Genomic DNA, 53217 nt, shown 5'->3' on the forward strand with positions numbered 1-53217 from the left:
GATGGGTCATGACCTTGACCCAAGATCATTTTGGGAACTTCAAGGTCAATAGAAGAAAAATTTCATAATTCATGTGTGATACATATCTTCATTACGTAAAAACTTACTTCTGAAAAATTCAGCGGGGGTATTTTGTCCCTTTTGGACTGTTCTAGTTTGTATAAGCTTGATTTGCATTAGTTTACTTCTCATGAATTTACTGCAAATAAAACTATTCGTGTGAACTGTGAATTAATTTTTAAGAATTTATCAAATTTATATTGCACTAAAATTTGACTTCAAGTAATTGGCATAACTGAAATATATTTACACCTGGTCATGTTCTGCATATTACTTCCCCATGCCAATTTCAATGCATGCATGCTAACCGCTTCCCAGTACTTTCAGTACTTTGATTTAGAGTTTTAATTTCAAGTAGACAGACTTTCGGTTATTTTGTCATGTCTACGAGAATAACAAAGCAAGTGAACATTTGTCAAAACAAAAGAACAATAAACGGTAACTGAAAACATCGCAGCTTCGGGGGATAAACAATAGTCATACATTTACAATGAACCACAGATCACCGTTATGTGACCGCTCAATATTTTTACTTAATCAAATATGCAGTGTATTTTACAGCAAATTAAATTATATCTTTAATACAAAATCTAATCTTACATAACTAAAACGATAGGTAAGGACGTTAACCTTTATATATATTTAATTAAAACATAACAGAATCATTTTGTAGCAATATATCTGAATAAAATGAAAAAATATAGGGTGATTCATAAGAAGTATTTTGAACATAAGTTTGACTTAGCTAAGACCTTCCTAAGTTCGCTTTATGTTACGGTTTAAGACATACTTAAGTAGTACTTAGGCAGGTCCTAAGATTGTGCCTAAAACGTACTTATGACCCTACTTAAGTCAAAAACTTAGCAAGCTTTATGTTACTAGCCCCTGGTTATTATGTTCTTTGACATGAATTGAGGAATGAGTCATAATTTTCCTTAATATACAAGTCTAATTCCCTAATTTGCCTAAACACCAGATAAATAAAATTATCAATTCCTTTATTCCTACTGGTTATAGCCTTAGAAGTGAGGAATGCATGAGCAAGAATAAAATGAGGTGAATGAATCACAGGGGGAAAATATATGTCCCTAAAATGCTAAGGCGAGTACCCTTGAGTCAGATTGTACTGTAAAATTAATTGTATGACTAATTACACACACACACACACACACACAAATAAAATAACTAACATAGCTCTCAATGAGCAACTGAGCTACCTTTGATAGCCAATGAATTTGAAAAAAAAAGAACTTTGCAATTGCCAAAAAGAACCATGGGGCAATGACACACTTGAGAAGCTCTGAATTTAATTTCAAGACTACAAGAGTACATTTGAAGTTTGAAATAAAGCATTGGCTTGTCCTGTTGTTTAATATGGAGTGCATTATTTCAGCCAAATATGAACTAAGCTCCTATCGCATGATAACAACTTACAATATTTGAATTTTCCCTGTTATTGATAAATCATCAAAGCTGGAACTGGTATAACTTTGCCCCCCCCCCCCCGTTTTTTAAACAAATAAAGATTAATTCAGTCTATTGCAAAATTCAGTTTTAAAATGTCCTTGTTGTATGAATTGAGAATGTTCAATTGAATAAAGGCTGCGAAAATTGATAGACACCCGATTATAATGTTTTGATCAGTTTTACTGCTATAAAGCCCCCCCCCCCTTTTTCTCTCAATTAATGCAAGATTTATAAATTAAAAAAAAAACCAATTACCTATGTATTCCTCAATCTAATATACTTTTTGCTTGTAAAACTAAAACGTAAACAAGTTTTTAATACAAATCACGCCACATGTATGCCGACATGTAAAATTTCAATCCAAGCCAATCTCACCTTTTTCCGAAAAAGAACAATCCACCCATGCATCTAATCATCAAATCAGATATTTGTCGATAACATTTTATGAAACTATTTTAAAAACAATAGTGATTAAAAGCATATTTTTTAAAAATTCTGTCTGCTACAAAATTCGTGTACCTTTTGTTTTAGGATCCAGGCCAAAGAGGGGGAATTTGAGATATCCCGATCCCGATCTAATTTATATTCTGGCTAACTCAACTCAAATAGCAGCAACAAAGTTTTCCTAATAATAAATAAATAAATAAGTGCATCTATTCTTTAAATTAATAGATGCTAATATTGCCATTGTGCACATCCAATTTTACTTTTTAATCCGACACATATTTTGGGTTTCCCGGCCACAGCAAAACATTAGCTTTTCCATTATAATCATATGGGAGGCGGGGGGTATCATTTAGTGAGCTCATTGCTCAAAGTACCTCTAGTTTGAAACTAAATTTGACAACATAATGTTTTGTCTCCTTGAAAATTACAAAGGACTTCCAACGGATGTTACTGGTTGACTGGGAATGTTTACCCTCTTAGGAACCTGTTCTATCTCTGGAATTTCCAAGGGTCATCAATAAAAGAAGTCTTCAGTCTGTTTAACCGTGAACTGATATATAATGTTATTCAGAAGCGTTAAGCAGAAACTCAAGAAACTTACTTAGCTTAGAATGATCTGAAGATATTGAAGTATATTCTTATTAACAAGAAAAATTAATTTTTATCCATACAAATCCTGGTATTTTTAGGATTGCTAGCTTTAACAAGAATAATCTTTAATTTAGTTTGAAGTTAAATTGTTTTTTCTAATTATTTACTGTTATCTCGAGAATTTTTTACTCATATTTTCTACTCATATGGAGACGCCAACAGATGAGTTGTTTACTTCGCACTTAGGGCGATTGAGTAGTGTTGGATCTTTTCATGTCAACACCTACTTATACAGTCTTATCCAAAGGACCAATGTCCACATCCCTTAAAAGTTTAAGGCTAGAAATTGATAGGTAAGATAAAATTTGAATGTTTCCAGGGAATGACAGCCCACTTTAAACGCAATAAGTTGTATCTTCATATATCTGACTTTTTTTAGCTATTGTCTATACAAATTTTATTTCGTAACTGAACAAATATATTTATACCTATTGAGTGCCATGCTTCAAATAAGTTTCTTTTTACTTTTTTTTTACGAACGAACATTTTCGGCATTAAGAGGTTTCCGTGGGTACTTAATAACAGTTTATGAATTGCTCCTTTATTATATTTTGTTGGCTTTTTTTTTTTTTTTTTTTTTTTTTTTTTTTTTTTTTGGCAGGGTGCAAAATGAGTCACAATATTCATGTACTTTTGAATTTAAAAATTCTAAAGACTTAGTATTTCGGACAGGCACTTAGTAAATTTAATTTCAATATGCGTTACATCCAAATGGATAACATCTGATTGCAATAGTGAGACACACTTAAAAATTCATTTTCCCTTTATAACTTCTTTTTCCTTTCATATTCTATCAAAGTATTCAATCACCAAATGCACGATCGGAGGAATTTAATCGGCCTACAGAAGATATGAATTAAATATTTGATTTAGAGACCATTGAAACTGGGGTGATTTTTAAACACAAATACTAAATAACATCCACACACTCATTGTACGACAGACGCGCAACTGTCTCGCGGATTTATATTTTGTTGTTAACTAATGGACAAGACTTTCCGCGTCAGAAACTCTTAATGTCGAGTTTATTGACATATGAATTCAAACTGACGCGAGAGCGACTACAGGATTACATATTTATTATTTGCAGTAAAATGAATAGATATCTATCCACCCTCAGATTTTAAATGAATCGGGTGAATACGTGGAGTTTAATACGAGATCGAAGGAACACCACGACAGAAGATGAACAGTTTTTAAAATTGGTTGAATTAAATAGGTAAGTTACTTATATCTATTTCTGAGTTTGATAAAAACGTGTGAGATAGTATTTTTCTTTTTATTATGAAAGATGGAATACGCAATGTACTTGGAACAACAATTCCTCCATTGCTTACATAAAGAATGGTAGAGTAATTACGTATTTTTGAACCACTTAATTATCAGGATACTGATATGAGATAAAAAATGTGTATTTGTACTACCCACTACATGAAATTTTTAAACACACATTATGTTATTTAAATATTGCATGAAAATGTCAACTTGTATCTCTCAACATATGAATTCACAATAGATAACGAGCCAGAATGTTTAAAGTTTAATAAAACATTATATATTGTGTTCGATTTAAGTAAAATTCAATTTAATTGTTTGCTTTGGAATTAAGATATCGCGAATCCCAGTATAAAGTGGTTATGTTCAACCAAAATTGATCCTTACATCAATGATTTACTAAATATGTCAATGCATTTATTTTAAACTTTAAAGTTCATAATAAAAAGTGTCTTGAGCAAACTTTTATAACAAACAAGATTTCATCAAGTGATCTAAACGTGAAATTCTTTTATTTGTTATCTGAAAGAGAAGAATTCTCATGTTCCTTGATCTATCAAATAAAAAGTAGTAAAAAATACCGATAGACTTGTCAATTGCATTTTAATGATAACTTCCATTATTCTTTAAATTGCAAATCACTGCTTCATTTGCCAGCCTTTGTTGAATTGTTTGTGATAATTCTTCAAATCGATGTAATGTAATACCTAGTTCCCGTGCAGATAGAGGAAAAGGGGATGTAGAGGTATTGAAAATGCAAGTATTGAATTGCTCTTCTTTCACTGCATTTAAAGTGTCAAACAAAAAGTTGATATCGTTTGAATAAAATCAATTTCCGAATAGCCTGGTATAACTAGTGGTTAATGGTGTTGGACAATAAGCCGAATTTTCTTTAAAATAAAATAAAATCTAATGGGGATTTATTGTAATGTATGTTGATAATTAATGTGAAAGTTTAATGTCCTAGTCATTATTGTGGGAGAGTTTGCTGCTAAATGTGTTCAGGTTTATGCGTATGTATGTCTATGCATGTATCAGTGTGGGAGCACTATTATGACACATTCGTGTTGATAAATCATGCCAAAATATGCATTTTAAAAATGTTTAATGCCATGGCTTAATATTTTTACTGTGTTGAAAGACACCATTAATTGCAATATACATGTATATGAATTATACAGTCTAAATAAATCGAAATGCATCTTTAAAATGATGCAGAAAGTTTTGTATAATGAAATTTATTTTAAAATGTTTCAATTTCTCTACACGAAAATGAAATTCATTTTTTAAAAATAATTTGTTATAAGGAAGAATCTTAATCTGCGTGAAAATATTATTGCCAAATCTTTGAAATCTTTAGAGCTGATGTTGATAGGATTATCAACATTTTCAATGCATTTCTAATTCTGTTTCTCTCCTTGTTTTCCAATTTTCAGAAAACCCTATGTCAGCCCCAGCGTTAACAAGGTCTGCTTCAGACATGGACTTCAAAAAGTCCGGAATAGACTGGAGTGAGACTTACCTGGAAAACGATCAGCTGGACTCTCAACTGGAAAGCAGGATCCACCAGATCCACAAGGCGAAGTACAAGGCCACGATTGACAGTGATTATAGCCTAAAGGAGGCCCGGCGTCAAGCCGAAGAAATTCAACAGCTAAGTAATGCCATCAAAAAGAAAGATCGTCCGAACAGTGTCAAATTGTACGAATCTAGCAATAAATCTGGATCCTTTTCAAAATCTCGTGGAACCTCAGCTGTAATGAGAGAAACTATTTCAGAGAAAGAGGAAATGGATGCAAATAAAAATGAGATGTCTGATTCAAAAAATGAGAACTTTGACTCCAAGCAGAGTAGAGTGTCAAACGAGGAGGAAGAAAGAAGTACAGACGCAAATAATTCCAATGAAGGATCAGAGGATGAAATAAAACTAAGACCTATTAATGTGGCCATGTTTAAATTATCATTAAGGAGATTTAACTCTAATAAACAGAACAATTCCCCTTCTAATGAACTTCATCGCCAGTCAATGTCCATTTCAAACATTCGACAAACCCAGTCAGCAGCACCATCCAACATACGAGATCGCGCGAGAAATATACGAGATTTAAAGAGATCTGGCGGTAGAACGAGACGTCCTATGACATCAAAGTTAAGACAGCTAAAAGATGGCGAGGTTCTAGAGGCAATGGATATTCATCCTGTCGTAGTGTTTGGTGTTAATGCGCGGAAAATGAAAGAGACAAAATCTAGACGAGAATTAGAGGAAATGAGCAAAATTCAACACGAAGAGAAATTTGGCAAACCCGACAAAGAGAAAGAGGAGAGAAAATTGAAAATGGCCGCTTGGGCTAAAGGCGACGGGTCTTTAGAGAACAAGATTCGTAATTTCATCACAGACATAGAAGATTTTAAACGTCGATCAAAAGGTTCAGACAATATTTTGCTTTCGTATCGAAGAACAAATTCAGTATTATAGAATGAATTTTTTAATTTCAGTTATGCACTCTTTGTATTTTGAAATTACCACGATTTTGCAGTTTTCTGAGGCATTTTCCTAATTTTATATTATTCCGGTTGCTGTTTAATGTTTAAATGTTTAACAGAATAAAAAAATCTTGTTTGCATTCAGTAATACTTTAAAGATAATAATCATAATAATGAAAGCATGACTTTTTTTGTAATTTCAAATCTCACAAGTTCCTTTGTTATTATAGTCTAAGATTAGGATTGTGTACAAATACATGATTCTAAGAGTTTTACATCCCCTGACCATTCTTCTCACAATTTCTTTCTATCAGACGAAATGGAAACATGTAGATGAACGTTTTGAATATGTTTCATATCGCGGTTTTTTTTATTATATTCGATGAAAAAGTAATAAAGAATAAGATAAAAATACATTCTGTCTTTTCAGGGGTTTGTTTTAAAAGAAAGAAGAATACATATGCTTATTTGTGAGCATTTTTGGTCATTAGGCATTTGTGTAATATTTGCCTGCAAATGCATCCTAATTCACATATATGTTTCAATAAAAAAGGTACTGTGGACCTTCAAATATCCGGACCCCAGATATCCGGATGCTTCAGTATTTGGACGATTTTTCATCGGGACGGAATTTTTAAATGTTATACTGTTTTGTTTAACTGGTGATTCAGGTATCCGGACGCTTCACATATTCTGACAAATTAACTAGGAACCAAAGCGTCCGGATAAATGAGGCTCCACTGTATTAAGAAACGTTTAGAAAAGATGCCCACTTAACACTTAGAGGCATATAAAGACAAATAATACATAAGATCAGCGACCTAATTCAAAAGAGAATTTTATAGAAATGTAAGTTACTTGTCTCTCGGAATTGCAAGTTTTCAAGATGTTACCGATAACCAATACGCATCTTAGGAAATGTATATTATCATGTATATGCTTTTCATGTATTTTCTTGATACACTTATTTCTTAGAATAAGAATTGCACGTTTTCAAATGTTTTCTAGGGAATAGAATGGACTCTTTGTGAGATTATTTTTGTTTTGAATCAAAAATGTATTTGATAAATACTATGGGGCAAAGAATTCAAATTAAAAATGGGACAGCAGCTTGCTTATAAATGCGTTCATTTTCTTGATAATCTTTTTTATCATTGAAAGATAGAACTCTAGAAAAGAAGAGTCATGATACAAATAGCCCACCACTGAGTACATTTTTCTATAAAGAACGAAAAAAATTGTGAATTAAAAAATTGCTCACCGTCTTTTCATATTCATACAATAACAATGTTGAAAGTATTTGGCAGCTTTCCATTCTACAGTGTAGCAATTTGAAAGTGATTGTACTTTTTAACAATACAAAGAGAAGCAAAACATTAAAGTTACAGATACAAACGCATAATTTATTATCTATCGTTACTTTCATTCAAAGTTCGACATTTTTTAATCAGAGTGACCTTGAAAATGAAGATACCACATTTATAATTTATCTGCCACATTTCCTTCAAATTTTAATGTTTTACTAGGAAAAGTTATCGTAATCTAACAAAACTTCATTTGATAAACTTGATGACTTCACATTTTTAACCGTCAACTTCCCTTACGATGTAGCAATATACCTTTATAACCTGTTATTGATTATATGCCTCTGTAGATTTAACATGCAAGAGCGTGCTGTACTTACAAGCGTTTCTTCAACAAGACAGCCATTGACAAACAAGTTCATGGAACAATATCTACATTCATAATTACAGTCATCATTTCGCAAGTTTATGATCGACGCAAGCCCTTATCAGCAAATGCTGTCTACTAGTATCATTAATAGTCGCCGATGTCTTCACTAATTTTTAGACAATTACCAGGTATTTACACATTAAATTGTCTGTATCGTTGTCCCGATCATAACATTGAACACATGGGGGTGTTACCGGCTGGCAGGAGAATTTTTGTTCCTCCATGGCATCTGATCTCATCTTTAATGCTTTAGAGGCCCATGTTTTCTCTCCTTCTGTTTTGATTCAGTTGAATTAAAATTATGAGTTTGAATTCCGTTCGTTATCTCCATATTTCATATGCTTTGATGTGTTTTCTTTTTCCCGTGATTAATTATGATATATTGCTTACTAATAATGGTACAATTTTAGAGTTTTTAGAAATACAGGACCTTAAATGTTGAAATTGTTAATTTCTCAGTCCGCTCTACTTTTTTTTTTCTTTGAAGAGCATTTGTTAAGAAAATGTAACTGTTATACACCTTACCGCTGTCTGTGTCACATTCATGCCTCCTTTTCATTTACTCATAATATATTAATAGTTTCCTTTCGACTAATCCGGAAATTCTATTTACAGTTGTATATGTCTTTTTCTCAAATTGACCAATAAAAAACTAGATTTATTTTTAATGAGGAATACGTCATTTCATTGTACCGTATAACTGTTGTTTTAAGATGATAGGTCAACGTTTTTGTGCCGCAGATATACTGACGTAAACAGGTAAAGAAGCATGTATTTCAAACAATCACCTTGCTTCCGAGGGGATAGGTTTTTTGTTTTTAAATTTGAGACAATAAATAGAAAGCAATAGAACTGAAGTATTCATCCAAAATGAAGCAGCTACATCTACCATTACTTCTGTTGTTTGCGGTTTTATTTGGTAAGTAGATGACCGTTCTCAAAATGTTCTAAATAAAACAAATAAAGAAACACATAATTTTCATTAACATGATTTACAAGTAACTATATTGTACTTAACTACACTATGGAATTAACAAAACGTTACAAATTTCCCTGTTTAAAAATTTAATGAATAAATTGAAACGTATCAAGTATGTTTGTAAATCATATGTATTTATATTGTATTTTGGATTTAACATAAAATTTGAATTTACTAGAAACCATAGCACAAGAGTGTAACATAAATGGCGTTTTAAAATGCTGGAGTGGGTCATCTGTGCCAGAAATCATGAGCAGGTTCAGAACTCCAGAGTTCTTGAAGACATTGAATGCCCAATATGCAACTGAGGAATATTGCAGGTAACCTTGCTTTCTGTACAGTTATTTTTTAAAGCTTTTTTTTTAGCTCAATCATACAAATATTGAGATGAAAAGGGCTCTTTTGTCTTCAAGAAAATTGTAAAACATGGACAATACAAACTTTCTATGATACATATACTTTTGTTTATTATTGTTTGAGAAAATATAATACATGTATTCTGTAAATTGTTCTCTTATAATTTTTTTCTTTACGACAACATGTTTATATTTTCTTCTTTCATGCTATAGTGCTCACAAAAAACTAGATTTATGCATGCAAGACTACAGAGCTACTTGTCCTTCCGGAGACACTCTGTCACTGGACACCATCATATCTGCTGGAAACTTCCTCTGCAAAGAGGGTAAACAAGGTAGACTTTTTTTTTTTTTACAAATCTGCATGGGGTAAAAGATAAAACGTGATTTAAGCAAATTATCAAATATAACAACTACTTTGTACAACCTGTATGAAACGCTTTGTCATTTAAGTCAACAAAACACAAATAAAATCAAGGAAGGTAAAGTGAATAAAGAATGTCTTTTTCACAACGTTACAGGTTTCATTAATCATTTCCACTGCTTGATGACTGATGCGTTTCAAACCAGTACATTGACTTGTATGAATGATATGATGGAACTGTCTAAAAATGTCAGCGAGGCCAATGATAATAGATGGAAACTTTCCGATGAAAAATGCAGGTAAAAGTTCATTTTAAGTGTAAACGTACTTGCACTACATGTATGTCGTAGTTTTAATGTTTTGTTTATTAAAAATACATTTCATTCTCTGTTTTAAAGTAACACAAGTAATTTTGAGAAAGTATCCAGATAATTTAAAATAAAAAAGTGTGAAAATTATATTTTCAGATATTTTGTTTTACATTATTGTCATTTAAAACAAATCTAAAAAGGAAAAAAAATTTAAATTAAACAAAGTCACTATACTTTACTTCAAAAAGCTAATTTTACAACTAAGGATTAAAGCTATATATATATATATATATATATATATATATATATATATATATATATATATATATATATATATATATATATATATATATATTATTATTATTATCGATATTATCTTGAAGAACCTCAGAAGAGGCGCTTACTTGTATTGAGGAGAAAACTAAGGTAGCATGTGGAGAATCAGCAGGTCAATTTGTCCATCATTATCTCGAGGCAACCCTTCAACCTTTGATGAAAGGTGTTCAGTGTAACCACAGTGAGTACACTTCATACAAATCTGTACATTTTTATGTATGGTATCTTGAAAATGACATATGCAATTGTACAATGTAGCATTATTAGAATGAGAGAGATAGAGAGAGACACAACTGAGAACCAAGAATTCTATACAATATTTTCATATTTAATTCATTAATTTTTCAATTATTTTTATGATTCTCTGACGCAGGTCATTCACCAAATGAATATCCCTCCTCACAGAATTTGAACAATGTAATCAAAACCTGTGCGAAATATTGTTATAAATATCCTAACAGCTCTGATACACACGTCCTGGAGAGCACGAAAAAGGAGATGGATAGTTGGTGTGAAACTAATTGTAAGCTTGGAAACTGTCCTGAAAACCTCTGTACATGTGACTGCCAAATTCCCACACAGGTTCTTGTATGTGAGCCAGTCTTGGCAAAATTTGGCGCCAAAGATGACGCTGCTTCCTGGTGTCTGAACACATGCAATGCCGGACATTGTCCTGAGGATTACTTTAAATGTCAAATTCTGTATAGCCTTCCTAGACCAGTCACTGCAGGATTATGATGTTCTAACCTTCCGAGTTTGAAGAGAAATCCAGAAATAAATACAAGTTTTATCTTTTTATATATGTTTCAATCAATGTGTTTATAATGATGTTAATTCAAAAAATTTATTTGTAATATACATGTAGTACTCAGAATTACAATTTAAAAATAAAATTTCAGCTGTTTAATAAGCTGTCCTTTTTAAAAGCAAATTTGAAGCATAAACATAAACAAAAACACTATTTGGAGTACATAAATTATCTTTAACGTTATTTCAAAAAAACAAAAAGGACGTACAGCCTCAATGATGTTTGATACTTGAACAAGTCAATTTAGTTTTATTTTTTTAAATTATTTAAATATCTCTAGAACTGACAAACCCTGAAATATAAAGTACGTTTTTTGAGAAACTGGGTATTTGAAAACATTTCATTTGTCTAAAGTTCAGAATTTCTTTTTTATATCTCACATGTTTAAAATAACATTTTTTAAGGTATTAAGCAGAGCGTATCGAATGAAATATGTTGAGATAACAAAATGTATTCTAGCTCAAAAACTCATCGAAATTACAAAGTAGGAGCAAAACACAAAACAATAGAATAGAAAATATAGGAAGGTGGCATCAGGTGTCACGAATGAATAAATATTCCCTGTTCAACGGTCACACCGGAATCGAAAAAACTATTGCTAATTGACACTACGTCGTCTGTATATCAAAATGTCGCGCTCAAAAGAAAGTCTTTTCTTCTTTTCACGTAAATATTTTAAACAAATAGGTCTTCTAAGCAATCGGTACAAATGGGAATTCCAATTAGTCATCAGAAGACCTGGTCTCCAAAATGCACATAGAACTTGTCAATCATGATCAGAATTAAGAGCATCTTTTAAATATAAACTTCAGTCTTCTTGTGTGTACAATCAAAATATGTTTTAACAAATTCATATTGCAAATAAACAATGACTAGGAAATTAAGTTAATGAGTTCCATTTTTATTTTTAAAAAAAAGCAGATGTCAATGCTACTTGGACTTGAATTTATCGTGAGGAATCGTTGTATATACAATTGAAAAGTTGTAAGTTATGTTGTTGATATTGGTAAATTTTAAATGTTCTAAAATACCTTGGTATTTCTTATCATCCACATTTGATTTAAACCTCTTTTCGAAAATATAGTTGAGCAGTACTCTTGAGGATTCTTTTTAACTACATTTAATATCTCTGTGAGGAGCAAAGAAAGAATCTTGCAATTGGTAGAACATTTTCTGGAACCTAATATGCATATTTGGTTGTAAGGAATTCTTTTGACGCTTCGGTATATGGAAGTTAAAATTCATTTTGGATGTTTGGGATTTTAGAAATATTCAAAATTACTAATAATTTTTAAAAGAATTTTCTCTGTATAAAGAAACTATGAGTATAAATTGGATAACCACTTTCAAAATTGAATCCAAGTTTCTCTAAAAGGAATTTTATATAATATAATGAGCCTTACAAACAAAGACAATGTTGTTACTCGTACCTGCTTTGTCACTTGAAGGGACATACATGTATGCACTGATCATGTACAGTGTATTATATCTAATTCTTTTTCACATCTGATTTATAAAAAAAATGATTTGATAATTTAATATTTCTTTGTTTTAAATCATCATTAAAGAATTTAAGAAATTTAAAGGCATTGAATCATTTACTAGATCTTGACCCTAACAGAAATCCTGCTTATGAAAGAGAAAGAGGGGTGGAATCTGATTATTAAAAGGAAAGAGATACGTATTTTAGTTATTCTATTAAAATATTCAAATTTATTGAAAAGAAACATTAAAAAATTGCACAAAAATTCTTGTGAAAGGTTATGAAAAAATGCATTTATCCTTAAACCTGTGGTATGATTAGACACTAAATCTTAATATATTCCAAAAACAAAAGATACTCTCTTTTCCTTTTCTGAAAAGATTATGATGGATTAAATAATGGTCTTTTAAATGTTTTTGTATATTTTCATATTTTATTGAAGTCGGACTTTGTTTAAGAAGGATTAAAGAAAAGTAAAAAATATTAAATCTAAGTTTTATTGCGTATGTGCATGTATAAAGTAGAATTATCTGAAATAATAATTATCGAGCAGGTTGCAAAACATACAAAGACGAATACACAATTTAAAAAATATTTATCAAAAAAACGTAATTTCTAAAATTAATCACATTTTTGTCTCCAAAATAAATACGCAAATAAATGACGCATAAAAACAGTAAGCATGTCGAAAAAAATCCCTTTTGGATTTTCCATGAAGAAAAGAATATTTAATTTGCAATATTTAGGTTAAAGTTATTGTTATTGTAAAAATACAATTTGTGACAATGGCCTACCTTCTACTAATTACATTTGCTAGTGTATCTGGTGAGTATTAAATGTTCATCGATTTTAATTGATTATAGTAAAGTAAATCCGAATTTGTTAAACATCATCAAAATTGAACCAACAAATGATTTTTATCGGGAATTATCTTCTTTATCATATACATGTACATATTTACTTAATGAGGATATCAATATATTTTACCTTGTTAGCAAAACATTTGACATGTATGCTTAAATTAGGGATCCTTGTCAAAGGGTGTACGAATACGGGAATTGCTGATTGCTTCAGGCAACATATGCATTCATTGCAAAACTTTGCAAACAAGATTAACTCACCAGAAATTTTAAAGAGATTGAATGCCAAAGACACTGTAGAGGAATATTGTAGGTAAGAATTTAACAATTAGTCCTTAATTACTATTACAGAAATTTTCTGAAGGAAATATTTTCTTGTCTTCCACTTTGGCGAAGGCGAGGGAAAATTTAATTTAATTTGTTATTCAATACGTCACAAGAACTTTAACCTTGGTCATAGCATTTGAATAGAAAGAAACCCTGTGACCTAGACCTTGAAGTATGATTACTCTCACAAAATGTTATTTTTATTAAAACTTTCGATTGAGAAGAGATAGGGCATTCATATTTGACCCGTGTATTACTTGTGATAAAATAGTTCCCAGCATGATTTGGTACCTGATGACTTTATATTTACTTTATGTGAAATTTTAAAGAAATCACTTTGGTGATTTCTTTTGTATTACATGTACATTTAATATGACGCACATATTTGACACAATTCGCCATAAATAATGGCATCCCATCCATAAAAACGTTGAATGAGGAATTGTTTGAATTTGAATCTTAAAATTAAGTTAATAAACAAATAAAGTTAACTATAGCAAATTTTGAATATGGTAAGTGTGTTTAAATGAAATCGTTAGCCCATTATTTACACAATGAATTAATGATGGATTTTTCCGATTTTACCCATCATGACAAAGATCACGTGGCGGGTTTGTCCGATGGGCATGGGATGCTCACTCCTCCATGGCACATGATCTCACCTCTGATGCTTTAGAGGTCCGTCTTTGATCTGTTCCTTTTTAGCTCACCTGAAACGAAAGCTTAAGTGAAATTTGTCCGTTGTCTGTCGTGTTTTTTTTTTGTTGTTTTTTTTTATTCATACAACATAAAGCATTATATACATATTTCAAAAGAGACAGAATGATGTGTTTTTTATTTTAAGAAAGAGAGAGCAATAGAGAGAGAGAGAGAGAGAGAGAGAGAGAGAGAGAGAGAGAGAGAGAGAGAGAGAGAGAGAGGTGAGCAACAGAGAGAGAGAGAGAGAGGTGAGCAACAGAGAGAGAGAGAGAGAGAGACAGAGAGAGAGAGAGAGAGAGAGAAAGAGTGTAAAGGTTCTAGTTAAGAAACTAGCAGATTCCATCTGTTCCACTGGGTATCAAACTTTTCCTTTTTACCATTCTTAAAAGAGATAATTTTTTGTGTTTCATAATGAAATTTCATTTGTGATATTGCATTTTGTACATTAATAGGTTTCTTTGTGTACCTTGCAGTGTAAATATAGTATTTAAGCCAAAGAAGAATAGCATTTTGAATATCAGTATTTTCCTCAATCAATCCTAAAATAAAAGATTTCTTAGTAATATTTATCATTAGACCAGTTTTATCTTCAAACAAATGCTCAAATTCTTCAAGGAAAAATTGTGCATTATCACATTCCCATAGAATGTGTTCTATTGTTTCATCCTCAGTATGACAAAAACTGCATAATTTACAGTCATTTTTTTTATATTTTGAATAAAAATGAATTTGTTGCTAAGATTTTGTTTAAGATCCTATATTGAAACCATTGGAGTCTACAGTCTTTTGTTACCCTAAAGGGTATCATGTGAATTTTTTTCCATTCCTGAGTTCCAGCTTCTAAAAGCTCACCCCAATATGTTCTACCTGCTGTGACAGAAGAATTTTGAATAAAGATTTCATAATAGCATTTGGATTTTCTACATTTCATTATTCTGTAGATATTAGACATTATTATGGGATTAGTGAGCTTTTTTATTGTTTTTTCCTGACCAGAATTTTTCATCAAATCCTTTACAGCATGAATAATACTATTGAATTCTAAGAAATTAATCTTTATATTTGGATAGGTGTTGCAGAAATGCTCATAGGAAAATAGTGAACCATCCTCATTAATAATATCATTAATTTGTCTAATGTTGCTGCTGTCAAACATTTGTTTATTATAAAATGGTTTTCCACCAATATGCAAATGTGGATTGTAAAATAGTGGCGAGTCACCAGAAACATCAAACTTTTTCTCAAGATTTTGTAACATTATCCAGGACTTAAAAACATCGATCCAAAATTTATTTTTTAATGTTTTTAAAAAAGTTGCAGTATATTCAATTCCACAACTTATAAATTTGTTAAAATTGAATTTAGGAATGAGGTTTTCCAACCCCCTATTTGTAAAAATTAGATATCTTATCCAAAATAATTTCATGGAGGCTATGAAAGATGTCAAATTTAACATTTTCAAACCCCCCTCTTCATATTTTTTCAAAATTACTTCTTTCTTTACCCTATGGGTTGAATTATTCCATATAAATGAAAAAAAACATTTTTCCAGTTCCTTACAGAACGATTCAGAAGGATTTGGGATGGACATTAAAATATGATTTAGTAATGGTAGAACTAATGTGTTAATAACTGTAATTTTCCCTATGGGAGTTTTCTCCCATTGTTTAAGTATTGATTTGATATGTACCAGTTTTGGTTCATAATTTAATGGTAATATTTTATCCAAATCTACATCAAAATGTATTCCAAGAAGAGTAAATCTGGTAGTGCCCCAGTTAATTTTGTAATTTGGCAGCAAAATTTTATCACTAAATTTTTTTGAGCCTATCCACACTATGTGAGTTTTGGAATAATTGATATGTAATCCAGACATTTCTGAAAATGTCTTCAGTGTTTGCAATGTTTCTGTGAGGGACGTTTTACTACCATCAAGAATAATTGATATATCATATGCTAACTGAGAAATCTTTTTTTCAGTATTGTTTACAGAAATACCTTTAATATTTTTATTTAATCTAATTTAGATTGCTAAAATTTCTGCACATATAATAAATATATATGGTGACAAAGGGTCAACTTGCCTGCAGCCCCTCTGAATGTTAATTCTATCAGAGAGATTACCACCTTGGTTTATTGCAGATGTAATATCTGTGTTAAAAAGGGATACCCACTTCTTAATTGAGAGACCAAAGTTAAAAAATTTAAGAGCGCCTTGTATAAAGCTCCATGAAAGTGTATCAAAAGCTTTTTAAAAGTCAATTAGTAATAATCCAGGTCTATTTTCTTCCTCAGTGTAATGCATTATGATATATATTTACCTGGTGTTTTCTCCTATATATCTATTGGAGATGAAGCCTCTTTGATCTTCATTAATGATTTTATCTAAATAGCGTTTTACTCTGTTTGCAATAGATCCAGATGCAATTTTATATACCGTATTTAATAAAGTGATAGGTCGCCAATTCTTTAAGTATTGTCTTGGCTTGTCACCTTTTGGTAACAAAGTAATGATACCGTGTTTTTGTGTAATAGATAGACTGTTATACTTAATCAATAGATCTAATTACAAAAACCCCAATGTATTTCCAAAACATCTTGAAGAATTCTGCAGAGAAACCATCTGATCCAGGGGATTTATTTGATTTCATTTTGTAAAGTGTAGAAGAAGCTTCTTCCATTGTAATTTCACCTACTATAGATTCTCATTCCTTGCTTGAAAGCTTAGGAATTTCTTTATTTCTTAGCTCATTAACTATAATTATCAGTATTTGTAGTAACTGTACTTTTTGTATATAACTCTTCATAAAAATATTTTGCTTCTCTTAAAATTTCTGTTTGGTCATAAATAACATTTCCATTATTATCTTCTAATCTTGGTATGATCTTACTAGTAAAGTTTCTAGATTCTAATGAACAAAAGTAATTTGATGGTTTTTCAACTTCCTCTACCCATTTTGCTCTACTTCTGATATATGAACCCTGTAACTTATGTTTTCGAATGTTTTCTAATCTTGCTTTTTACTAAATAATTCATCAATATTATTTTCACAAACATTTTCTTCCAGTATCCTGATATTTTCTATTAATTCTTTCTCCTTATTTTCCTTTTTCTTTTTTTTATGTAAGTTGCATAGGATATAGTTTTACCCCTTATTTCAAAGAGCATGGTTTCAAGAAGTAATTGATCATTTATAGTGAAGGAAATATCTGAATCTAGGATATTATTTATGTTATCCATATTGTATACTGCAGTTGCATACTGTTTTTTAACCTCTAAGATAACATTTTTAATGCATTCCAAATAATTTTCATCATGAAGTAAAAAGTTATTAAACTTCCATAAACCTCCTTTCTTAAAATCATTAAAAGCTATAGACAGTGATATTATGGAGTGATCTGATCTATAGCTAGATTCTATAGTGCATTTTTCTAACCCTGACTCAGATATCAAAAAGAAATATAAACGACTTTGTTTCAACGGAGTATCTACGAGCATTTTCGTGTAATTGTCGAAAAGGGTCAATATAAGAAGAATTTTCTATTATTTCCAACACCTTGTCTCTTTCCTTCGGATTATCAATAGATTTATAATTGTAATAATCTAAGTCAGGGTTTAAAACTAGATTAAAATCACCACACCAGATAATCTGACTGCAATACATATCATCAATGTGATTTTGAATGTTTTCATAAAAGAGTGGTGTGTCATTATTAGGACCATAAATAGTGCATAACAATACTTCATGGCCCTCTATACATGCTTTAAGTAATACATAGTTTCCGGCAACATCGCCCTTTCCTGCAATATAATAGGTTTAAAATCAACGTTATTATTAATTCAATTAGAATTACGACTCCTCTGGAGTTTGTAGTATATGAACTAAACAAGAGGCCCATGGGCCACATCGCTCACCTCAGAAGCTTTGACTATTCTGTTCTTTACCAGATTTCCTCCTTGTAATACATAATGCATCCCCAATCTACCCCACTGATCATAATTTAGACATTTTAAAATCTACACTACCCCAGGATGCTTCCACATAAGTTTCAGCTTTTCTGGCCCAGTGGTTCTTGAGAAAAAGATTTTCAAAGATTTTTCCTATATATTCTTATGTAAAACTTTGATTCCCCATTGTGGCCCGCCCTTCCCCCCGGGGTCATGATTTGAACAATTGAGAATCTTCTATAGCCCAGGATGCTTCCACATAAGTTTCAGCTTCTCTGGCCCAGTGGTTCTTGAAAAGAAGATTTTCAAAGATTTTTCCTATATATTCCTATGTAAAACTTTGATTCCCCATTGTGGCCCCGCCCTTCCCCCGGGGGTAATGATTTGAACAATTTAGAATCTACACTATACCAGGATGCTTCCATATAAGTTTCAGCTTTTCTGGCCCAGTGGTTTTTGAGAAGAAGATTTTTTAATGACCCCATCCTATTTTTGTCTTTTCTTGATTATCTCCCCTGTGAGGAGACTTGGCCCTTTATTTTAATAATTTAAATCCCACTTCACCCAAGGATGTTTTGTACCAAATTTGGTCAAAATTGGCCCAGTGGTTCTTGAGAAGAAGTCGAAAATGTGAAAAGTTTACAGACGGACAGACGGACAGACAGACAGACGGACGGACGACGGACAAAATGTGATCAGAAAAGCTCACTTGAGCCTTCGGCTCAGGTGAGCTAAAAAGCACTGGTATCCCCCCCAAATTTCTTACTTCATTTTCTATATCACAGGAGAAGTGTGTGTCCTGCAAGCAATAAATATTATATTTTAACGATCGTAAATAATTAAAAACATCCTTGCGTTTTGCAATATCACCTTAAAGGCCGAGATTTTTAACCGTACGGTTTTCTCAGGTAAGGGGAGGGACTAAATTTTACATGCGTGGCACCCAGAGGCATGACGGTCGTGCAGACCGTGGGAAGCGCTAACCCCTATACACAAACAGTATACATAGGAAGTCCATGAGTATTACCTGTACAGCTTGTTGGCCCTATGTTCATCATTAATTAAATTAATAAATCTCAACACCGTAAATAAAAAAATATCATAAGTAATAATTGATGATAGTTATAAATTCCATAATTTCAGACTTATATCTAATATCATACAAGCAGAAATCTCATGACTTTTGTTAAAAAATCTAATGTACCTTAGTACATTGTATGTCACAGTAGCAATGACTTGATTTCGTTGTTAAAAAAAAATAATGAAACACAGGTAAAAATTCAAAAGTAAAATACTCATCCTTGCCTTTCCCTTTCAAAATCTTAAAAACTTTTCATATTTAGCAATTTTAGAGCTTCGATCGCGTCAAATAGTAACAGTTACTTCCCGTTTGTATAAAAATCGCGTGGTCCTATTTTTAGCAAATGTACATTCTGTATCTTATTGTGAAAAATTCGCGATAATGATGGTTTCGTAAAGTTAGAATTACATGCAAATATGTATGTATTTTTAGTAAATTCAGATAATAATTAAACAACTGAAAACAACATATTAATTTATTGCGTATTTCTTTCAAAAAACACCTGTGACCTTGAACGGAGGTAACAACCCACGCAGCAAGAAATTCTCGGTTATAAAAAAGGAAGAGAAAAGAAAGAAATTCTTAATATATTTAATACTGTTCCAGGCGAAGTTGTTACTAATCAGACATTTTGTTTTCAACATTACTATCCAATACATGCAAAAAATGTTACCAGCTTATTTTCTCCTTTATGCTCCTTAATGTTTTCGCCGCGTCTCAAAACAAGAACGTAAGTGTGATTTCCTGTATTGAAACACTATTAATCATTTTCATTTTATGATGAAATGTTTGTAATAAAGATAATCATATCAATTATAATCAAGTTAAAATTGTTTGTATCCAAATGGCTTCCTCATTACGATAGTGATTTAGCGGTAAACATCAGACGACCGAAAGTTAATTTGATGGTGACCACGCGTGTCAAACAAGGTGAAGAGAGATACACAGGGACTAGTAGCTAAATGTCAATCAATTTCAAGTACCCAATGATGGCCCTTAATTTATTTGATTGACAGGGGGATACAGACCAGGTAAATCTGAGGGTGGTGCTTATTATCTCGGGCTTTAACCTTGGCAGTTTACGGATAGAATTTTAACCATTTGGTATAATAATTGTGCAAAAACGGTTAGATACCCAACGGAACGATGAAGGTAAATTAATGATTTGAATATGTCGAGATACGGAAGAGAAAAGAAGAAAGAAAAGAAGAAAGAGCAAGGAAGAGAACAACAGTACAATAAATCAGATAATGATTTTCAACACTAAAAAAAATTCCACGAAAAAACAAGTTGACTACTCTGATGTAGTGAGTCACTGTTTAGCAATACGTATGACAGTCAATGTTTGACATTACGTATGACACCGGAAAAACACTTTACAGCACTTAAATCGGTTGGGATACGGACAAATATTTTAATCCCGGTGTAAAGACGAATAATGACCGCCATCGAATAATGACCGGGGTCATTTTTCGACAGCAAAAAATGACCCCGGTCATATTCGACGTCGAAAAATGACCCTTTTGCCCGTAGAAAAAATGTCACAACTCTGAAAATTTGCAGAACCCACGTGAAGAAAAATGACCCTGTAGAAAAATGACTCCCTGTGGATTAAAGCTGAAATTTTTAGGGTGCAAAAAAAAAAAAATAGATAAAGAAGCATATTGGCCAAAATGCTCACCTGAGCTCATTAGGAATAAATTGATGATATGTTGGTCTCATAACATTATACAATTATAGCTATATTTTAAGGTTAATGCGATGATTCAGATTCTAAAAGAGTTAAAGATTTATCGAGCCTAAAGTGTTAATTAGGTAAACATTGTTTTTCGATGGTGGAAATCATCATACTGACAGAAAAATCAGCAGTATTATATATTATTATATCCTCCGCTTGAAAGGCGGGATGGTATATAGTGATCAGGATGTCCGTCCGTCCGTCTGTTACGATTTGGGTTATCCATCTCTTATCCGTAACTCCTCTTATATATAAAAAGATATGTTTGTGAAACAGCTATGCCCCTGTATGCCAACATAGCGAAGATTAATGTTTTCTGAAATGCAATTTAAATATATTGGTACCCAAAATAGGGTCTTCTCACAAGAAATACAATTGCAAAACAGGGAAGCCGTAGCACCATTTGTTCAAAAGTAATGGCTAAGGATAAATTTTTGAAAGGTAGGTCAAACTCAAAGGTCAAAGGGTCAAAGTTGATGGTTTCTTAAGAAATGTTTAATGTAACAAGGATTACATAAGTGAAGTATGAAAACCCTAGCCCTAACCGTTCAAATGTTATGGCCAATTAAAAGTTTTTTTATAAGTACGGAAATCTCCAAGGTCAAGGTCCAAAGGTCAAAATTTTTAGTGTCCAATGAAAGGTCATGCCAAAAAATATGTGAAGTATGAGAGTACTAGTATCTACTGTTTAAAAGTTATGTCCAAAGTAAAAATTTGGCATTTTTGTGTAAATTGGGACAAACTCCAAGGTAAAGGTCAAAAGGTCAAATTTGGTGGTATCCAAAGTAAGGCCTTGTCACAAGGAATACACATATTAAATATGAAAGTCATAGCTACAATAAATGTAAAGTAATGGTCAAGGTTATAGTTTTGCGGACAAACAGACCGCCAGATAGACAGACAGACATACAGACGGACACGATAAAACTATATACCCCCGAATCTTCGCTTACGGGGACATAAAAAGAAATGGTCTTAAATTAACTTTTCATATTATGATACAGTATAAAGAAGACGTTACAAAAAAATGAAAAAGTCTGTTCTGAATTTTCATATTAAAGTCTCTGAAAAATAAATACATTCATAACTGAGTGAAAGAGTGGAGTAAAACAAGAATTAAGAAATGTAATGAATACTGTGTGCTAATTCAAAAGGTTATGTTGACATGTATAGTTTTTGCATTAGAATGTGTATTTTACACTAGCCCATAGCTTTACAGAGAATATTCTTAGGTGTTATACCCACCCCACCCCTAACATATTTAGGAGGAAGTCGATTATCAACAAAAGCAACAAAAAAAACTAGCCTACTTTTATTTTTCTATAAGGAGGGACTAAAAAAAGCTTAAAATAATATACTTTTCTACTAATTTTCAACTGTTACTTTGCCACAATACTTACAAGTTACCCCAACCAAGATTTAAAGGATGCTTTAATCATGGTGAAGTTAATTATGATATGATAGTACTTGTGTGAAGGCTTAACTTCATTTCAATATTTTATCTACAGCCTCTTTTAGTATTATTGAAAGGTATAGAGTTTTATTTATATTTTTGCTTTTTATTTATTTATTTATTTTTTTGATTTAACGTAATGTTCTTTAGGGGGGGGGGGGTATAAAAACAATATGTATTTGCAAAGATTTAAAGTATCTTAAATCATATAGTGATAGTCTGCATGTACAGGATGGAACATATAAAAAAATATACAGGGGTCCTTTCATCCATTTCTATTTTTACTCACTCCTCCGAATGAAACCTCATTAATTCGATAACATTACTTTTTTGTACGCACCGACATTAATTCGTCTGCTACTAATTTCTACTTTTTTCCCAACAAATATTTTTTTCTGAAACAACGTATCAATGGAGTCAGTAAAGAAAAAAAAATATATTCATAAATTTCATCCCCAGCGTGCGTTTGATCCATTTACATATACCATTTTTGATTTTCTAGGTTTGCTCATTTATCAGAGAAATGAAGAATAATTGATTGATTCTTAATTGCTTAACACTGATTTGTCAATATTTCGGCATAGAGAAATTAGGAACTTTATTGCACCTACGTGCTAAGAAGAACAAAGATCAAATCTATTCGAACAAATGTATGAATTAGTCGAAGGAAATACAATTATAATATACATCATATTTTCCCCTTTCACCTGTTATAAATTTTGCATCACTTTAAAGGGGGTCATTTTTCAGTGGGGGTCATTTTTTAATAGTACTAACAAATAAAATAATGACCCCAGGACTATTTTTCTACAAAAAATGATTTTTTTTCTACGTGTAGGGGGTCATTTTTTGTCGTTGAAAAATGACCCCCGGTCATTAATCGATGGGGGTCATTATTCGTCTTTAAACCGGATCTTATTTACCTTGTGTGCGATGTCATCAAGAATGTCATACTTCACTCGTTTTTTCTTCACCTGTGCATAAACCGCTCCATTGAAATACCATGCCGCTGAAACACCCTCACTGTCCAACAGACGCGCGATCAACTCGCTGTTCTCCTTGGTAACGTCGTCGCCCAGTCGAATGTTACCGGGGGCCTCCTTCACTATTGATCGCTTTCGCATCATGTGGGCCTTTTTGTCGTCATTTACCATCTTCATAAGAATGGGTTTTGGTGCTTTCCCCTGGTTCCATGTATTCTGTGAACTGCTACAATGTCACGTTCGTTTACCTCTACATCCCCTTTCTCTTTCAGTACAGATTTCACGACCTCTATAATATCCTCGCCTTCTGTTTCCTGGACCCCGTAAATTTTAATATTGTTTTTTCTGCTGTATTGCTCATTATAATTAGCTTTCACTGTTGCAAAAGTAGCTAGATCTTTCAGCTCACCCATTTCCTTTTTCAGTTCTTTATTGTTTTTGTAAGTTTTGCACAGTTTTTCTTTTAGAGTTTCATTTTCCATTGTTAATCTATCAACGTCTTTTGTCAGATTCTCGATTCTTTTGTTTAACTGTGTTTCTCTTTTTTCTGCATTTGCTTCATGAATCTTCAGAAGTCCTTTCACTATGGATTCTAAATCGCATGTTTTGACCGTTTGTTGCAAACATTCTTTAATTTCAAGTAAATCAGCTTTTAGTGACCCTATTGTCGTCTGTTGTTTCAAACGTTTCATTTTTTCAGCCCCAGATTTGCTTTTTTCTGACCTATTCTTAGAACCAGGCATGTTTTTATTTTTATTTGGAAATAGCGTAAACAATGTCTATCACAAAGGAAACAGCACGGACGAATTGAGATGTTTTAAAGATCGTATAGTAAGCAGTACTCACGGCTGTGTAGAATTTCCTTTCTTAAAACACACAGATAGTTAGATCCAGTTTTTTTTTCACAATGTGAAGGTTCCTCTTAAGTTATTTTAGCGTGTTTGTTGTCGTCGTAAACTTTTTCACATTTTCTACTTCTTCTCAAGAACCGCTGGGCCAGTTTCAACCAATGTTGCTACAAAGCATCCTTGGATGAAGGGGATTCATGTTTGTTCAAATAAAGGGCCACGCCCTCATTCAAGGGGAGATAATTGGGAATTAATGAAAATTTGGTGGTAGTACGTTTTAAAAATCTTCTTCTCAAGAACCACTGTGCCAGGAAATATAAAACTTATGAGGAAATATTCTCAGGTAGTGTAGATTCAAGTTTTTTCAAATCATGACCCCCGGGGGTAAGGCGGGGCCACAATGGCCGACCAAAGTTTTACATAGAAATATATAGGAAAATTCTTTAAAAATCTTCTTCTCAAGAATAACAAAGTCATAAATGTTCATATTTATATGGAAGCATCCTCAGGTAGTGTAGATTCAAATTTGTTAAAATCATTACCCCCGAGGTTAGGGCGGGGTCAAAATGGCCGACCAAAGTTTTACATAGAAATAGTAAAATTCTTTAAAAATCATCTTCTCGAGAATAGCAACATGATTGGTACTGGGACTACTTTTGGATTTCAATAATAAACCAATTTCTACTTTTTCCTTACTACAGTGCTCAGGTAAGCACTGTAGCCCATGGGCCTCCTGTTTGTAATGTTTTATGGACCTCTGAGCTTAAATAATGTTCGTTTCCTTCTTTATCTCTTTCATGCATCACCTTTGTAAAAAAATAATGGATTATGCTCCCTGAACGAATCCATTCCACTGGTAAACTACACAAAAAGAAAAACTTCATTAATCACTCTCTATTAACGAATACTTTTGGTAGGAAATACCAGCTTAAGGGGGAACCTATGTCGTTCTACGTCAAAGCAGCGATCTGTGACGTCACAATAGCGACGTTTGATTTTGCAACAGTGATATAGGCATAACATTTTTTAATTATCAATAAGTCCATGATTTACAAAAAGAAAATTTATTCATCATTTATAACAGTTTTATTCGATTTATGGATTTTGTAAATAATTATTAGAACTCTCTTCCTTTGGTTGATAATTCATAGCAGTTTCAATTGTGAAAAAATACATCCTCGATGATATGTTGATATATAAGTGCAAAATGATAAGATAAATTTCAGCAAAGACAGCGGCTTAAATCAGGAAAATATGTTTAATTTCATGTTTACCATTAATTGTATTTTCTGGATAAAACTAAGAAAAAATTAAGGAATGTACTTGTACCTATATTTGCTTATTGATTTATATATAGTACATGTAGATTTTATTGTATAAAGTCATTCATTGCTAGGTTCTAAAAGGTGTTGGTTCGTGACGGGGAAATGTGGGGGGGGGGGGAATGATTAGGATGAAGAAAAAATGAATTAATATGTGTAAATTGTTTCTTATCAAAACAAAATACTCGTTTTCTGCAAAAAAGTTTAGTATTCAGATTGTCGTCAGTGCTTACTTACCTTTGTCTTAGTGCAGATAGGTCAATATTTATACATGTAACACAAGAGTACGAAAATAAAAGAAAACGTCATATTTCTCGTTTATTTTATCATAAAGGTACATTTTTTTTCTTTGTTAAAATGAAGAGATGAATCATTACTTTGAAAAAATATGAATTACAACATTTTCACACAAAGACTTTTTAAGATATTACCTGTTTTGCATGTCGGAATTGTAAAAAAAAAAAACATACGAAAAGAAAACGGGGTGATACTAACATTGTGCTCCAGTATTAATTTTCATGCATGATGAATTATAATTAATTTGCCTTCATTTTAAAGATACAAGTCATATATATTAAATACCTGTTGATTTCGAATGTGATTTGACATTTTTGGTTCTTTTTAGTGCATATTTGAAGTAGAACAATAATGTTTGAAAATAATCTATTTTTAGCATTTCACACTATTTTTGCACGTGCTCCTGTGTAAAAATAAGCATATAAAGGTATTATTTTAATACCTAAAAAGAAAGAGCACTTGGTCAGGAAACAAATGTCAAAATTTTGAAAATTTCACACAGAGACTTTTCGGACATAGGTCTCCCCTTAAGTTATTTTAAGTGAATTGATATCACAAATTTATCATTTGCATGGAAGTGATGATTGATTTAAAAAAAAGGTTCTATTGACTAATTTATCATATGTTTTCTCTTTTTTTTGAAACAGCTCAATGAAGAGTTTAAGACCATGCTTAGAGGACGTCAAAATGAAATGTTTGATTACAAACAGAATCACTTTCACCATAGACGTGTTGACTGCTCCTTCGAAATTTCTGTGTTCAGAAGGAAAGCAAGGTACTGATGCTCATAAATAGAGAAACTATACTTCATACATAATACGATGAAAATGCTACAATGTAATTCAAGCATTTGTGTTAATACTTTCATATGGAAACTCTATTGTTTTCTTTGAAAAATGTAACCTTTTTTAAAAGTATTTAAAAAACAGTAATTTTTGAAATTCTTTTGTAGATTTCATTGACCATTTCCAATGTGCGATTCTTGATCATATCCAAAATCAAACAAGTTTTGAGATATGCCAAAATTATATGAAAGAATTATTCGAATCTGTCATAGAGTCCCAGATAGGTAGTTCTAATAATGATGGCAAAATATGCAGGTAATATTTTGTACAATTATTTCGCACATGCTAGAAAAAAGACAAAACATCTAACAGAGATTTTAAGAAAAAATAGTACAATAAATTGTAAAGGTCTAACATGCACATCTTTTATATTTCACAGGTACCGTAATATTTTTCTCTCTAACTGTTCACTGTTTTGTGAAATTATATCAAATATATATATATATATATATATATATATATATATATATATATATATATATATATATATATATATATATATATATATATATATATATATATATATATACCATATATAACCGTTTAGAGCAGCAAATAAAACCGTAATGTGTATGGAAGAAGAAGCAAACAAATTGTGCAGTGACGAAGCAACCAAAGTCATGCGTGCAAAAATGGAAGCTGCGATTCAGCCATTGAAGAAAAACATATCATGTGATAATAGTATGTATATTTTAAACTGAGCTATTTGTTGCAAGAAATAAAAGGAATTTAAGGAAGCTATACATGTGTGTGCCTTTAAAACTAATATAAGCGAAATTTATTATATATATCTTCGAATAATATATATTCAACATCATATTCGAAAAGAATACGTGTCATGAAAGCTTATTTGGTAGAAAGTTTGTTCGGTCAATATTGGACGCGACTTGCTTAAGTCGATCAACAATTAGAAAGCAAACCTTCTTTTGCCTTACTTCTAAAGGTTGTGGTTTTTCTTTTAATGAGACTTTAAAATCAGACACTCCGTGTTAGAATAATTGTTGCTGTGATTTAGATACCCCACTTCATGCTCAATAGCCTTGAGTGCCGAAAAACGTTTAAATTTATAGACGTATATTTCTATATTGTGAAGTCTCTATATGAGTTGAAAATTTTGAATGGGACATAAAACAAAATGCAACCAGTTAATCGATCAAATACAATAGGGTTAATATCTCTCAATGAATTAACATCATTTATAATGAACGGTGTAAAATTTAAGAATGATAGAAAAATTGGCATTTCGTAAATTCTATTCTTCTTGTATGGACGTTGTTAGCAAATTTCTTTACTCCATTGGTTCGTATTAAAGTCTGACCTAAACCTGTTTCATACTTTTTGTTAGGTCTTTGATATTATACTGATCAATGCATAGGTTCACAACATGTTAAGTTAGGGATGCTTACTCCTCCAAGGCACATAATTCCACATCTGCGATCTCAAAGGGGAGCCTTTTAATGCCATTTTCACATTTCACATTTTTGAACCGTTTATCGATTTTTTTTTAGATCGATCATTCTTTGATTTTTCACCCTTCACATTCAAATGAATCTGAAATATCAATACACATTTGATGTAAATTTGTTCTCAAAGAATCGCAGGGGTAAATATAAAATTTACGTCAATGATCTGTATGTCAGGAGAATGAACGTCTTTAAAAACACAAAACTAAAATAACAGTCAACAATTATCTTATTTATTGTGAAGTTTATGATACTTTTAAATTAATCAAGAAGTAATCATTTTGTGTTAAGAATGAATAAAAAGAACAAGTATTTCTTTATTTTAGATACAATTGTACGTGTACATGGATGTAACAAAGACGGGTTTTCTAAATGCCTACTGCAGTCATCTATACCAAATTTTGTGAGGAAATTAAAATCAATAAACAATTACAAGATTTTAAATACAGAAAAGATCGTTGATGAATATTGCAGGTAAAATTTTATTTTTCATCATAAATTTCCATTTCAACTGATGAAGTATTCAAAATAATTTGAATATAAAAATTAATGCAATGCAACTTGCTGGCCAATGATAAGGCAGATTGTATATAATACAATGAAGATTTAAATATGTAATACTGATATTTTTCATGCTCGATCATGATGCTTGTTTTACAGAAACAAGAGTATTTGTCTGTTCTACATTGCTACAAGTACATGTAACTATTTAAAACACTTTTAGAGTTCGTGCAAGCAATTCTGCAAAAAAACAATATTTTGAGAATTAAGAGATCAGCTGCAAATTCAATTTAAAAAGTTGTTATTCTAACAGATATTGCCTACTATCAAAGCTGATTTCAAGTAAGACATGATAGTGAATTAGGCTTAGATGTACAATATTTTCCTCGTTTTGTTGGTGTCTCTTGTACAGGGTCTGAAACATGATTAAAGCCTCCACGATCTAGATTATAATTCTAAAACTATTAAAAAAATAAATCCCAAATTGACTCCTCTAGTTTGGGTTTGCCCTATATATATATATATATATATATATATATATATATATATATATATATATATATATATATATATATATATATATATATATATAAAGCACTAAAAATGACCAACGACACGAACAAAAAAAATTGTCAAATTTTCGGGACGCCCTGGCCCTTCCTCAGGACAAAGAAAAAAGTTGAAAAGTCATAGGACCAAAGGAAAAAGAGAAACAAAAACAACCAACACTACTACTAAACTACTAAACACTAGATATTTACATACTTAATTACATGTTGAATTGGAAATTGTTTTTAAGAACACTAATAAAGAAAGAAATCCGGACCGCTATGAAATGCGTCCGGTCTATCGGGTATACTCGGGTGAAGTGCGATTTACATAATTGAACGAATTAATTATGCTAATTAATTACGACAATCAGTAAATAGTACATTGTTTCATTCTCTCAAAATGGCGTAACTTTACTTAATAAAGAATAATCAAAGAAAAATAATATAGCAGGGATATTTGAACATATGAATTATGATCAATTATAAATTTTGAAAAATTTAAGGACTTATTATTGGGAAAAAATAATTAACAAAGGCGTAAGCAATACATAGTTATGTGGGTTGTTCGAGAGTTGGTGACGCAAATTAACTGTAGAGTTTACACTAAATTGAGAGAATAATCTTGTTTAGTATCATCAGGAATTGGGTCTAGTTTACGTTCATTCTGGTGAAGTCATTCAGTTTGTAAATACCATTAGGGCGGAATGACTTCAATCTGTGCATCCAGAACTTTTCTTTGCTTTTTCTCTGAGCATTTGTCCATCTTGGGTTATGGTCAATCACCACTACTGTCATATTCTCCCATTTGTGACCCTCAAGGTTGAAATGTTCCCCAACGGGTTCATTGAGTTTTTTGGTCCTAATGGTCGAACAGTGGTTATTGACTCTCCTGCGGATATCTCCTGTTTCACCAATATACTGTTTGGAGCAAACTTTGCAACTGATGAGATAAATGCAGTTGTCAGTATGACAGGACAAATTCCCTAGTATTTTGTAGCTGCGGCCTGTAACAGGGCTGTTAAAACCGTCTGTATCAGTGCTGTGCTTACAAAGAAGACATCTGTCAGAGCAAGTTTTAAAGCCCCCGTTAGGTAATGGGTTGTCCAGTCTGGTTTTACTACCATGTCCTTTAGGTTCCTTGGGCGTCTGTGGTCTTCTTAAGTCCCACTTATGCAAAAGAGGCTACAATGCCCGCACCGTACAAACAGCTATTGATGAGATGGCGGAACATGACAGGCAAAACCTATTACGCTACAAGGAAAAAAATAATTGAATGAAAATAACATACCAATTAATATAGAAACATATTATATGGTGTAGACTCATTAAGTCTGGATAATTTTTTTTTCATTTTTTGATAATGTACATACCTTTATAAGAACCTTTAAGAGGTTTTCATTGAAATTTTAGTTTATTATATTCTATAGGAAATATATTATTTTACTAGGTAAACTGCTTTGTTAGGGAATTCTTACTACTCTAGGTCAACAACAATTGCTCAAACATATGTTCTTGTTTTTTGTTTTGTGTGTTTTTTTTTCCTTTTTGCTGATTATATTTTATTTATTAATATATAATTATTATTTTTCCTATCCATTTGTTAAATTAATTTTTTCCTTATCATTTCTCTCTCTCTCTCTCTCTCTCTCTCTCTCTCTCTCTCTCTCTCTCTCTCTGAATAAATTCTAAATATGTACCAATTGATAATCTACTCTTCATACATTTTGTCAATGTTTACATGTACTTGTAATTGTACTTTGACCAATTGAGAGAACGATCATAGGCATTTATGCCTACTGTTCAATCCATTTCTTTGTATGAATAAAATATATTTTAAACTAAACTATAACTGGCTAAAAGTGTGAATCTCTACAGAAATAGAAAACATTGATTACATTGAGTAATTAATTAATTACCTTGTAAGCATGCTATTTCTTGTATTGATCAGTATCATACGGGAGCCAAGTCATTGCTTAGAAGACATCAAAACCACATGTCATTCTACAAATAGTGTCTCCCTTAACATAGACACCGTGCTCTCTGCTGACACCTTCCTGTGTACTGTCGGGAAACAAGGTATACGAGGGCCGTTCAAAAATTACGCTCACTGTGCTATTATTTACTCTTACAGACGTCATATAGTTATAAAATTTCACTGGAATATGTATCTTAAAGATTCCAATAAATTTTGGGCAAAATCTTTGTATTTTTAAAACATTCTACAAAAAATATCGGTTTGTTGATATCGCTGATGGAGGGGTACGGAGCACGACAAAAAATTTGAAAAAAAAAAACAAGCGGAATCCAAAATTTAACTCATTAATGTTCTATAATTATCGATATTTTTTCGACAATTTTCTCAATTGTATGTTTTAATTGTTCTATTATTGTGCATTTAGATTTCTGACGTGATATTTGAAGTACTAACAGAAATATAGTGATTTTTCTCTGATGCGTTTCCAGTGAAAATGACCTCTGTTGAATTGACGGTGCACCACACTTTTGTTAAATTATGTGTAATGCTCAAATATGCATTATAAAACATGATATGTCCTGAAAACTCACTCAAAATTGATACCAATTTACAACATCTTAATATGAAATTTTGAAGACCATATAAGTAAAGATTCTTTTAAATTATGTGTGAGATTTTGCCCGATTATATCGTAAAATATTTTTTTTCTGTGCAACAAGTCGACTTAATTTTTGAGCGGTCCTCATATTAAATATATAAAATTATCTTAACTGTTTGAATTATAGTAATATAAGATAAAAATTATTAAATTTCACCAAGCATTATTATGGAACCATAATGAAATATAAATTGTTTATTACAGGCTTTATTAAGAACTTCAAATGTGTAGTGGTTGACATTCTCTTTGGTAGAGGTCTTCATTCCTGTGTAAAAAACCACATGACAGAATTAAAAGCTAACATCATTTTGGCTGAGACAGGTGGTTCTGGTATGTCCAGAGAAATCTCTGAAAATATATGCAGGTATGTTTTCATACGTTGAAATAGTTGCATTTAACATTACCGGTAAATATTTTTTTTCTTTTTCAAAACAAAATAAACATTTAAACTCATTTTTAGTAATACTTAATTTGTAAACTGCATTCTTAACATAATTTGTATGGTTTAAATAAATGAAGGAAAATACAAGTGTGAAATATTTATGTAAATTATGCTTTCAAATGCTAAGTATTTTTAATCTTATTTTTCAATAATGATTTTATAGAGCAGCAAATGAGACATTCAATTGTGTACAAGAAAAAAGCAGGACAATTTGTGGCGAGGAAGCAGAAGTATTCATGAAAGCTCACTTTGAAGCAATTGTCCAGCCATTGATGTCAAACATAACCTGTGTGAATGGTAAGCTTACAGTTACGTTTACGTTAAACTTTCATAGGTGTTTTATCAAATATTAAACAGACCAGTTAATTGTTAAACTTCATATATAAAAAAGAGTTTTGTAGATTCGATAAAATTAGAGCTGGAATATCTTATTATAAAGAGTTTTTAAAATCTAGCTTTTACGATGTAGATATCTTTAACTTTCTACGGGGATTATAAAATATTTAAATGTTGCATATTATCATAATCGTTCTTAATTTTGTTTTGAAATGAATAACATGTGAAAGTTCAGAAACAATCATTATTTTCAGGTTATTCTCCAAGAAAATACCTCAATAAAGTTTATACGGACAAAAATGCTGAAAGTTCAAGTACCATGACCACTTCATTTCTGGGAAACTCTTACTTTTTCATACTTTACCAACCTTTACTATGGGCATTTTTATCTTTTCATTAATATTCCTATTTTATTACTGTTTGTTTAAGGAGCAATGACTCTTTGGTCTTAATTTCACAATTTTTTGAGAAAACTTGTAAGCACTTATTTTCATTAAAAGAGGTCAACCATTAGATTAAAATGAAATATGCAGTGAAGTATATATATTTTTCAAAAACAAGTATATGTAAAACACACACACCCTCACACACACACACTCACACACACACACACACACACACACACACAGAGAGAGAGAGAGGGGGGGGGGGGGTATTAATATATTGTCATAAACATAATATTAAAAATGTAAGGTAAATTTGACTATAATAGTGTCATTTCTATTTAGTTACTTTAATACACGAAATAAATTCTGGCTTACTTAGTCAAGATATCACAATGCTTTTGTGCTATTTAAGGAAATATTAATGTTACAAAAAGAAAAAGTATGTTTCTAAAAACCATGTTTAAAATTTCAATGTGGTGCATTCTTTTCAATTTTCAGTTGCTAAGGGTATTCAGTGTATATGAAGCGTGCGTGATAATGTTTTATATGATACATAATAATGTAACGTAACCGAGGGTATCGTGTAATAATTAACTCGTGGATCGCTTTTGGTTTTCTGGTCACTGGTCGAGATTTCATATTTACGTTGGTCACAGTTTATTTAATGGTTAATGACCAATTTGTGGGCACTTTTAAAAACTGGTTGACAAAATGACCAATCTTTGGTCACTAAATTGGGTGAAGGAATGACTAATTTTTGGTCACCAAGTTGGTTGACGTTATGACCAACTTCTGGTCACTTATTTGGATGAGGTAATGACTAATGTTTGGTTCACTTTGGATAATATCTGTATCATAATTATTAGGGATAACACTCTGTTTAAAGTTTATAACATTTATTGTGACTATAAAATGGCCCACTTGTAAACACAGTCATAAATATGGTACTCTGTAATTTGGTTGGTACAACGTTATTTGGTGAACAAATAGGTGACCAACCAATGGTCAATACAGGGCGAATCTATTAACTTCGTCCTAAATGACTTTCCCCTTAATGATTTCGTATACATAGACTTGCAATTGGTACTGTTTGCACATACAATTGTCTTAAATCTGAAGCATACGGAGTCGCTCCCTACTGTTGACTGAAGTCTACACACAAAACAGCTGGTTTTTATAGAAAAAAAGCTGTTAAGTGAATGTAAAGAAAGCATACTTATAACGTCACAATCAATAAGTTAGCGTGTTTTGACCATCAAAATTACTAAATGAATTAATACCGTCATACCCATATAAAACATAAAAAATACACCGGATACCACTTTATCATTGAATTATACATGTTAATGTAGTTAGAAGAAGTTAATGTACCATCATATATATGTCGTGTTTGATTGAATTGACTACTCAAAAGATTTCAGTAATATAAACTATGGATAACATAAAGATTTTTCACTTAAAATAGTCTCTTTTATCAAAGAGTAGGCTCCCCTGTAACATTAAAAGTTCAAAATTATTCGTTAAAAGAAACGATTTTTTCCCTCACAGATAGTTGCAAGGACCAACATTTCATTGGCCATTGTAAAGTCGACCTTCGTCCTTGATCGAACATTAATGGACTAAGTGCAGAATAGTTCACACAGGTGTTAGCAAGCTTCTACAGCTCTCATTTGCATGGGACTGCCTTGTTTGAAAGTGTGAAACTATCCGTGACATTGTTTTAGAATTTGATAGCGAGGCTTAGCAAATGGCCGCGTAGTAAGTTGCATAGACAACGTGTACGAATGTAAAATCGGGGTTGAATTTCGCACATTTTTTCAAGAAATTGAGCCCACAATTTCAACTCCCAATAATCCTTTTCGGTTCTTTGCAACATGGTGCCTTATACAGCAAAAAAATTTACACAACGATTTTTTGCATCCAAAGTCAACAGGCCCCGGGGCCATTAATCTTAGACGACCTTACTTTTGATCTCAGACTCATTTATCCACCATTAATTCCATTGAAAAAAAGTGACACTGAGATCAAACGTGAGCCTGTCTAAGTTTTATGGCCCCGGAGTATAATAGGCAGTACAGGTGTAAGAAGAATAAGGAAATAACGAACAGTGTTCAATCTCAAAGTCCATAAAAAAGACAAAATAAGAGCAGAGCAAACACAGACCCCCGAAACATCAGAGGTGGGATCAGGTGCCATGGATGAGTGAGCATCCCCTGCCAACCGGTCAGACCCGCTATGTGCTCCTTGTCATGATCAGGAAATAACGGAAAAAATCTGTCTTCAATTCAGTGTATAAATTGGACTAACAATTGGTATGAAAAAAGTCAGTCAGCATTTGACTCATTGATAAATTGTATTTGCTGACAAGGTCATTGTATCGACCATGGAACTTACGAATGATGACTTTAAACGAGACTGCTGATATTCTTGTTTCATGAACTTGCTTGTCAATAATTTACCTCGTTTTAGAAATTGTTCATACGTAGAGCATGCTCTTGTGTATTGAATCAACTGAGGCATACATACTCCGTATGCAGGCGATGAAGGTATATTGCTGCATAAGTAAGGGAAGTTGACAATAGAAAAGTTAAAGTCATCACGTTTATCATATTGCTTCGTTGTTAGATTACCATTACTATCGTTTTCAAGTAAAATATCCAAGTATGAAACAGAAGTGTCGGACTCTGTGGTTTCTTTTATATCAAGCTCACCAGGGTATATCGTATCGACGTAGGAATGGAAATTACCATTATTTATTGACAACACGTCGTTGATATGTCTGAATGACGAGTTGAAATCCACAACAAGTGTTTTCTTCTTTTCACGCATAAGATTTTGCTTAAATTCTGCTTCATATGAATATAAAAACACGTCTGCTAATAATAGAGCGCAATTTGTACCCATGGGAATTCCAATAGATTGTCGGAGTACCTGGTCTCCAAAAACCACATAGATATTGTCAAATAGAAACTCAAGCATCTTCTTGATGTCAACTTCAGAGTATACGTGCAATCAGAATCTATTTTAAGGTACTTCGATCCTCAGGTTCTGAAAATCAAGCATTGACTAATTGAAAATGCTCATAAAAATGTCTCTGAATTTTCAAAGTAACGTGGTTTTACCCATAATAATTCTTCAATCATCATCTTTCAAATTAATCATAATATATAGAGAAAATTAGTAAATCTCAAAAATATTTACAGGAATTGCGAATAAGAGCACCTGCTATGCATTTTCCAATTCAAATTTGATCAAGTAACACATTTTAAAAATAAAACTCATAGGTATCCAGGCTTTTGAAGAAATTCCACAATTTTTAAACATATAATGTACTCTAATTTCTGTCATTTACTTCTATCATTTTACAATTCAAAGTGTATAAAATTCCCCTGTCATTGCAAAGCTCCATAAATCACCTCTAATTTCATATTATGTTAAGAAACATTGGTACTTATGGTCAGCTTAAAATAATCATTAATATTTCTTGATAAATGTAATTCTAAAATGCTTTTACGGGGTAAAAATTTCAACTTTTAATCAGACCTTTTCTGAGAACTTCAAAAAGTCTTGAAACACATTCAGAGGTATATAATGAAAATTGTTGCATGAAAAGATTTAATTTCAAGCTAAATTTTGAGACTTTTTGAATTAAATTATAAATTTAAGAGTTGTCCTTCTTGGCTGAGGATCTGAGTCCCTTAACAAAATAATTTTGCAAATGACCAATGACGAGGTAAGTAAATTTACGAGTTCCATTTTTATTGAAGAAGCAGCTGTCAATGATATCAAAAAGCCTGGATTTTAATTTATCGTGGGAAATTGCTGTGTATAAAGTTGAAAAGTCGTAAGTTTGTAAGCTATTGATTTTCGTAAAGTCTTGTGATTTGAAATTGTTCGAAAGTTCTTCAGATTTTTTAGTATCAACATCTGATTCACACTACTTCTTGAATATATAGTTGCACAGTATTCTTGAAGTTTTTCCTTCACTACTGTCAATATCTTAGTTAGGAGTAACGAAAGAGACTTTGTTGAACATTTACACGTTGCAATCATTATGTACCTTTATTTGTAAGAATTCTTATGAAGTTTCGGAATCCAATATATATAAGGTAGTTCAAATTCATTTTGAGTCTGTGGAATACTAGATTTTTATAAATGCAAAGCCTTACGCCCCCAAACAATAATTTCTATTTAGAATTGTACATTTTAGATTATGATCATGTGTGAATACTGTAGAAACCTACCCGAGATAAGTTCTCATTAACCCTTGATTGGACAGGAATGCATTTCCCCCATTTAACCAGAAAATGTAAACCCATTACAAGATATATATATACATAAGATGATTCTCTTCGTCCTTCCATTCATCGAGCTGCCATTGAAGAGTGACTGAGTTTTGTAACGTAATTGTATTTATCATGAGCAGAGTACGGAAATTTTAAGTCCGGTTTACAAATCAATCAAATCACGTGTTACATACTTGACAGAATATAACTATAAATGCCCTTTTCATAAAATGAAAACTTGCAAAAAAATGAGTTTTAGTATTTTTTAGAAGAGTCTATAGACATGCATACGAAGGAAACTTTAAATATCAAGGTTGTACGTGTAAATGAGAGATTTACGACATAAGTTGACTGTATAATTTCGACATTGAATGGAATATATGGGGATGAGAAACAGTACAGTAATCAAGATCAAAGGTTCATTAGTACAATGAAGAGCAAAGCAAAGACACACCTCCAAAACATCACGGGTGGGATCAGGTGCCATAAAGGAGTAAGCATTCCATACCTGAAGTACGTACAAAATATAATCACATTGAAGGTTTTTATACACTAGACAAAATTGCTTACGCACCACTTGTGAATTCTTATTTGTGAATTGAACATTTGCCGGATCGGTACTAGTGTATATTATATGCCATGATTTCCAAAACAATGGGCTTGACAAATCTCTTGGTATCACGAAAAGACCTTTGAATGACTTTCTTGTCCAAAAACTAATTTCCAGCTGTGCAATGCGCACTATTTTTGCCCAGATATAAAATTCCTGATCACTAAAGGTTGTCTATGAGGTTGTCACAGGAGTAGTCCCCCAGTTATGAATCAAAAAACAAACAGTCATTGACTCTCATATCGCCTAGTAATCATCCGGTGCATTAGTACCCTTACCAAATGCACTCAACTTCCGGTTGACCTAGTTTTGTGGAACAATTTTTAACTTATTGCATGATGCTAACTTCTATCTATTGTAAATATTTTTAGGTTTGTTAATCTATTTGCAACAATTTTTTATGAGTGGAATTTATAAGCTGTTTAAAATTTTTACAGATTTTTTAAAGAGACCCCCTGCAGACCCAATATCGTCTGCTTTAGTACGCTCTTCTAGCCTGAAACGCCGCACACGGTGTATTTTTTTTTTCTGATTAATTAACAAATGTAAAGAACACAAATAGATAAACATATTAATCGTGGAACTTTCGTCGCGACGTATATAACAATCAGTGGTTTTAATTATGAAAAACACAAATCGTGATTAATAATAGGATGTAAATCCGTAATTCACAAACAATCTGACGGGTCAACATCAATTATCACCTGCACGATGAAAACACAAACTATTGTAAAAAGAAATAATTTATTACTTGCCGGTCATAACTGGCCTATATGATACAAATAATTAACCGTTTTAATGCACTGCCATGTCATGAAACACACGCTGTGCATATGCATGTGAAAATAAGTCTCTAACATCGTAATGTAAATTTAAATATTAACTGAAGTTATTCTTTTATTTAAATGCCCTGTTCTCAAACTCCATTATCGTCCGTGCGTAGGCCTAAAAATAAAATACATGTTGTATTATTTTAAGATATTTGCACATCTTTTGATAAATAAAAGTCTATTTTGAATAATTTAGGAAATAATTAATAATTATAATAAATTTAAAGAGTTTTAACTCGTTTTTAAAACTGGAAAATTAACTTACTATTAAGATTGTAAATGGCGTGAAAATTCCTTGGTTGTCCGAAATGTACGAACCTGGAAAGATCTCTTGGCTTTTTCACGATTTTGATATTTCACTTGCCAAAACAAAAAAAAAACGTCAAATCTGGCCATACTTGCTACTTGTGAAAGGAGTGAAATAACAAACTCAGAATTTTTCAATTGTACAATACTTTTGGTACTCAATAACATCCTTTATAAAATATACAATCCAATGAAAGGAAAAATATGGAGATAACGTACAATATAAGAAGATCAACAGTCCAACTAACAATACAAAACAGGAGCAGAGCGGACACGGACCTCCAAAACTTCAGAGGTGGAATCAGACGTCTTGAAGAAGTGAGCATTCCTTGCCAACCAGTCATACCCGTCGTATACTCCTTGCCATGATTGGGAAATAACGGGAAAATTTGTCGTCTATTCAGTGTATAAATAATGGAATAACAATAAGTATAAATCAAAGTACTGAGAGTACTGATAGGCGGAAGCATGATTGCAAGTTCTCATGTGCAAAACTTTAATGACACATATTTAAAGCATAATCTGTTTTAAAGGTGGGGTGATAAATATTTTGATGGATTGTAGTATTGAAACCAAGGAACAAGAAAAAACAATATGTCTCCCTTTTGAAGCGGATACATGAGAATAAATGAATCAATAGCAATATGAACATTTAACATTTATTATACCCCCCGTTGAAAAGTAGGAGGGTATACTGTAATCGGTATGTCAGTCCGTCCGACTGTACGTCTAGCTGTCCGTCCGTCCGTTACGCTTTGGGGTACTCATGTCTTATCCGCAACTCCTCTTATACCACTGAGTGAAATTTAATGAAACCTTCACAGAATCTTTATTACGTATTGCCATAAGTTGTGCACCTCCTATTTTACTTTTTGATCCGACACAAATTTTGGCTTCCCCGGCCACATTGTTCATTGCTCACAGTACCTCTAGTTTTTGTCAAGTATAACAAGTTAGAATTGAAATGCAAGTTGCAATACATAAAATTTGTAAGATACGGTTTTGGGGAACAAAAAATGGACAATTATAAAATTTCACACAAAATTGAGGACTGATGACTAATAGAAAACAATAAATATCACAACTGCTTTTGGTTTTTTTATGTGTAGTAAGTTTTAGTACCAATGAAACAAAGTCTTGTTATAAAACAGCAAATTATATAAGGATGCAACATACATAGAAGACCTTACGTAGATTTACAATGTGCTTGTGATTCTATGAATTGTCTTCATTCAATACTTGTATGACCTAGGTAGAACAAATCACACTTAATCACACTTATCCTTTTGCTTGTCAATAAAATATGTTCAAAACAAAAACAAATCACACAAGTCTCTAATGCTGATGACAGGTGAACCCTGTGTCATGATGTCCACAATAAATGGAATATTTTTTCAGGAGAGCTTCTACCATGGCAGGCCTTTGAATGCCAGAAAATTTTATTTTTATTCCTGTGGTAAATTTGTCTTTGATGATTGTAAAATATTGGTACATACATCCCAATATCAGTGATGATTTCTTTTCTAGAGATTATCTACACCATTCTAATCACAACTGTTTCTTGGCAGAATTATCTACAAAGTGTATAACTGAAAAAGAAATTAAGAACATCTCATAATGTTTATTTAATAAAAATTATTTTACAATGTATCCGACTTTCAATAAATGAAATCAAGGACTTCAAATAACCTTTTATGATATATTTTAATATATTTTCTAGGGAAGTCAACTTTTACCGGGTACTCGATCCAAGGTCCAAGTATCGAAAACTAAAAATAGGTACTCGTTTACTCGGAAGTATTTTATTTCTTATTTCAAGGTACACATTTTTTTCAAAAACTTTCAATTATAACTAAAACATGCAAATGGTAATTAGCATGTCTTCTACTACACCTAGTTGTAAATTACCTTATCGCCTTGATCTACAAAGAAATTAATGCCACTATACCCACTTCAAGAGTGAAGTGAGTATATAGAAATAACAAAAGATTCAAAACTGCTGAAAGTCAACTTGTGTAGTAAGTTTAGTGTAAGTACCAGGTATACTTAAAACAATCAACAAATGAAATAATATAAGACTAACGATCCTGACCAACAACACCCGTCCCCTCTCTTTCACTAGTTATATAACCTACATGTGTACACAGCAGTTTGTCAAATAGATCCAATTAAAACAACCTTTTGTAATTTTGGGCGTATTGTGCATTTGTGTTTTATTTGATAACTAATGTTAGTACCAAAAATTATTTCCAATGGAATTGATAATTATTTGTACATGTATTACATTGATAAACATGATAAAATCAGCTTTGTGGTTAACTCGACTCAAGATCAAACTTTTATCTACATTTTACCGTGTAACTGTGTATTCAATTGGGGAAAAGCCAAATATCGAGTAAGTGATTCTTAAATATTGACCGATTTGACTTCCCTATTTTTTTTTTCTCTCTCAAAAGCCTACTATTATAAGTAATCATGTATGTGGATGTATTTAAAAAAATGAAAAGAAAATAAGTCAACAAAAATAAGAAATGTCAAAATATACTTTCAAAAATAGTATTCGGTTCATTTTTGCCATCATAACAAGAAGATTTGTTATGCTATCAAAAATATGTATCATAACTTATGCAAAAATTTTCCACTAGAAATATAATGAATTGATGTACTCATCTTCAGAAAAGTGTTTTTGGTTGTGCTGAGTTGAGTTTTCTTCTGCCATTTAGAGGTGAGGTGACACAGAGCAAATTCACAATGCAATCTTGATATATCCCACTTTCTGCTAGCTGCCTCCGTAGCAGGGACACATCTATACAGACTAAAACACAATGTAGTTCTTATGCTGGCGTCTTAATTTCTGTCCAGATTTTACAGTTTTGGCTCAACATACATGTATTTACATTATATGAGAAAGGATATATAAATGTATACACAAGCTCGGCATGATAATTCCTCAAATAATTTCTCCCAGGCATGTAATCATGGTAATTATAGAGTACGAGTTCGTTCGATAAGACCCGACCACAACAGCTATCATATTACGATATCTAAAGCATGCCTGCATAGGGAGCGACATTTCCAAGTTAAAACAATAAAAGATAAGGGTGACAATAAAAGATAGACTAATCACACAGCGTGAGTTACCTAGCTTATTTTGAAGAGAAGGCCTGTCACTTCCAGTCAACCATTGTAAAGCATTTGTGCTCCACGTGGGTTTGTTGACAATAATTTCACGCTGAATCGTCTATGTTAGATTATTACGCGAATGTAGTACATATAATTATATAAATAAACAATTGATAAAAGGAGTTACATTCCTTTCTTCTATTTTATACAAGATTATTGAAAAGATTAGTTTCTCAGTAGCTATGTACCTGTCATTAATTCTTAAACATAATTACCTACTTGAACTATTTTGTCCCTCGTAATATTTATAAAGATCGCTTCAGGACCCCGTGCTAATCAAATGTTGAACCCGATTTGTTTATGTTGTAGACATACAGAGTTGTCGTTCGTTCTTCTATCAAACGTGAAACGTATCAGGAGTACTAAAGTAACTTTTCGTTCTATTATTAGACTATTATTTTTATTGGACTTTTTTTTAATTGTTAAATTAAATTTGCCATAACACACGCTTTTTGATAGATTGGGAAGGAGGTCGAAAATGATTAAGCGGGTTGTATGCCCTTAGTTTAAGATACATCCGTTTGGAGTACCACGAAAAGGGGCAAACATCTTGAGAGGTCGAAAGGTCAACAAAGCAAATGTAATAGGCGGCTTCCGCCTAAAAAAAACTCAACTCAGTATTTGACTCAATTATCTTGAGAGGTCGAAAGGTCAACAAAGCAAATGTAATAGGCGGCTTCCGCCTAAAAAAAAACTTAACTCAGTATTTGACTCAATTATAAATTTTATTCGCTGACAAGGTCATTGTATCTATTGTTTCCATTGTATTGTATCTGCTTTTTGATGTAAACTTTAGAGAACTTGTGTGTACATCAGAATGTTTTTAGAAAAATAATTTTGCATATGACCGATGACACGTTAAGTGAATTTACAAAAAAAAAAATCTGACTGTCGAAATTTGTTTTCATTTCGTGCCTTGCATGTGTTGTATCGAATTGTTGAATTGCATTGTGCTTATGAAAACGTGTGAGTTCGGCATTTTATCAGATTTACAAGCGTCGAAAATCAACAGGTTTAGGCGTTTACCTGGCAATTAAACATGTAAAATATCAAAATAATAAAAGCTAGAAAAAAATATGATATTTCGGACTGATTCTATGAGTGCATGACATTTTTTTTTATTGTCGTACATGTATGATCTAAGCTATATCCACGAATTTACGTGTACTCGAAATAGTGATTTTTTTAAAACTAGATCCACTAAATATTGATATCCACGACTATTAATGAAACCACAGTATAAAAATTCAATCTTTTGATTCAATTTTTTTTTCAACGTAGCTGACATTAAATAAAATGCTTGAAAAATATAAATGAATACTGTAACAAACTGAAATTCTTCATTACATTGTAAATAAATCCCCTTGGTTCACCCTTCCGGTAACTTGTTTAATAATCCTGTGGGGAGCCCCTAAATTCCTTAAGGTCAGACGAGACGTTCCTCAAAATCTGTTTTGTATATCTTTGTTATGTATGAAAAATATTCAAAATTTTAATATTATTCTGATTTCTAAATCAGTTTCTAAACGTTTTTAAAACAACCAAACACTTAAACATTTGAAATTTGAAAATTATTTTTCTTCCCCAAGGGATTATATCGGAAAAAGTACCCCTGGTATCTTGCAGAAATGCCTGGTAAGGTACCTCAATTTTTTGTGAGTAAACATGTTTAAGTAGCAATACTTCATTGACAAACTCTTAGAAAAATTTATCTATTATTAAGAAACGTCTCGTCTGTCCTTAAGTTCCCATAGTAACATAGCAGCCCTGTGGGGAGCCCCTCGTTTTACTTTAAATAGTATTGTTAAAGCGTGCTCTGGGTAGTACCCGGGAAAAACATCATCCGATAGACGTGTTCGTCTAGTGCTACCAGGGGGCCTGTCCATAGAAAACCTCATGGGTCTTGTACCTTATTTTCATGCCTTAAAGTCTCTCTACAGAATGTTACAGAGTATGTAAACTGTCGGGTACTGAAATTCTTTATTTGAGAGTAGCCATTTCCATGTTATGGTGTGTGACAGAGACCGTAGCGTGTGAGTGAACTATGGCGGCCCATACGACACATCTATAAAACCAGTTCTGTGAGTTACTAGTATATCATCGGGCGGTGAGCCACGTTGAACATTTCATTATCTGAATTAAAGTCAGTATATGAACGAATCATTGTGAAAGTTTGAGAATTATAACTATTGTGAATTTGGAAATAATTCTGAATATTTAGTTTCATTGAAAGACATTTCAAAGTGTTGAGCCTGGCGTCGGACCATTGTTTCTGGAATCCGAGAGGAACCCAGTGTGTCACGCATTCCGTTATTAATTAACATTGTCCGTGTAGCCATACTAATAGGAAACTGGAAAAATCGGTTCTCAGAGGATTTCCGCACTTACGGAAGGACCAGGGCAAACGGGACCAATTCATACCAAGGGAGATGCGCACTGACTGACGTGGACTAGGACCAACTAACAAAGACATTTTCAATTTATTTTATTTTTGTACATTTTTTTGGTTAATTTTTCTTTGTTAAAATTTCTGTTTATTTTGTTCTTTAATTTTGTTACTGTGGTTTCATCAATATTCGTTGAGCTCCAATTTTCGTGGATTTCATTGTTCATCAGATCCACGAATTCAAATGTTCATTGAAATACGAAATATGACATTCATTTGTATTGGCAATGCTTTTGTCCACGAAATTACGTATCCTCGAAAACGTCTGTTTTACAAAATCCACGAAAATTGATGAAACCACAGTATTAAATTTTGTTAAAATTTTAAATTGTTCTTAATTTTGTACGTTCATCAGGGTGTATAACCCACACCCTCACAAATACATTTATGATAGGTAAAATTATAATGTATAAAGGGTTTAAGCAGTTGTAAAATTTAGCGTTTTGCTTATTTACTATCATCATGTACTCCTATAAAATAAAAAGAACAAAATTAAATAAAGTTTTTCATGTCGGTTTATTTTCTTAATGATGATGAATAAAAGAAGCATAAATCATATAAAATGCGGAAAATCTGTTTTCGTGGAGTTTATTGCAATTACAAAAAAGGTGAAGATAATTATAAAGAAAAGTGATCAATTTTAGAAAAAAAAATAGAAGTGGGATCATGTCTCTGAGAGGAGTAATCATCCCCTGTTGACAAGTCACAATCGTTGTTAGTCCTTTGAATTGATAAGGTAAATATAACATTCTGTGGGTAAATTCTTATGTTACATATTCTTTCATAACCAGTCCCCCATATCCATAGAATTACGAAATGTTGACTTTTAACAAGGCTGTTATAATGAATGTAGTATTTTACTTATTTATATACATGTGAATTAATATGCAGAATACTGGTGTGAATATTGAGGGTAAACTTTAACAAATTAATTTTGTTGAAGAAGTTATGCAGTTTCAATTATATAGAGAGGGTAAATCGAAGTAACTATGGTTGACTGGTATGCTTAAAGTTTTTAAACATTGGGGAATATCATCATTCTTTAAAAATTGAACTGCGAGCATAAGTTGGAACTAAGAATTACATCAATATCATGCCAGAATACGAGTTATGATAATGAGTCCTGCGATATTACAAACTTTATCGGCTGGAACCATAACATATTATTTATATTATATATTATATTTATACCATAATATAGAACTTCTTATTCTTAGATCATCTCTGGTTACGAGGGACGTTCAATAAATAATGCCATTAGATCGATGGCATACAACAAAGTAGTCATATGACATAAAGCTTGACTTTCTCTATTTATTGAATCTTTTTTGAATTGATAAGAGTTTGTGTGACAACTTTTCATCGCATTATTTCATCGTGGGAAGCTGGAAAACAAGGGCTATTCGAGACACTGCATTAAAAATGAATGGTCAATAATCAGTAAACAAGAGTAAAATTAAAGGTTTCATTAAAGCAGCTGTAAAACTTGTTAATATTCCAAGAATATATCAACTGAAATATGTGAAAGTTACAGCAACCAATGCCTGTTTTATAGACAGGTGAACATGTAGATTTTAATAAACAAAATTCATATAATGGGCATCAAAAATGGGTACCGTCCGTGGCAACAATGACTTATAACAACCGATGTTAATTTGCAAAATTTCAACAAATTATCACTGATTATGTTTTATTGACTTTCAGACACATAGCAAAATTGATAAAAATCATTTTGAGGATAGTTCAAACTGTTTTAAATAAACATTTTATAGTAAAAAAAAGTTTAATACTCAAAGGTCGCCCTATATTTTGAAAAATGAGTGAAAACGACAGCGTGTATGAAGATCCAAACAATTCTTTTAAAAAATCAAAAATTGTACTTATCCACGTTTGTGTGAAATTCTTAAAGATAATAAAAATTGAATCCATTTTGCTTTAATCCCTCAAAACAAATTTACAATAAGATGCACATGACAAAACTGCAAAGTCCTAAGAATAGCAAAGAATTGCAGGAGCATAAAACAATGTTATTTTCTGAAATATTAGCGGTCTTTTTCTTCAAATTCATATTCGGGGAGGAAGTTCAAATATCTGGAGGAGTCTAGAAAACAATTTGTTGGCAAAAAAATGAAAGGTTTATGAGAGGAAAGAAACAGAATGAGGAATACCGGTACACTACATTAAATGTCTTCATGACGGCGGCTAAACCCACAGGCCATGAAGAGTAAAGGAGTTTTAAGTATAAACAGAAAGTAAATATTTTGTCACATCAACAAATTTTGCCAGATCTTTCATTCTTTGAATAGTTTCATTTCCTAAACTTAAAAAAACATCTATCAGAAAGAAAAAAACAAGTACAGAAAATCATAGGATCTGCCATATTCCAGTATACGAAGGGTCATACTCAAAAATGTGTTCGAAAAACAATTAGAAATTGAAAGAAAATGTTACGGATATGCGTTTTAATTGAAAGAAAATATTTTAGTTAAATCATTAAGACTAAGTCATAGAAAAGCGTTTTTTGTTTCTTTCCGAGCCCCAATGACATTATCTATTAAACGCCCCTCGTAAGTGGAAACCGAAGCATAGATGTTTCACATATTGCCTTTTACCAGGGATGGGGTACATGTAGTTGAAAAAAGAAATTGTAATTGACTGCAATTAATTACTTTTTTGAAGTAATTGAAAGTTATTTGTAATAGAACATTTCTTCAATTATTTGTAATTGTAATTTAATTAATTCATTGAAAAAATACCATGTTATTTCAATTACTTTTTCAATTACACATATATGTAAACATATACATGTTTATAACATACACAGGCATTCATGAATATTGTCACCATTACCTACCCATTTTACTGTCTTTTATTTTATTGCAAACTAATATTCTTGAGCAATTCTTCAATTATACAGAAAACATATTTGTTTAAAATAATAATAATCTAGTTCTTCCTAATCATCATATAAAATTAGAATTTGTTGTTTTTATGTTTATCTGATTTTTGCATCGCCATTCTAGGTCTAATTCATCTATGAAACACACATTTATTACATTTCAATCTCTGTTGTTTGATCAATGTAGAATAAGAATGTGTGTGTCAAGAAAAAGAAATGGTATGTGTGTGCCATGCATTATAATACTTTCTTATTGGTAAGTGATAACTGGCCCCCAGATCACAGCTGTAAATTGCAATCAAAACAAATCAAGTCCTCTAAAGAGGTATTCATTCCATGATTTAGAAAATAGTAATCTATTTTCTTTCTACTCATTATAAGAAGTTTGAATTTTTTGTTTTATGTTTATCTTATTTTTTGCATCGCTGTTCTGGGTCTATTCTGCTATGAGACACACATCTATTATATTTCAATCTCTGTTGTGTGATCAATGAAGAATAAGAATGTGTTTATTAAGAAAAAGAAATGGAATGTGTGTGCGTCATGAATTAAGTACCCTCTTGTTGGTAAGAGATAATTGGCCTCCAGATCACAGCTGAAAATTGCAATAAAAAAAATCAAGTCCTCTAAAGAGGTATTCATTCCGTGATTTAGAAGACAAAGTCAATACATGGAGATAATTATTTCAATTAACTTGAAATATGTCAATAAGGCATGACTGCCCTGCCGAGGGTATATTAGTAATGCAACATGAAAATTTCTATTAGTGTACGAAATTTTATCAGAATGTCTTGAGTTGTGATGCAGTTGGATTGCGTACATCAGTATATATCACAATTTTTCGAAAATTGAGGTCAAGTTCAAAGGAAAGGCAAAGGTTAAAAAAATGCTGATGCAGTTGAAAAATTATATCATCAGTGTGAATCAACATTTGAAGTTGAAAAAAAATGTTATGATTTTTTTTAAAAACTGACTTAAACACAATTTGATAAAAGTGAGGTTAAGGTTGAATAAAAGGTCAATGTCAAAAATGTTGATGCAGTTGAATTTCTTACATGTATCAGCATATGAAATTTGAGACTAATTAAGGAAAAATTAGGTCAAGGTCAAGATGTTGATGCAGTTGAATAGTTTTCATCAGTTTGTATCAACATATGAAATTTGATAAAAATATTTTTTTTATGATTTCTTTAAAACTGAGCTAAACACTCATTTCAAAAAAGTTATTTTAGTGTTAAATTAAAGGTGAAGGTAAAAAAAGTTGTTGCAGTTGAAAAACTCTTATCAGTATATATCAGTATATGAAGTTTGATAAAATATCTTGGATGGTTCTTTGAGCTGAAGTTCAATGTCAAATGAAAGATCAAGGTCAAAATTTTGATGCAGTTGAATAGCTCTCATCAGTAAGAATGAACAGATGAAGTTCGACAAAAATATTTTGAATGAATTTTTGTAAAATTAGCCTAACACTTATTTAAGAAAAGTGAAGTCAAGGTCAAATTAAAGGTCAATGTCAAAAATGTTGATGCAGTTAAATATCTCTCATCTGTATGGATCAGTATATGAAGTCTGATAAAAATATTTTGGGTGGATTCTTTACAAATGAGCTAAACACTAATTTAAGAAAAGTGAAGTCACCTTGAATGAAATGTTTAAAACTTAGCTAAACACTTATTTTAGAAAAATGAGGTCAAAGTCAAAGAAAAGGTCAAGGTCAAAATCGGTTGATAATAGCGCTTATCAGTATCTATAATCATATTAAGTTAAATGAATATATCTTGGATAGGTTTTATGAACATGAGCTATAAACTGAGATATACGCAAAGTCTGACTGAAGGTGAGAAAAACTTTCAATTTGATAGTTTTTTTAACATTTAAATATAATTCTATGAATGAATTTTGCATCTGAAAAAGTTATGTTCTGTACTACTACAAGTATTATTTATGAAGTAAAAATGTTCAACATATTTAAGATTTTCAGGTTACTTTCAAACAAAGTGTTTTTTTTTTAGAGGTTACAGTTGCGACCACTCCTTGTCAAATTACTCCCTTTTAATCAAATCTCATATCCCATGCAATTTGTGCACATGGAGGTTTATGTGGAGGAAACTGCATCAAACAGATCTCAAATAGTTCTTTGATATTTTGTAAATAACAATTTTATACTTAAAACAAAGAATATACACACTGCCGATATTATATTATTTCTTGTATTGTTTGTGCAATGGTTGAGCTTATATAAAAATTAATGATCCCTGCTATGTATATACATTGACAAGAAATAAATTTGAAAAATCAAATTTAAATTTGTAATTTAATTTTAAAATTACTTTTGTAAATTAATTGTGATATTTAAGGAATATCTTTAGTTTTGTGTGAGTTATTGGTGTGTGAATCACACAGACTTGTCACGTAGGCATATTTCATGAAGCGCGCTAGCGCTTCATGAAAAATATGCCTACGTGCAAGTCTGTGTGATTCTCACACCAATAATTCGCACTAAACTTAAAAACATTCCTTATATTTACATTTTACCTGTTTGGAGGAAACTTAAATATACTCAATATTTGAATTTCTCGCTGCCCTATATTATTGCATTTTACTAACGTCGCTGCAGTCTCATTGTGACGTCACGTTAACGCACGTTTCTCCGTGTATATTTCTTCGCGTGAGTATACACGAAAATGTTTTTCAAATCAATTTCACAGTAAGCTTACTAGAAAAACGCAGCGAATGTAAATATTTGAATATAAATACATGTCTTAGAAAGCCTGTATTTTAATTGAAGAAAAAATGTCAAAGTAGTTGTACTTTAATTAATTACTTTTTAAAGAAATTGAACCCATCTCTGCCTTTTACGATTCCTTAATATTCTTGTAAGACGTAAAATTTCTTCTGACAAAGTGCTCAAATCTTCCTGTTCATATCGACCTCAGCGTCTGGGAGTTCAAAATAAAAAAAAATGTTCTTTAGCAAATTCAAAAATTTTAACTCTTTATTTTTCAAAATAGGAACTGAGCAAACACGGACCTTCAAAACATCCGAGGTGGGATAACATAATACGCACTTTCTGAATCATTGAGGCAGTCATTCGCAGATGACTGTACACAAAATCTGTTTAGTTTTTCCATTATGAAATAAACATTAAGTATATAAAGAAGTAAATTTTACTTGGATTATAGTCGTGAAATCTGTAATAATGGTACATGTATTTATCCTTCTTGTATTGCTTGCCATCGTTCCAGGTAGGGAAATTAAAAATTATCAAGTAATATTTCATATTGTTATGCTGTAAATATTTACTTATTAAAGACACCTACTTTATTTACAATCATTTTTTAATGTGTGTTAAATATGCTCTATGCACACAATTCATGCTTATTTCATGTTTGTTTCTTTCTTTTTAGTTTTGTTGATTTTTTTTTCCAGGAACAGTATCTCAAGAATGTGATTATAATAGGTTTATCAATTGCGCGAAGGAATTTCCTTTTCAAGAAATCGTACAAATGTTTAAATCACAAGATTTGAAGGCGATGAATACTGAAAACGCAACAGATGAATTTTGTAGGCAAGTATGATATATCCATTTTAGATCTAACACAATGCAATAATTGGAATTATGTCAGGATCTTACGAAAATCAAATCTTCTGAAAATTTCTGTAAATTATATAGATTGGTAAAATATTAAATTCATAAGAAGTCTTTGACGTACATATGCATTAAATTATTTATTCTTCTTCTATCTGACATTAATTGTATATATCTGATATTGTAAACAAATTATGGACTTAATTGTTAATTTCATACTTCTTAGTCAATGGTACAGTAATCAAAAGAAATTAAGCGACTGTTTGAAGGACAGCAATAAAACCTGCAAAACATCGAATACACTCTCTATAGATACAAGTGTTAATGCTGGAAGCTTCTTATGTTCAGAGGGAAGGCAAGGTAAGGTGTAATAATATTCTAAAGGGCAAAGTGGTGAGACCTTAACGGAAAGAAAACTATTTTTATTCAATGAATTTAATAAAGTTAATTTAATGAAAGATGTGGATAGCGAATAATTTTCATGCCCAAGAGTCAATCAAAATTAATCAGGAACAGAACAATCAAAGACCTCTAGCCTAAAACATCAGAGTTGGGATTAGATGCCATGAAGGAGTAAGGCATCATTTTACCGACAGACCAAAACCACAGTTCCTTCCTTGTTATGATTAGGATGGAAAAAAGTTTGACAGCAGCTAACTTAATGATTGTATTTTCTGTCATTTTCACTTATCGACCATAGACCTTGTAAAATGATGAATTGAATATAGACTTTTATTTTTTTTTACCGTCAACGTATTTGTCATATGTTTATCTTTTATCAGGTATTTCCCGTACTTGTAGCATTTCTTTAAGTACTGGATCGAACTGGAGGCATAAACCGCATATACAAGTGATAAAGGTGTATTACTACCCAAGAAAGGAATTTGACGGTAGAAAAGCACCTTTAATTTACAATGTTTCTGAAACTAACACAACTGCCCAAAGCGATAAATGATAAGGAAAATATTACATTGTTAATTAAATCTTCATTTGCGGTTCCTGTCAGTATTGGAACAGTGGGCTAGATTGCTGCGGAATAATTGACGCCCTACACTATTTTGTGAATGAGACCGGGTGTAACCGGGCGGTAGCTAGGGGATCCTTACTCATTCATATCATATGATCCTACCTCTGATATAATAGAGAACATGTTCCGCTCTGATCCCGGTTTGTATCCTTCCAATGGCCTTAGCTTGAATGCTGTTCGTTATTTTCATATTCTAAATACATAAAAGAATGACAGAAGAAGTTAACAAAAGTATTAATGTTATAAATTCATGCTTTTTCAAATAGGATTTGTTGAAAATTTCCAATGTGTGATAATCAATTTTGTGGAGAACCAAGAAGCTATCATGCCCTGTTACAAATTTATCCTACAACTTATTAAAAACCAAGACAACAAAACGGGTTCTGAAGTCTCTGGGGAAACATGCGGGTAAATATATTTTTATCTAGCCCCCCCGCCCCCCCAAAGAATATATCGGTAATCAAATGTGTTATTAAATGTACTATACTATGACCGTTTTTGTTTCAAGGATATTAATTGATAGTATTGATAGTATTTGTCTCAATGTGTCCTCTGTGTTAAAGTTTTTATGA

At 31.7% G+C, this 53217-nt stretch overlaps 4 protein-coding genes across 4 annotated transcripts in view; all 4 read left to right on the forward strand.

The window, feature by feature from the left end:
- The first annotated feature begins 3390 nt into the window (after positions 1–3390).
- On the forward strand, positions 3391–6469 carry LOC134242392 (uncharacterized). Its single transcript, XM_062724465.1, has 2 exons — positions 3391–3844; positions 5337–6469. The coding sequence occupies exon 2, from the start codon at positions 5345–5347 to the stop codon at positions 6374–6376; it is 1032 nt and encodes a 343-aa protein (XP_062580449.1). The 5' UTR covers positions 3391–3844; positions 5337–5344; the 3' UTR covers positions 6377–6469.
- A 2424-nt stretch (positions 6470–8893) lies between these two features.
- LOC134242373 (uncharacterized) lies at positions 8894–11235 on the forward strand. Its single transcript, XM_062724435.1, has 6 exons — positions 8894–9037; positions 9276–9417; positions 9667–9788; positions 9975–10116; positions 10512–10645; positions 10838–11235. Exons 1-6 carry the CDS (start codon positions 8989–8991, stop codon positions 11200–11202), a joined length of 954 nt encoding a protein of 317 aa, XP_062580419.1. The 5' UTR covers positions 8894–8988; the 3' UTR covers positions 11203–11235.
- A 2305-nt stretch (positions 11236–13540) lies between these two features.
- Positions 13541–32688, forward strand: LOC134242402 (uncharacterized). Its single transcript, XM_062724472.1, has 8 exons — positions 13541–13580; positions 13781–13928; positions 26960–27087; positions 27265–27412; positions 27705–27838; positions 28947–29094; positions 31621–31748; positions 32510–32688. The coding sequence occupies exons 1-8, from the start codon at positions 13541–13543 to the stop codon at positions 32686–32688; spliced, it is 1053 nt and encodes a 350-aa protein (XP_062580456.1).
- A 19124-nt stretch (positions 32689–51812) lies between these two features.
- The window catches only part of LOC134242403 (uncharacterized), a 9445-nt gene continuing 8040 nt past the window's right edge, over positions 51813–53217 (forward strand). The window contains exons 1-2 of the mRNA XM_062724473.1: positions 51813–51978; positions 52912–53053. Of these exons, the coding sequence (XP_062580457.1) occupies positions 51813–51978; positions 52912–53053 (308 nt within the window). The remainder of the gene's footprint in view (positions 51979–52911; positions 53054–53217) is intronic.

This window comes from Saccostrea cucullata, unplaced genomic scaffold (assembly GCF_032062105.1).
Source record: "Saccostrea cucullata isolate Sc308-1 unplaced genomic scaffold, CSIRO_AGI_Scuc_v1 ctg268, whole genome shotgun sequence".
Lineage (NCBI taxonomy): Eukaryota > Metazoa > Mollusca > Bivalvia > Ostreida > Ostreidae > Saccostrea > Saccostrea cuccullata.

Coding starts and splice junctions, on each gene's coding strand:
- LOC134242373 (XM_062724435.1), top strand. CDS start 8,989: ATGAAGCAGCTACATCTACCATTACTTCTGTTGTTTGCGGTTTTATTT. Junction 9,038..9,275: donor GTTGTTTGCGGTTTTATTTG/GTAAGTAGATGA, acceptor TGAATTTACTAG/AAACCATAGCACAAGAGTGT. Junction 10,117..10,511: donor CTTTCCGATGAAAAATGCAG/GTAAAAGTTCAT, acceptor ATTATCTTGAAG/AACCTCAGAAGAGGCGCTTA.
- LOC134242392 (XM_062724465.1), top strand. CDS start 5,345: ATGTCAGCCCCAGCGTTAACAAGGTCTGCTTCAGACATGGACTTCAAA.
- LOC134242402 (XM_062724472.1), top strand. CDS start 13,541: ATGGCCTACCTTCTACTAATTACATTTGCTAGTGTATCTG. Junction 13,581..13,780: donor TACATTTGCTAGTGTATCTG/GTGAGTATTAAA, acceptor TGCTTAAATTAG/GGATCCTTGTCAAAGGGTGT. Junction 27,413..27,704: donor AATGATGGCAAAATATGCAG/GTAATATTTTGT, acceptor ATAACCGTTTAG/AGCAGCAAATAAAACCGTAA.